The sequence below is a fragment of the Aegilops tauschii genome, chromosome 3 (assembly GCF_002575655.3).
Source record: "Aegilops tauschii subsp. strangulata cultivar AL8/78 chromosome 3, Aet v6.0, whole genome shotgun sequence".
Lineage (NCBI taxonomy): Eukaryota > Viridiplantae > Streptophyta > Magnoliopsida > Poales > Poaceae > Aegilops > Aegilops tauschii.
In genome coordinates, this window is record NC_053037.3 from 186793495 (window position 1) to 186865055 (window position 71561).

Sequence of the window (71561 nt, forward strand, 5' to 3'; positions counted from 1 at the left end):
AGGGCTATCATGTTCCTCACTTGTAGGCAATCCGCACTGGCGAATTCCTAACTCCTTAGTCAGGACAAATTCCTCACATACCAGAAGATCTTCGCCTCTGTCACTGAAGAAATTGATTGAACTGTATGAGATTTCCAATGGCTTCACTCGAAGGGATTGGGTAGGTGTAGGATTTTGAGATGAGCATCACTTGGAAACTTTTCCTTAGTTTTACCTTGACCCCCTTTAACAGTACGGTATTTCCTATGACTCAAGAAAGAGAAAATGAAACTACAAAAACAAAAGTCTTCATGCTTCGTAATCCTCGCATGAATATCAAGTCTTCACGGTCACACCAATTTCTTCACTTTCAAAGTCTTCAAGAAAACCAAAGTCTTCAGCTGAAGACATTCATTTTTAGGGGTCGACTTTCATCGTAAATATCAAACTCCTCGTAGACTTATAGACCTGTGTACACTCACAAACTCATTAGTCCCTTAACCTATAAGTCTTCAATGCACCAAAATCACTAAGGGGCACTAGATGCACTTACAATCTCCCCCTTTTTGGTGATTGATGACAATATAGGTTAAGTTTTCAACAGGGATAAACATATGAAGTGTAAATACTGATATTGAGAAATTTGATTGCAAGATATTGAAGAACTCCCCCGGAAGATGTGCATATTTGAGGAATTTGCATTGAATAGCAAATGCACATTGTAGACTAGAATCATGGAGATCTCCCCCTATATCTTGTAATTCATACACACATTTAACATATGGTATGAAGAATTTTAAATGCATGATGAAATATGGTGACTGATGTAATTCAGCATGCGCGCATTAACATACTTGAGGAAATAGCATGCAGAAAAACAGAGCAAAAGTATTAGACCACCATAGGACTTAAGTTTACAACTCGATCAACAAACACTTCAGAAGAGCGAGAGTTGTAACTTAACAAAAAAACACCCATATATAGAGACCCGCTTGAAGACTAACTCAAATTTCTCCCCCTTTGTCATCGAATGACCAAAAGGGGCGAAAAGTGAGGACTAACGCCCCTGAAGAATATCATCACGAAGTCGATGGAGGAGCGCCAGCATTGTTGTGGTCGTCCGTTGGAGTAGGGCCTGCCACGGTGTCGTTCAAATCTTCAGCTTCATCCGTCTCGCGCGATGAAGAATTTGAACTTGCAACCAGTTGAGGAACTTTGACCTTCTTGAATTTCTTCGAAGGTGGCTGAGACCAGTCAAAGTCCTGTTTGAAGTCCATCTTTTTGAGTTCTTCAGCAGTGTATACATTGGATAGAATAGCCCAAGTGCGGTCAAAGACTTCATGCAAGTAGTAGTGGTTCTTCTTCACAGTATTTTGAGTGACTGTCATATTCTGAAGAATAGCACCAAACTGACGCTTGACCCACTTGTGATTTCTATCCACTTTCTGATGTAGGCTAAGGAGAAGCTCACAGTCAATCATCACACGTGGAGTAGTGGCTTGAGGATATTGCTTTGAAGCAGTTGCGGTAGTATCATGTGTGGCAGAGTCATCATTGGTGGAGTATGAAGTAGCTTTATGAAACTGTCCATCCAATGGACGAGTGCCTTCATCTATAACAGCAGCCTTGCCCTTCGCATCAGCTGAGGAAATAGTCCTTTTGAGGACTTCAATCGGGGGCAAGTAGCTGAGATGATTTTGAAAATCAGCCTTATAGTTGATTGAAGACCTTGATCTTATGAATCTCATAATCCAGGGAGTGTAAGGCTTCAATTCAAAAGGCGACAAAGCAGCATTGGCCAAAGTCCTCATGAAGAAATCGTGATAGTTTATAGAAATACCATGGATGATATTGAACAGCAGATTCTTCATTATGCCAACAACCTATTCTTCATCAGAGTTGTGGCCCTTGATTAGACTAAGGGTTTTGGTCAATATGCGATATATAGTTCATGGCACATAGAGCAATTCCTTGACGAGGAATGTGGTCCTTGGAGATTGACCAGGCTTCAATGGCTTCATCTGAATTTGCATCAGATGGTTGGAGAGCTCAGGTTCAGCATAGATGAGCCTTGCCCCTTCGGTGGGAGGACTGACTGGGACGGCATGAAGCAATTCAGAGGCTGGTGCTTTGTAGTGAGTGTTTTCAGTCATCCAGTCCAAGCCCATGAATTCACATCTTCAACGTTGCCAGTGATGTGCAGCATGGCAAAGAATTGAAGAATGAGTTCTTCATTCCAATAGCAGATGTCGGTGCATAGATTGAGCAGCCCAGCGTCATTGAAGAACATTGAGGACTCGGGTGAAGCACGATAGAGACTCCATATCCACATGAGCAATTTGCTCATGGTCAAAGATCTTGTCATTATCAAACATCAGCGAGGAATAGAAGTTCATCTGGCTGGCAGTCCAAAAACGCTTGCGACGAAGTCGAGCAGAGTCATATGGATTGTAGTCAGATAAGAAATGTTGCTCAGCAAAGAAGCCATCAGCCTTGAACTTTTGCTTCTTGGTGTGAGGATTTTGTGGCTTGGGCTGAAGATTAGCAGTTGAAGTCTTCACAGCCTCCTGACACACAACCTCTAGAGCCACAGGCTAAGGAATTTCAGGAGCAGTTTCATCAGCAGCAGCCTTGGCCTCCATTTATTCAGCACTAGCGGCTGGAGCTTCTTCAGGGATAGAAAGAAGTGAAGCTTGTCGTTCTTCAGAGCCCGTATGAATTTCTTATGTTTGGACCGGGGACTGAGGAAGTTGATGTAGAGGAGTAGTCAGTGGTGAATTGGGGTGATGACTTTCCCAGTAGTCATCATTCTGAATAGGAGTGGTTGACCCAATATCCACGTCTTCATCAATTTCTTCAATGCCTGCCTCTTCAGCTGTGAACTGAGGCATGGACGATGATACCAGCGGAGTTGAAGGGATATTATCCACTTCAATTTCTTCATTCAACCGCTCTGACATAGCAGCAGAAGGATTTTCTTCATCCGATTCACTAGGAATCACATATTCCTCACCAAATGGAACAATCTCCTTTGATGGCATGCTTGATATTGGAACAACATCTATTGGGTTTGCATAAGAGCTCGTGAAAGTCTTCACTTTCTTTGGTGCTGAAGACTCTGGGGATGCGGATGCTTCCTTTTCTTCACTGTTGCCCGCTCCGCAGCTTTGGTCTTCTTCGCTTCTGATGCAGAAGGAAGGTTGATGCTTGTCATCTGTGCAGGAGGAGCAGAGGAAATAGGTGCAATTTCTTTAGGCGCAACTGATGCAGTTGCCCTGACATGTTTAGTTTCCTCAGGCGCGGTAGCAGATGCTTCAACTGGCCTGGTTTGTTCTTCAGGCGCAACACTAGAGGTTTCCCTGGTAGTTTCTTCAGTGGCTGGAATTTCTTCAGCAGCCCTGGTACTCTCATTTTCTTCAACAGCCTAATTGTCATCAACTGTGCTTGCATGTTCTTCAGTAGGCTGAGCAGATGTCTCAGCCTAAGGAATTTCATGTTGCGATGAAGCTGCAACATTTGAGGTAAATCCCTTTGCCATTTTGCCGAATCTGACTTTGGCTCCTGGCCAATCTGCACGGTATGCGTCAAATTCATCACTGAGTGCTTTGATCTCAGTTTGCATGGTCACAAGTTCATCAGGAGTCATTTTGACAACATTCTTCTTCAGAAAATGCTCCTTTTTGTACTGAGCTTTCTTCAGTTGCCTGGCCTTCTCAAACTTCCATTTTTCTTCGCCAATAAAGGCCGTCAACATATGACTTTGGCCAGGTGTGAGATTGAAATCAGGCATAGGAGTGTTAGGGTCCTTGTGCCAGAGATCTATTAAGTCAAGGATCAACTTTGGATCCAGCAGAAGAGGCACACTACTGCCTTTGGCTCTAGCGGCCCTTTGCTGCTGTCTCTGATGATTTCAGCCAATTCTTCATCATCAGTTTCATCTTCACTAGACGGTACTTGAAAGGCGACCTCCTTCTTGTGAGGACTTGGCCTTGTGCCTCGTCCAGCAATGGCCTTTTTCTTCAGCAACGTTGGGCCTGTTGAGGATTGAGGAGGAGCTGAAGAACTTGCAGATGCTCCTGAAGCAATTGATATTCTAGTGGTCCTTTGGCAAGAGGCAAGATGCGCAGCTGCCGAGGACTTTGCAGCATTTGCTGAGGATTTTGCAGTGGGGACTGGAGCTGCTTTTGAGGAGGTACCTTGAGGAACAGGTCGTGAGGGCTTTGAGGAACTTGGTCGTGAAGGCATAGCAACTGAGGAACCTGGCTTGTGAGCAGGCTTCTTTGGCATGGCCTTCTTAGGCTTGCTAGCAGATGCCTCAGCAGCGGTAGCAGCAGAATCTTCATTGAATTTCTTCACTGCTTCTTTGGCCATTTTGGCAACTTGGCTTGCTGCTTGTCCCACTCTTTTGGAAAGTCCTCACCATGCTTGATGCTAGTGGGATCAGCTTCTTGGCCTGGTGCCAGTGGAGGTCTTGGGCATGGAGGGTGTACGGCGAATTTCTTCATGTACTTGGGAGTCACATATCTGCACTCCCTCCATTCTCGTGCCCATCTCCTATCTATCCTCTGAATGCGCACTTTGCACTCATTCTTCGTCTCCTTGCCATGAATTGCTTCATCAGGAGTGCAATACCCTGCATAGATATCATCAGGGATCTCGAAAGCGGTATTCACTTCTGGTCTCTTGCCTACCTTCTGAGGTCTTTTGCCATCAACCATATTCTTCACTTCAGGATTTTGAACAATAGAATTTTCTGACGAGGTATGCAATTTGTCTTCAAGGAATGCTGCAAATGAGTTAAGTTGATGAGAACTTAGAGATTCAGTAGCGGACATGTGTACCTGTGAACAGAATATAGGTGCGAAGAATTTGGAGAGGTCATATGCGTTCTCAGAAGTTTTTCAAAAGAATCAAGTTTGAGGAATTTGACCAGGGTTGTCTTGAGGAATTTCACTAAGTTGTCTTTGACTTAGGTTCCAGAGTTGTATAGATTGAAAATCCACACAACTAAGGAATCTTGAGGAAAAACGTTGCTTAGAGAAACAAATCAAGAACAGATGCAAGTGTGGTGTTTAAGAGTGTGGAAGTTGAAGAATAAACACCTTTTGAAGATTTTGTGGAAATCATCAGAATCAACAAGGGCAGTAAAAATATATTTTATTTACCCTTGACGAAGAACACGACGAACTAGGAGTTGAATATGAGAAGTTTGTCCGTTCAAATCTTCACGCCCTAACTTGGCGGTGGAAAACAGCTACGGCGGCGGCGGAGTGAAGATTTTCGCGGTCGGCGCGAGTACGACGGCGACGAGGTCGAGGCAGTGAAGTTCTTCCTCACCGGCGACGATGGAAGTAGCGACGGCGCTAGGTCAGAGAGCTCGAGCGAGGGGAGTTAGATCGAGCGAAGTAAATGAGGTCGGAGGAGGGTGAGGGGTATTTATAGCCGACGTGAAAAACCGCTCGTCCGAGGAAAATGGACGAACGTGCCCCTGACCCTTCTCATCCTAGCGACATGTGTCACCCACGTACTGTGAAGTGGAGATCGTGTTAGATCATGGGTGAATAGAATAATCTCAACGTGGGATGCAGAACAGTTTGAGCGGCAAAAAGCCGAAAATTCATAAGAATATTTTAAAGTTTTCGTTCGCAAATTCTTCAGCTGACAAGGACACAGTGAATATTTTGAATGGGTTTCAAATAGAACGCACATGAAGAATTTGTGAACAGACTTGGTTGAGTTTAGCATAGAGGGGGACGGGTCCGATCACATTCACTTAGCAGAAAAGTCAAGTTGAAGAATTAGCAATAAGTGAATGTTGTAGAGGACTGGAAACTCATATATATATATATATATATATATATATATATATATATATATATATATATATATATATATATATATATATATATATATATATAGTCAAAGAAGAACACAGTCGGAAGAGTGGAGACTTGCAAAGTTGAAGAATTTGAACAACTGAGGATTTTCAAAAACTGAAGAAAAACTCAAATTGAAGATTTTCAACTTTTGTTGGTGGCGTGACCCACCTTATAAGAATGATGATTTCAGACGCCACATACAATTGTCGTAGGGCTCTGAGAATCAAATTCTTCGTTAATTTCTTCACGCTTAGAGGGTTGGTCTTCATTGATTGAAGAAAAACGTTACTTCGTGTGTTGCACATATAAGTCATCAAGTTTGCGTAAGTGTTAGGATGTGTGTCCTTTTCAAAGGACATTTGAAGATTCTAAGATATTTAGCTCACACCGCAACTTGCTAAATTTCTTCTCATCCAAGGGCTTTGTGAAGATATCGGCTAGCTGTTCTTCAGTGTTCATGTGCTCGATAGAGATGTCGCCCTTCAACACATGATCTCGAAGAAAATGATGACGAATCTGGATGTGCTTTGTCTTCGAGTGTTGAACTGGTTTATGAGCAATTTTGATGGCACTCTCATTGTCACAGAAGAGTGGCACATTCTTCACATTGATGCTGTAGTCCTTGAGGGTTTGCTTCATCCATAGCAATTGAGCACAGCACGAACCAGCAGCAATGTACTCAGCTTCAGTAGTAGAGAGTGATACGCAGTTCTGCTTCTTCGAGGACCAACATACCAAGGATCGTCTGAGGAAATGGCATGTGCCTGATGTTGACTTGCGATCCACATGATCACCAGCATAGTCAGAGTCAGAATATCCAATGATATTAAAAGCCGAGCCCTTGGGATACCATAATCCAAGTGTTGGAGTGTGAGCTAGATATCGAAGAATATGCTTCACAGCCTTATGGTGTGATTCCTTCGGTGTAGCTTGAAAGCGGGCACACATGCAAACACTAAGCATAATACCTGGCCTAGATGCACATAGATACAATAAAGAGCCAATCATGGGGCGGTATACCTTTTGATCGAAGTCTATACCATTTTCATCAGTGCATAGATGGCCATTTGTGGGCATAGGGATTTGACGCCTTTGCAATCTTGCATGCCGAATTTCCTTAACACATCCTTGAGGTATTTCTCTTGAGATATGAAGATGTCGTTGCGATGTTGACGAATTTGAAGACCTAAGAAGAATTTCAATTCTCCCATCATAGACATTTGATATTCCTCACTCATCATATACGCAAATTCGTCACTATAACGTTGGTTAGTACATCCAAAGATAATATCATCAACATATATTTGGCACATGAATAATTCATCATCATAGGTTTTGGTGAAAAGAGTTGGGTCAAGTGAACCGGGTTTGAAGCCTTTCTTCATGAGGAATTCCTTCAAAGTATCATACCACGCCCGAGGGTCTGCTTGAGGCCATAGAGGGCCTTATTGAGTTTGAAGACTTTGTCAGGATGCTTAGGATCTTCAAAACCTGGGGGTTGAGCAACATATACTTCTTCCTCAAGCTTACCATTGAGGAATGCACTTTTCACATCCATTTGATATAAGATGATATTATGATGGTTAACATAAGCAAGCAATATGCGAATAGCCTCAAGTCTAGCAACAGGTGCAAAAGTTTCATCGAAATCAATTCTTGTGTGTAGCCTTGAGCTACTAGACGTGCCTTATTCCTCACCACAAGGCCATTTTCATCTTGCTTGTTGTGGTAGATCCATTTGGTGCCGATGATATTGTGCTTGCATGGGTCTGATCGCTTGACAAGTTCCCAGACATTGTTGAGCTCGAATTGATGTAATTCCTCTTGCATCGCTTGAATCCACTCAGGCTCCAGAAATGCCTCATCTACTTTGGTGGGCTCTGTGATAGAGACAAAAGCAAAGTGCCCACAAAAGTTAGACAAATGAGAAGCCCTTGAGCGTGTGAGAGGACCTGGTGCGTTGATGTCATCGATGATTTTCTCGATCTGCACTTCATTTGCGACGCGAGGATGAGCGGGTTGACGACGTTGATTGGGCCCAGCATTTTCTTCAGAGCCATTTTACTCAGGTGCACCAGCGTGAGATTCTTCACTTTCTGGAATGACTTCTTCAGTAGATTCTTCGGTAGGAATGACATCCTCTGTAGCCTTGAACTTGATGGATTCCTCAGGTGACATTTCATCTAGCACAGGAGGTAGGTGCTCTCTTTGCGAGCCATTAGTTTCATCGAACCGCACATCTACAGTTTCAACAACCTTGTGGTGAAAGGTTGTAGGTGTGCGAGTCCTTACCGTAACCAAGCATAAAACCTTCATGTGCTTTCGGTGCAAATTTAGAATTGTGATGAGGATCTCTGATCCAACATTTAGCACCGAAGATTTTGAAATAACTCACATTGGGTTTCTTGTTAGTGAGGAGTTCATATGAGGTCTTTTTGAAGAATTTGTGAAGATATACCCTATTGATGATGTGGCACGCAGTATCAATTGCCTCAGGCCAGAAGCGAGGAGGTGTCTTGTATTCATCAAGCATAGTGTGAGCCATCTCAACAAGAGTCATGTTCTTGCGCTCCACGACGCCATTTTGCTGAGGAGTATAAGGAGCAGATAACTCGTGAGTAATACCAAGTTCATCAAGATAGTCATCAAGACCATTATTCTTGAACTCGGTCCCATTGTCACTTCTAATGTGCTTGATCTTCACACCGAAGTTTGTTGAAGCCCTCGAGGAAAATCGTTTGAAGACTTCCTGCACTTCAGTTTTGTAAGTGATGATATGCACCCATGTGTAACGAGAATAATCATCAACAATAACAAAGCCATATAAAGATGCAGCATTAGTGAATGTGGCATAGTGATTAGGGCCAAAGAGATCCATGTGAAGCAATTCAAATGGACGAGTGGTAGTCATGATGGTCTTTGAGGGATGCTTTGACTTGGTCATCTTTCCAGCCTCGCAAGCTCCACACATCTGGTCCTTGAGGAATTTGACACCCTCGATGCCAATGACATGCTTCTTCTTCGCGAGCGTGTGCAAGTTCCTCATGCCAGCATGACCCAGTCGTCGATGCCATAACCAGCCTTCTGAAGCTTTTGCAAGTAGACATGTGGCAGGTTGTGGTCCTGTAGAGAAATCAACAATATACAAGTCTCCTCTGCTAAAGCCTTCGAAGACTTTGGAATGGTCAGCTTCCATGATCACAACACAATGATACTTGCCAAAGACAACAACCATATCAAGATCACAAAGCATTGAGACAGATATGAGGTTGTATCCTAGGGACTCGACAAGCATGACTTTGTCCATCTGTCGATCCTTTGATATCGCAACCCTACCTAGACCCAATACCTTGCTTTTGCCTTTGTCAGCGTAGGTGATATGCTTCAGATGAGATGGAGATAAAGCAGTGTCCATCAATAAGTTCCTGTCACCGGTCATGTGATTTGTACATCCACTGTCGAGGACCCACTCAGTAGCTTTGGGTTGATCATCCTGCAGATGAATTAGTGCATCTTACGAACTCATATACTTCATCAGTGAAGAATATGACATCAAATTCATCAGATCAATTTTATCAAGCAATACAACAGATATAGCAGTATGAGGACGTGAGAAATAAAAATTCATTTCTTCATGATTAGCTTGCGTCCTTTCAAGCAAATTCAGGTCTCCAGCAAATTCATCAAACATTCAAGTTTGTCTGGAGACCTGACCCTGCATAAGAGATTAGTTCTTTTTCTTCACCACCCACATCTGGAGGGGTGGCAAAGAGCTCATCATTCTGCGAGCTCCGTAAGAGAAAGGTGGCATAGAAGCCAGTCCACTTCGTTTCACAGAAGAGGGGTTAGGGTAAGCATATGAATAAGCAGAGAAATTCTTCGAGGACTTATGGACATAATGATTTGAAGAATAATGCACATATTCATAGCCCTTAGGCTTTCCCTACGAAACAGAAGTGTTAGCACGATGATGTTCATATGAGGATTTTGATCCATATGAGGAATTTGATCCACGTGAGGAATTTGGTCCATGTGAGGAATTTGGTCCATGTGAAGACCTTTGTCCATATGAAGAATTTGATCTGGGGTTCCTGTTCTTCACAGGTGGTGTCATGATGACACTCACCTAAAGACTTTCAAGGCACCGTTTGAGAAACCAGATTTTCTTCATAGGGGGACCATTCCTACAGTTAGTGCCAACATATCTAGCAAATACTTCACCATTCTGATTTTTGAACAATTTATAGTTGGAGACAAATGACTCATTAGAAGAATATGAAGATTCACATGTAAAGCCAGATAAAGTGGATGGATCTACGGGAGGTCCCTTTGCAGCAACCCATGAGGTTTTGGGATACTGCTCAGGTTTCCAGTAGGTCCCATCAGCATTGAGTTTCCTCTCAAAGGCAATACCCTCTTTCCTAGGGTTCCTGTTAAGGATCTGCTTTTTAAGCACATCACAAAGAGCATGATGCCCCTTGAGGCTTTTGTACATGCCTGTCACATACAATTTCTTCAACCCTGCATTGTTAGTGATAATAGTGGTATCCTCAGATGAGGAATTTGTGATAACAGAGATAGTTGAAGAATTTGCAGCAATAGAAGCATTTGAACTTTGAGGTGAAGAATTAGCAGATTCACGTTCAATGCATTTCAAACATGGTGGAATGAATTCATCCTGAGCGGCACTGATCTGTTGAGCAAGCAGTGAATCATGTTCCTTCTGAAGATCTTCATAACCCGCCCTTAGCTTCTCAAGATCTTGCTTTCTTTGAAGAAATTCATAAGAAAGCTTCTCATGATCGGCTAAGAGAGTGTTATGATGACTTTGAAGATTGTCAAACTTGGACTGAAGTCTCTGAAGATTATCAGTTAGAGTTTGAGTTCGATCCATTTCTTCACCCAACAGGTCATCGCTTTTGTCTAGCATATTTTGAACCTTTTCAAAAGCCTTTTGTTGTTTCACAGCAATTTTAGCAAGTTTAGAGTAGCTAGGCTTGGGATTTTCATCAGATTCATCCTCACTTGATTTAGAGGAGGGATATTTGAGTACCTTGGCACCTTTTGCCATGAAGCAATAGGTGGGAGAGTAGTCATCAGCAGTGTTGGGGAAGTCATTTTCCTCAGAGTTGAAGATGGACTTGCTGACGAAAGCAGTAACGAGGGCTAGCAGGCTCGCCACACCAGAGTCTGACCCCTCAGATGCCCCCTCTTCCTCATTTTCCTCAGATTCAGATTCAGCTTCAGAGTCCATTTCCTTGCCGATGAATGCCTGAGCCTTTTTGAAGTTGCTCTTCTTGTGAGATGAAGGCTTCAAAGATTTTGACGATGAGGACTTTGAAGATTTCTTCTTCTTCTTTGAGTCACCAGAAATGTAACCCTTGTATTTCTTTTCTTTGATTCCTTTTCCCACTGAGGACAATCAGTAATGTAGTGACTGGGTTTCTTGCATTTGTGGCAAGTTCTCTTCTTGTAGTCACGGGATGAGGAATCTGATCTCATGTCATCACCTCTTGAGGATTTACCAAAGCAACCATGCCTTGAGAACTTCTGAAATTTCCTCACGAGCATTCCTAGCTCCTGACTCTGTTCTTCAGGATCACTAAGGCTGCTACCAGAATCCTCTCCTTCAGATTCAAAGACTGCCTTGGCCTTCAGTGCGCGTGATCTGCCATAGCTCGGTCCATAGAGATCTCTCTTCTCAGCAAGTTGGAACTCATGAGTATTTAGCCTCTCGAGGATATCAGCAGGATCAAGTGACTTGTAGTCTCCACGTTCTTGAATCATCAGTGCAAGAGTGTCAAATGAGGAATCAAGCGATCTCAGCAATTTCTTCACCACCTCATGGTCGGTGATGTCAGTGGCACCAAGTGCTTGAAGCTCCTTTGAGATGTCAGTGAAGCGATCGAAGGTTTGCTGAACATTTTCATTGTCGAGTCTTTTGAAGCGGTTGAAGAGATTGCGAGGAACGTCAACTCGAGAGTCACGTTGTGTTGAGACTCCTTCGTTGACCTTGGACAGCCTATCCCAGATGAGCTTAGCTGTCTCTAAAGCACTCACTTTGACATACTGCCCATTGCTCAGATGGCCACATATGATATTCTTCGCTTGAGAGTCGAGTTGCTTGAATCTCTTCACATCAGCAGCGTTAATCGTAGGAGTGACGGAGGGAACGCATTTTCCACAACATACCAGAGATCGTTGTCAATTGCCTCAAGATGCATTCGCGTCTTATTCTTCCAGCAGGGGTAGTCCGTCCCATCGAAGGTAGGACACCCAGCCGAGACCTTAATCATGCATGTAGTTGACATAACTAAAACTCCAGATGGTTAGACCAAAATCACACAGAACAAGGGAGTACCTTGCTCTGATACCAATTGAAAGTGCGTTATATCGACTAGAGGGGGGTGAATAGGCGATTTTTACAAATTCGTCACTGAGGAATTTCAAGATGAGGAAATTCCTAAGCAATGAACTACTTAGCAGCGGAATAAGTACTCAGATGCATGCATAACAGAACAGAAGCACAGTCATCATGATGAAACGAAAACAAGCACAAAGTACAAGTAGCGTGTAAACAGGATAAGCAGGCTGAAGACAAACTGGCTGAAGAAATAGGATTGAGGAAATTGAGAAAGTCTTCAGTCAAAGTCTTCAAACAGTAACGATTAAGTACTTCAACACAGAAATGAGGAAATGAAAGGGTTGAGGAAATAGAACCAGTAGCTTGGTGAAGACGATGATTTGGTAGACCAGTTCCAACTGTTGTGACAGTCATACGTCTGGTTGGAGCGGCTAGGTATTTAAAACTGAGGACACACAGTCCCGGACACACAGTTCTCATCGTATTCTCCTTGAGCTAAGATCACACATACCTCGCCCAATCACTCGTGGTAAGTCTTCAGGTGACTTCCAAACCTTCACAGACTCGGTCACTCGGCGATCCACAATTTACTCTTGGATGCTCTAGACCATGACGCCTAACCGTCTGGAGGATGCACAGTCCTCAAAGGTAACAAGCGTCGGTTCCACACAGGAACAATCTCTTCAGTGATGCTCAATCACTTTGGGTTTGTAGGTGTTTGGGTTTGGGTTTCCCTCACTTGATGATTTTCGCTCAAAGTCCTCGGGGGATGGGATGCTCTCAATGACAAGTGTTAGTTTCTCTCGGAGCAGCCAACCAACTAGTGATTGTAGGGGGCGGCTATTTATAGCCTAGGGAACAGCCCAACATGATAAGACATAAATGCCCTTCAATGATATGACCGTTGGGTGGGTAGATATTTTGGGACAGCTCGCGCATAGCACAGCAACGGTCGGATATTTGAGCTATGAAATTCCTCAGGGCTATCATGTTCCTCACTTGTAGGCAATCCGCACTGGCGAATTCCTAACTCCTCAGTCAAGATAAATTCCTTAGATACTAGAAGATCTTTGTCTCTGTCACTGAAGAAATTGACTGAACTGTATGAGATTTCCAATGGCTTCACTCGAAGGGATTGGGTAGGTGTAGGATTTTGAGATGAGCATCACTTGGAAACTTTTCCTTAGTTTTACCTCGACCCCCTTTAACAGTACGGTGTTCCCTATGACTCAAGAAAGAGAAAATGAAACTACGAAAACAAAAGTCTTCACGCTTCATAATCCTCGCATGAATATCAAGTCTTCACGGCCACACCAATTTCTTCACTTTCAAAGTCTTCAAGAAAACCAAAGTCTTCAGCTGAAGACATTCATTTTTAGGGGTTGACTTTCATCGTAAATATCAAACTCCTCATAGACTTATAGACATGTGTACACTCACAAACTCATTAGTCCCTTAACCTATAAGTCTTCAATGCACCAAAATCACTAAGGGGCACTAGATGCACTTACAGAAGGCATGATTGTTGCTGAAGCCGAGCTCATAAACGTCTCACATCATGTGGTTTTGTGCTATTCTGAATCTTCTTCTAAAGTGTATAGTTTCAGTTTCACACGAAAATCTGTTGCGCTCGCAGTGCGTACCAATGTACAGTTTACCGATGTGCATACGTGTTCATTTGGTTGCACTTCAGTTTACCAATTTTTTACTGATGTATGTTCAACATAATGTCTGTATTTGCATCCTCCAAACCTGAAAATTCCTACTTTTGGTTAATAAATCATGTTGTTCTCAAGACTCAACGATGGATGACCAGAACATGAGCAACCTTTAAGTAGCAGTTTTGTTATGTTTCATAATTTAGTTAAAATTAAAATTTGAAAATAGCATGAATTTTGGGCTTTATTCTTCAACATGATCTTTTACTCCTGCAACCATAGTTTCCATCGTCATTACCTTAGGTTTTTCTTTTTCCATATGTTCGACAAAGAAAAGTCTTCTAGCGTCATTGCCTTAGTTTATTTCTTCCTTATGTTTGGCAAAGAAAAGTGGCATGCATTTTAAATCGTTGGAAGTAGGCTTTGATGTGTTGTGAGGACAATTAATGATGTGCCTTCATCTGCATGAAGAACGAAGAATTTTCATGATTTTGTATACCCTTCAGTTGCTTGTTGTAACCTTAAGAATTCACAAGCATTCATATGTAGGAGTGAGTAGAATTCATATGTAGCAGTGAGTCCCTATATGTACATTTATACATGAGAGGTGTTTGGGCATGAGTCAATTGGTTGTAGCAGCAGGTAGCAAGTCTTCTGCAAAGTTGACAAAAATATATTATTAGTTATTACTTGAACTCTTTTTTATTATTACTATTGATTTTCGCATTATCTGATTACTCCATCAATGAATCACCCTTTAATCATATCTTCATGTAAGGTTAAACTTCTATTTTTGTTTCCCTAAGAAAAAAATTCAATTTTTGTTTCTATAGTAGAAAATTGATGACACGGCTGAGTTGGCCAATGTTCAGGATTTCGAAAAAGCAAAATGATCTTAATCTGGAGCCATCACATGTCACCAACCATCTCAACATTATCTCGGGTTTCGAAATGCTCTGAATTGATTGTTTAGGGTATAATTGGTGATCCATTGCCACCACCTCCGTCACCAACCACGTCGACATTATCTTTGAATTCTGAATTGATGAATGAAGAAAAGTTTCATTGGATGATGATAAGCAACCGGAGGAACATAAACTTGTTAGCTTGATGTAACATATGACTATCTCCCACAAGGTAATTGTTTTATTTATAATAATGTGTACTTTTGTTTCTACCATCTTTAATGTTCTTTTATCATTGAATATTTATTAATATTTGTTTATGTGCATGGTTAATCCATATTACACATGGATTTATTCAATATATTCTTAAATTATTGAGAATGGGGAACAGGAAGAGATGAGTGTGTGTGGTTTTGGTCTCTCTGCGTGCATGTTTCTTTTGACATAGAGAAAGAGCCCATGTGATGTCTATGTAAAATTCTCCTCTTTGGGCCAAGTCCAAATAGTGAAAAAAAAAGAGAACGGTATATAATGTTGCAAACTAAACTATCAGCATTGTAAAAACCTGCTTGCATTCGAATCTTTGAAAAATCCACTTCACTGCACCGCTCCTCTTCCATCCGATGATAGTGAAGCTGAAGGATGCGCTACTCGAGGACATGAATGCGGCTTCATCAAAAGAAATGAAGTGCAAGCACTAAAAGTCCTGCCATCATAGGTGCTGGTGGGGGACATGAAAAGTGGCAACCCTCTTGTCGGCCTTCGCCTTCGCTTCTGCTGTTGTTGCTAGCAGTCCGGCTGCTCCATGACTGCCTACTGGACATTATGTAGTATAATTTCATTAACTAGAGACCAGAAGGGTTTGAACACTATCATTATCAACGAGGGTCGGAAGGAGTATAAATGACGACACAGTGTGAAGATATGGATTTGTGATGAAACTTTAGCCATGTTTTATTGGCATAAGGGCATGTAATATTTTTTCTTCCGCTACAACGCACAGGCATGTTTGCTAGTTCAATACCAACGACCTCTGGCACGAGAAATCGGCCCGGAATTGGAACGCTGCAATGTACGCCGATTTCCACTGTCGACGGAATCGCTTTTTGCACCGAGAGATGGCCCAGATACGTTCTTAAGTTCGTATGCCCTTTTCTTCATCTTGACTTGATCCATCCAGATAGAATTTGAAGCTGCATCATCTTCAACCTTGTCGACGCCCACGCCCACGCCCTCCAGCTGAGTGGAGACGATGAAGGCGACGACGACGGTTATGTCATCTTGCTTCCCGCCGCACCGTTGACTCCCCGTGTGCTTCCGGTAGCCGACGCTGAACGGCGAGTCCTTGACCTTGCTCCACGACATCTCGTAGGCGATGCCGGCAATGATGTCCGCCATGTTCTTGGGCGAGAAGCCCAGCGCCGTGCCCATCCGCACGACGGGCTCGAGTTCCGCGTCGAACATGTTGTCGAACAGCCCGTCCGCGGCCACCACCACGATGTCGCCGTCCCTCACCGCGGTCTCGCCCACCTCCGCCTCGGTGACGCTGTCGGCGCCCTTGGCGGCGAGCTGGAGCGGGCAGTTGAAGCGGGCCAGCTGCGGCCGCGAGCGGTGCACGATCGCGCCGCCGCGGAGCACGGCGAAGCCGCTGTCACCCACGTTGGCCCACCTGAGGGTGTCCCCGACGAGCGAGAGAAGGACCGCCGTGGACGCCCCAGGCACGCCCGACGAGGCCGCGCCCTTGTAGGCCCGTTGCAGCAGCGTGTAGGGGCAGATGGGCCTGGGCACCGTCTCCAGCGCGTCTTTGTAGGCGCTCGCCATGAGGCTCCGAGAGAAGGCGCCCGCGTCCACGCCTTTCGCGCTGTACGCGCTGACGCCGTCCGCCACGCCGATGACGCCAGGGTCGGCAACCCCGAAGTGCGCGTCGTGGTCGCTGTGCGGCACGTAGCACGACGCCCAGTCCATCTTCAGAGCCGTCGACGCGTCCTCGTCGCGGAAACAATCCTCCCGCGCAAGCGGTAGCTGGTCGAGTTCCGGGGAGTGAATTGCAAAAAACCACCACATTTGAAGTTAAAGCATCCAATTGCCATCACATTTCTAGCGCGTCCCAAAAATCCACCACTTTACTTGTAAATTTTTTCAATAAAAACAAATGACCAGTTTGCCGCAGTTAACCCGATTTCTGATAGGGCTGGCCCACCCGTCAGGTGCCACGTGGGCGAGGCCAGACGGCGAGTGGGTTGACGGCCGTTAAGGCTGTCGGTACAAAACAGAGCCCCCACTCCCCGCCGCTCCACTCCACTCGCTCACTCGCTCACTCTCTCACTCTCACTCCTCTGCTCTGTCCCCTGTTGCCGCCGCCGGAGTTTTTCGCCGCCGCCGGAGGCACGGTTCCCTCCCCGCCGTAGAAGATGCCGTCGTGGAAGGATGGAGAGGAGAGCAGCGACGAGGAGGAGCTGGTCGGCATGGATCTGGAGCAGCACTGGGTAAGATATCTGCTTTGCACCTAGGGTTAGGGTTAGTGTTCAAGTGTTCTTCGATTTGAGACCATGTTTGGAGCAGTTGCTATCTTTTCTGCGGTTCACTAGTGTGCTACAATGCAGGCGAACCCTGACACCACTATAGATCCATCCTTCTGTGGTAGAGCTGCAGATGCAAGCATCACATGTAGACTGCACTTGGCCCCATGCATGAAATATGTTGCATTTGAAGGAAAGGACACTGGGAGGAGGTTCTATGGATGTGCTGTTCCTCATGTCAGTGTTATCAAACTAGGGTTTGTGTTGGTGGTAGTTAGTTTGCAGATGTTTGGAATTGCTGTCAGTAAATTCAGTTAATGAAACATGATTTGGACTGTCTGCAGATGCAAGAATCAAATTATGTCAGTAAATTCAGTTAATGAAACATGATTTGTACTGTCTGTAGATGGATTGATTAATTTCTGTCAGTAAATGAAACATGTTTGCACATGCAAGCATCAATTTATGTCAGTAAATTAAGCAAATGAAACATGTTTTGGACTGTTCTAGAGCTGCAGATGCAAGCATCAATTTCTGTCAGTAAATTGAGGGGATTATCACAATTTGGACTGTGGTACTGAATGAACTAATGTAGTTTGTTGCAGTGACCAAACTTGTTTTTAACAATTCAGTTAATGGTAGTATTGCTCTTGTCATATAAGCTTAGCTTGAACTTCAAGTTTCCTGAATGTCTGTATCTTCAAGTTGCAGTGACCAAACATGTCAGTAAATTAAGTAAATGAAACTTGATGCAGGATGGTATTGACTGTGGAGTTGCTCAGTGGGTTGATGCCCCATGGCCTTCTATTCTGCAAAGATGTTTGGAGAAGATATGGGAGATGTTTCATGAGGAGAATCATGGCAGAATGATTGACCATGAGAAGTATAAGAAAGAGTTGGACAAGGTCAACAAGCAGTTGGATACACTTGGGGATCAGTACAGTCAGCTGGTTGAGGAAGTCACCAAGATGTTTGATTGGGCAGATCAGAACAACAGGGTCATGAGTGATGAAGAGTTCAAGCAGAAGCAGATGGATGTGGACAAGGACATGGAGAAGCTAGCTATCAGCAAGGAGAAGCAGAGTGCTGACTTTGGCAAGATGAAGGAGATGGAGAAGCTGGCTCAGGAGCTGAAGGAGATGAAGTGCATTCTTAGGTCTCAGGGGGGGATCATTAGGAACACAAGGAAGGAGAGGGATGAGATGAAGAAAGAGAGGGACAGGCTGGTAGAGGAGAAGAAGAAGCTGGAGTTTCTGGTGGGTGATCTTATGAAAGCTGGTCATGGCAACAAGGACAAGCTTGCCAAGATCAAGTCAATCCTTGATGAGTGAACAATGATGTTCATCACCTCAGTTATGTTAAGCTAATATGTGGCCTTGGAACAATATAGCTGGCCTTGGGGTTGTATATTTTGGGAATCCCCTAGTTATGTAATGACTGTAATGATTTTCTACAAAACTACCTCCAGTTAAATTATGTAATGTATGTAATGACTAGCTACAAAACTACCTCCAGTTAAGTTATGTAATGTATGTAATGACTAGCTGCAAAACTACCCCAGTTATGTAATTGTTTCTGGCCATGTTAACTGCCATGTTTCTGGCCATGTTAACTGCCATGTTTCTGGCATGTTTTTACTGCCATGTTTCTGGCCATGTTTTTACTGCCATGTTTTTCAACTTCTTACTGCCATGTTTTTCAACCAAAAGCACAAGGCCATAGTAACTGGCCATTTTACAACCAAAAGCATAAAGAAATAGTAGCTGCCATGCTGCCATGTTACATCCAATGTGGCCAAAATCTTTTAGAATAGAAAATCAAACAAGGCTTGGGCTCAAGGTGGCCAAAATCAAACAAGTAAATTGTTGATGACACAAACATGTTCTCAACCATAAAAGTTCTCATCCATAACAGTTCTCAAACTTAGCATGGTAACACAAACAAGTTCTCAAGCTAAATACTGATTACACATAGCAGTTCACACATAGCAGTTCTCAGGCATAGTTTATGATATTTAGAAATACTTAAGGCGGGCAGTTCAAAAGACAACAGCCAAATTGTGCACTAACTAGTTGCCACTGGCATAAAAGTAACCCCTCATCCTGGTGTTCTGGAACCTCTTCCTTTTAGACCCTACTGTTGCTCCCTCTGTTGTAGTTGCAGCCCTAGGTGCCATGTAGGGCCTTCCACCTCTCCTGCTGGCTGCATTGCTTGAACCTGAAGCTCTTGTGGCAGCCTGGGAAGTAGTAGAAGCATCAATGGTGATGCTTGCCCTTGTAGAAGCAGCAGTTGTTCTTCTTGGCCTTGTAGAAGCAGCAGGCTGGGCAGGACCAGTAGAAGCAGCAGTTGATTTTCTTCCCCTGGTAGATGTAGCAGGCTGGGAATGACCAGTAGCAGTTGTTCTTCTAACCCTAGTAGTTGCAGCAGGTGGTGCACTGGTTGCAGGCTGTGCAGTAGCAGTAGAACTTCCCCCAGCTCCATGGTAGTGAGTTCTGGTTGTCTAAGAAAGCACACATCATAGCCCAACAATTAGGATGAATCAAATGATTAAAACAATGAAAACTGGTGAGGCTAGTTGTTTGTGCCAGTTTCATGGTAATAAGTTGAAAACAATGACAACAGTGTGCATATTCCATACCTTGTGCTTGTCCTTTCTTGCCTGCAGATGAGGCTTCAGGGGCTGAGGGCAGTAGGTGTACCTATGTTTCTGCATCTTGCAGTTGCTACAGGTGATAGTTGCCATCCTTGATGTATCCTTCTTTGTTGGGACCTCAAATTGCCCCTTCCTCCTAGTTGTTTGCTTTCTGCCCTTCTTCTCTTTGAACACTGGTGGATCTATGTCAGCAGTTGGTGTCCTAGGCCAACAGTCAGGCCCTGGTACAGGGTAGATGATGTGCTTGTATGTTTCCTTATACAATGGTTTTTTGAAGAACTCATGCACATAGTCTTCTGGCTGCCCCTTCACTCTTGTAATGGCAGAAACTGCATGGTTACATGGCCAACCACATAGGTCCCACTTCTTGCAGTCACAGGTCCACTTATCAAGGTTCACACAGTAGGTAGACTCCCCACTAGTGACTTGCCAAATACCAGGACCTGCCATGTATGCAGTGCGGTGCCTTGAGTACTTCTTTGACTCCTCCAACTTCTCCATATAAGTGGGTGTTATCTCCCACTTACTCTTCTCTGTCTTCTCTCTAACTGCTTGGTACTTAACCATCAACTTAGTTCTGAATCCATCTACACAGCTCCTTATTGGCTTGTTCCTCACATCTAGTATCATCTTGTTAAACACTTCACTAAGATTGTTAACTACTAGGTCTGTCTTGCATGTGTGATCCATAGCATGCCTTGCCCAAGTCTCTTTAGGGATATCACAAAGCCACTTCCAAGCATCTTCATCCTCCTTTCTCAGTTCATTCATTGCAACCTCAAAACCATTCTTGGTGTATGAATATGCAGCATTGTCCATATGCTTCTTCAACTCCTCACTCCTGAAGCCAGCTGACTGGAAATTTGCATAGATATGTCTAAGACAATATCTTTGAGGTGAGTGTGGGAACACAGCTTGAATTGCATTCAACAGCCCTTGTTTAAGTCATTATATAGATGGCAGCAAGTATTAATCATATAACTTCATAATGGCAGCAAGTATAACAAATTATTATTTCTAGAATTTTCTCATTCAATTGTGAAATGAAAAATATACCTTCTGTCTATCAGAGATGATTGTGTATGTGCCCCACTTGTTCCCCTCTCCAATGCAAGCTCTTAATTGGCTAAGAAACCAAGTCCAACTTTCCTTGTCCTCCTTATCAACAATACCAATTGCAATAGGGAATATGTTGTTATTCCCATCCCTACCAGTGGCAGCAAGTATCTGTTGCCCAGTAGAAAGCTTGATAAAGCAACCATCTAAACCTGTATTAAAGCATTGGGTAGTGAAATGAGTGCATTATTAAGTACAAGATATGGGCAATGAATTGGAGTAATTTAGAATGCATATAATACCTATAAAGGGCCTACACCCATTCAAGAAACCTTCTTTTGAAGCATTCAGACAGTAGAACATGTAGTGGAACCTAGGATTTGGGCTAGGATGGAGCTCAAGCTCTCTGGTAGTCACAATGCATCTGCTCCCAGGGTTGGTATCAAGCACAGCTTGAAGATAATCCCTAAACCTTGTGTATTGTCCCTTCATGTCACCTTCCACCACTTCAATGGCCAATGACCTTGCCCTGTAGGCCTTGGTCTTTGGCACTTCCAGCCCATACTTAGTCTTTGTTCTTTTTAAAATTGCATCAACACTAGCCCTTGGATTATCTCTTAGTTGCTGCTCACATGTTCTGGCCATCCAGTCAACTGTCACTTTGGTTTTTTCTCCATGTGCACCACAAGTGTGCAACAACTTCATCTTCTTGATGCAGAATGTCTTCTCATGAGCAATTGTGGATGCAGTCATGAAAAAAGGACACCCATTGTCCCTTTCTTTGCAATGCACAATGATCCTATCCTTGCAGTTCCTATGGTACTGGAAATTTCTAAGGATTCTGATATGAAAATTCCTAAGTGCTCTTCTAAACTGATACACATCAGTGAAGCACATACTCAAGCAAAGTTGGTCATGAGCATCTGGCTTGGTCTCATCATACCAGATCCTAGTCCTGGCCCTCTTGGCTTGACTCTTCTTTCCACAGGGCAGTGGTAGACCTGACTCATCATCTGAATCACTAATGTCATAGTCCCCAGGGAAACAAGCAGAATCATCAGATGGAATGAAATCAGGAATTACCTCAATGTCAGCTTCATGGTGTGATCTTGTAGTGGGGCCTGCTTTGCCTACTTTCTTGAATGTTTGAGGAAGAGGTGTCTCAGGTTCTGTGTCTGAGTCCTCTGCCTCTGGACACATCTCTTCCACTTCTGTGTCTCCTTCAAAGTGATGCATAGGATCCTCTCTCTGTTTCCTTTTCTGCTTCAACTTCTCAATGATTTCATCTTCCTCCTCATTACCTATGTCATGCTCTTCCTCCTCAATGATTTCATCTTCCTTCTCAATGATTTCATCTTCCTCCTCAGAGCAGTCCTCACAGCAGTTCAAATCAACAAACACTTCATCATCAGAGGGGCCAACATCTTCCTGTAATTTCTCTTTGCCCTTTGCTTTCTTCAAATTCATGCTCTGTTGTGTGTTAATATATGCAGACTCTTCACCTGGCTCTACAACAGCAATAGGCACAGCATAGAGCTCTTCAACTGTGTCTTCAACAACAATAGGGAACAATACTCCTGCCTCATCTATAGAAATAATGTTGGAATCCCCCACATTACTTATAGGCACTTGTTCCTCCACAATATTTGACCTGTTAAACTCTCCTGGATTAGGCTCATTAGCCTTAATTACAGTTATGTTGAGCACCTTCTGCTCGGCATAATAGTCTAGCATCTCTTCCACACTATCTTCACTGTCAATAACCTGCATTCCTGCTGCCCCCTTTCCTTCTTCTTTCATATAGAACATGTAGTCAGCTTCAGTATATCCCTCTTCAGTCTCTAGCAGTGCTAACATGTTTATATAAGTAATTTCTGACAGAGAAATGGTCCTCTCCAAGTTGTCTCTCCCTTGAAAATGGTACCTTATTTCCCATATCTCATCATCCAAACTACAGAAAATTGAGGAGAATTAGTGCTTCATTGATTCTGTTTTAATAATGTAACATGTTATTCAGACAAGATATTAGCACTATCTTCACTGTCAATAAGGACTAAACAAAGCATTCATGCATAAAACCATAAACCCAGAGCTATATTTCCTACTGAAACATGTTGTACAGAAAAGATATTAACTATATCAGCTACAACACTTGAGTAAACAAACAATAATCTTCAGTAAACAAAGCACTAAAATCAAACTGCCCTAAAATCTCCTAAAATCTAACAACCCTAAAATTTCCTAAAATCTAACAGCCCATTAACAACTGTACTGTAACATGATAGGTTTATACGCAATCTAACAACCCTAAAATTTCCAGTGAATCCAATGAAGAGAGGGGTGGAGGGGGAAGAAATCTTACCACACGCCGCCGAACCCTGAAGCCCGCTGATGGCCTTCTCCCACGCCTGAAGCCCTGATCTTGCGTGCTAGGGCCGCCGCCGCACGGCGCTCTATGTCCCACTCCGGCGGCGAGGGGGGCGAAGGGGATCGCTCCGGTGAAGGAGCCCGCTGCGTCGGCAAGCTACTGCCGCCGAACCAGTTGTCCACCTCCGAGAACCCATCACCATCGCCTCCAGTCCCTCCGCCGCCTGCTGACTCGCCGCCGCCGCCACCGGTAGGTTTAGCCGCCGCCGCCATCGCAGGACAGAGAGAGAGACGGGGGAAAGAGGGGAGAATGGGCCAAGCAGTCAGAGCCGCGACCGCTTTGACCACGCGCGTGCCGTAACGGCCGTCAACCCACTCGCCGTCTGGCCTCGCCCACGTGGCACCTGGGTGGGCCAGCCCTGTCAGAAATCGGGTTAACTGCGGCAAACCGGTCATTTGTTTTTATTGAGAAAATTTACAAGTAAAGTGGTGGATTTTTGGGACGCGCTGGAAATGTGGTGGCATTTGAATGCTTCAACTTCGAATGTGGTGGTTTTTTGCAATTCACTCAGTTTCGGGCGGTGGCGGTCGTGATCGCCGTCCTCCGAAACATTCGGCGGCAGCACGGAGGCGACGAAGGCGTCCATGTCTTGGTCATCGCGAGAAGACGAGGGAGATCGGTAGCCGAGGCGGAACGCGTAGCGGAGGGCGTCGAGGGCTCGTCTGTCGATCTCGCTCAGGGTTTGCTGGATCTCCTCTCTCCCCTCCATGACGTGCAGCAGCTCCATCTTCTTTTTTATTTGATTTGATGAGGGAAACATGAGGGGTAAGTTGTTGAGGGCCGCGTATAGTGCAACGTCGTGCGGCTATATAGACAGACGGAACAGAGCCCAGACTGCAAGTCCAAAAGGATTCGAGTTCTCGTTGGATACAAAATCGGATTTAACTCTACCCCAGAGAAAACTATGGTCTATTTGGAGACGAACAATCGAGTTTTTCTCTCTCTTTTCTTTTGTCTTTTTTTTTGCAAAAAAGACGGACAAACAAGTTGAGACAGACAATACTAGTATCGTCTCCGATCCATATTACTTGTTGCTAAAATTGATGTATCTAGACGTACTTTAGTACTACATATATCTGACCGGAGAGAGTAGAAGTAAAGTTTTACTCGGTATATATAACATAGTGGCTGCATGCAGATGCCGGAGGTCTTTCTCCTTTTCAAAATATATAATGTAGACGGTATGTTATTTTAGGACGCGGTGGCAAATGTTTGTTGTGAGGGATAACATATGTGAACGGTTTTGCTTACAGTTTCTTCAGAGGCGCATGGCAGTTTTTTGAAAGAAGAAAAATTTACGGCAAAAAGAACAGAAGTTGCCATCTGCTACCACCACAAATATCATTAAAAAACATCTGTCCGCCATCCCTGTTATTTTATTTCTTTTGCGGGTAAAGAGCATTGCATTAGTCGAGTAATATCTCAAGCTTTCCTTTTCCTCCTGTCGGCGCTGTCGCCGGTCCATCCCCATCTCTGATGGCCTTTGGGCCATGGAGGTGCAGAGGATCTCGGCCCCCACCGACGGGAGGGACCCTGTTCTCGTTCTTGTTAGATTCAGTGTCTTGGTTGGGGCTATGTGGCGACGGCGATGTCCCTTAGTAGGAATAATGTCTTCCACGTTCTATCCCCGTCCCGATGATGTGTCTAGCGTCGTCGGAGGGCGTGTGGAGGTGTGTCTTCATTGGATCTTGCGGGATTCGGTGGGTGCTGGTCTTCGGTAGATCTATTTGGATTCGGTCTTTGTTCGTCTTGGTTTGGGAGTTTACATGTTTGATGCTATCGTTCTAAGACTTTATTCATCGGCGATGGTTGTTGCTCCGGTGCGTTGGGCCTTAGCACGACGACTTCCCGGTTGTCTACTACAACAAAGTTTGCCCGGTTCCAGTGACGGAGGGGCGATGACGGCGGCGCGCATTCGGCTCGCTCCAGTGCTTGTAGTCGTTGCTAGGTGGTCCACGGACATGTTTGTAATTTTTATTACCTTTGGTGTTTTTTGTACTACTATAATTGAAGATGAATAGATTGAAAGTTTCTTTAAAAAAAAAGACCAGCGTAATACCGGTGCATTGCCACGTGGAATTAATAATATTTGATAAACAAACTACAAACACTCCAAATAACAACTTAATTTTTCTTTATTTTAATGTATATGTACAACATGGCAACCTAGAATCGGACATAGTTATCAACCACATGTTGCTTTAGTGAAGTCACTAAAAAGGTGAAAAATAAATAATGCAAAACAACAATAATTTTGAAAGAGAACATTTCTTTCACAGTCGGTTTGTCACAAATTACAATCAGAAATTTCAAATCACTCATTGTTAGATCCTTGTTCGACATCGACAAGCACTAATAATTCATTCCTTGTTATTTTCGTCCGGATGAGAGCTAGTCAAGCTTATCCATCTGCTTCGCACGCGGCGCGGCATTCTACCATATACCAAAACATATACTTCATTACAGAGGGGTTCCAGCGCAGCAACATCCCACCAGGAAATAAATGTGATATGCTAGAGGCTCTTGAAGACTCGGCTTCTTTGTTGGAGAATCTTTGGTCAGTTCAACACTCTCTCGTAACATATCACAAACATCAGTCTTCTGCATAAGTAATGCCAACAAAAGAATGTAATAGTGCACACCAAAGAAATATACGAGATTCAACATGTGCTTATCAGGATGACAGGATGGCACCATAGTGTTCACAAATTTAACTCATTATTATTCAATTTGGAAACATACTTAAAAGATAAATTAATCTATATCAATTCCAAGTTAAGTTTTGCTAAAGCACATCTGGATGTGTCGTAAGTATTACACATCTAAGACCTATGTCAATGATTTTATGCGGAGATTCATGTAGATATTTTTTCTTTTTATGTTTGATTGAGTCACTTAAATATGCCGTAGATAGACCTGGTGTAGTGGTTCAATAGACATGAAAGTGTTGTTAGCTGGCGGCTACTGGGTGCTATAGTTGAACCCGGTAGTTTTCGGTTCAAATGTTGTGTGCATTTTTATTTTACTAGCAAACATGTTCGTGCGTTGCAACAGGGGAAAAAATCACCCCCTTATACACACACTGGACGATATCAGCAAATCCCTTGAAATCTCCACAAAACAAACAACATGATAAGTGGTGTTGCGTAAAAACGTAATGGTTGAATATCATATCTACTCAGGTTAAATGGGGTAGAAAACATATGTAATAGGACTTTCCAAAATACCCCATACAGAGAAGGTATTAATTAAGGTTGCACCATAAATTTAATTCTAGAAATAATTAACATGCAAGATAATATCATATTTGAAATCTACACATTTTTTCCGCGGGATTTTCATATATAACATGTTAGATTTGGAGTTAGGGTTTGAAAAATATGAATATTTTTAAAAGCATTTGAATTTGCACCAAAAAAGAAGTGAAAAAGAAAAAGGGGTGTGGCTGGGTTCGAACCCAGGTAGTCAAGTGAGGCGTTAGCTACTGGGCTAGCTGTGTGGATGTGAAATATTAGGGAGTACATTGTATATAACCCAAAGGAAACGGTCTATCCAGTGAAAATCGTTTTTCCACTTACGGGTGGCATAGTGGGTAATTATTGACAATTTTAAGGGAAATTTCCATGATGTACCGTTAAAAGCAATAGCCCCTTATTATTAGGTATATATAGACTAGCAAGATGTTTGTGTGTTGCCACGGAACCATTGGTTTAGAGGTGGTGAAATAAAGTTAGTGTCCTTTATAACCATTGTGTGATTTACGATTAGAAAAGATAGCAAAAATACAATGAGAGACATGCAGTGTTAGATAATTTTACATGACCATAGTAGATTGGAAAGAAAATTAAGCCAAGATCGATTTTGAGTTGAACTCATACTTTTGTCTTGTTATTTGTGTATTTTTCAAAAAAAAAGTGGGCCTCACATGAAAGTAGCGTATTTGTTTATTTATAATATCATACGTGAGTAAAGTACATTTGTTTATATGCCTCTTGGAAGGTTGCTTCATATATGGGGATGCGTGTATTTGTTTATTTGAAAAAGATGTTGCACCCATATGTGAACTCACCACCAACTCCAATCTTTATAAGAAGAAAAAGAAAAGACATTGCTATATTGTTCTCATGCTGAGAGGGTGTTTGGTTGGGCTTTTACTCGATTTTTCACTTTGATTTATACTCCCTCCGTTGCCAAATATAAGCCCTTTTGAGATTTTAATATGAACTACATACAGAGCAAAATGAGTGGATCTAGACTCTAAAATATGTCTATATAGTCTGTAGTGAAATCTCTACTTATATCAGAAACGGAGGGTATATAATATGGCTTTATCCAAAAGCACCTAAGTAGATGTTTTTTTTCTTTTGGCTTATAACCGAAGTGAAAAGCTAGTAAAAGCCCAACCAAATACCCTCTAATAAATGGACTAACACACATGTGCTGCCTAATCAATCCCAGTCTACCTCAAGGCCCAAAAAACAGACTTTACTCATCTAGGCCTCCTCAGCAAGTCACATCCAAAGGCAGGCCTGACACATTTTCGCTCTCACCCAATGAGACGGTGCAAGGAGTTCTTTGTAAGTGTGAACTTGTGCACAAACCCACAACTATCATGAACAAGATTTCATGTGCAGTCACTTTAGTAAAGTTTGTAAAATACATAAAACGGGTATCATAACTTGTCCGAGCGTTCAAATACGGTGTCTCTGGCTGTGTATCCGAGCGTATGCATTGCCAACCTAGCATGCCAACGTGGCATTGGCCCACATATCAATGACTGTGAGAGGAGAAACAGCTATATCAGCGCCCCTCGATGGTTGTTTTATATAAAACTCCATGTACTTCAACTAAATTTCTCAAAACATCCCTATATTTAAATATGCTAAACTGCACTGATCCCACCTGGGCGCACAGGTGCACACTTATGGTAGCCACTAGGCCAATGACGGCTTTGTGGAATACAGAGATAAATTCCTATTTATAATAAAGACACCGGCCAAAATAATAAAACAAAATTTAAAAGAAAAGTTGGCTCAACTCTGCAAGTATTCGTCTTATTTATGAGCAAGACGTATATATATCGCTTCTCTGAATAAGGATACTGGACGAAATAAATTCCTATTTGTGAGCTAGACGTCTATTTATCACGTTGCTATTTACCTCTTCAAGCATTTGCCTTATTTTTATTGTAATATATGGCGCTCTTATGGGCCCGCAGAAGGTTTCTTTTTATTTATTTTCCAATTTCATGTTTTTTTTATATTGTCTTTCCTGTTTGAAAAAGGAAATGTAAGAAAATATTACAGCTGTCATCAACTTAAAGGAAGTGTTAGTGCATTTGAAATAAAAATCTATTCAACATATTTTTAAAAAATTCTCATGTGTATTAAGAAATTATAGATGTGTTTTTGAAAAATGTTCGTCATGCATTCCAAAAATTGAAAAAATCTATCTAAAAAATTTCAACAGGTATTAAAAAAATTAATGTGTAAAATTATTCTTACATTTCTACAAACACGTTTGACACGTTTTAACATATTTATAGAATTTATTGTTTTTACACAATGATTTTTAATACACATTGAACAGTTTCAAAAAAAAATGTACACAATATTTTATAGTACACGTTGAACTGATTAAATACACATAAGTTCTATAAAAAGTTCATGTTTACCTCTTCAAACTAAACAATAATAAAAATAGAATAAAGATTTAAATAGACAAATCACATATTGGTAACTATTGTAGTTTTATATGGGAAAATTGTATATATCATAAAAACTAATCAGTAATTTAAAACCCATCTACTGCCAACAAATACCTCCTTTATTTTCTCTTTTGTTGTGTAATTGTTCTATTGTAATTAATTGAATCGGTTCAATTCTTGCCCTCATATTGAAATGAATCGAGATTGATAAGGAGTTAGTTAATGATGTTTGAGCATGTACTTTTTTTGAGTGTCTATTTATTTTTGATTGGTATCAATGGATTGATCACAAGCCGAAACATGGTTAGAGCTCTAATATGTCTTGAATTCTCATAACATTTTCTGATCTATTTGATAATCGCTAATTAAAAGGAGATATTTTCGCAATTTTTGTTATAGCCCTTGCGACTGCTGAAGCCGCTATTGGACTATCAATTCTTTCTTCCATCCATCGTAATAGGAAATCCACTCATATCAATTAATCTAATTTATTGAATAATTAGACTTTTGAATAATTAGACATAGAATCTTCTAAACAAAGGCGCACATATTAAAATAAATAGAAATCAATACTATTTTCTTAGTATTATTTGAGAATATCCATTTTTTAGTATATTATTGCATAGTATTCTTTTTCACTTAAATGAATTTTTGTATTTGTAATTCATTGATATTGTAATTTGAATATTGCAATAATTTATATTGAAAAGACGATAGCCAATTTATTGGCTAATTCGAATTTGCCTGTACAATTCGTATTTTTTCGTATTTCTTATTGTTGAAATCCAAAATTAAAGTCTCTTGGCTCTCTTCACGCTTTCTCACAAACAGATTAAAAAATAGATTTTTATTTTGAAGTTTGGATAAACCATTGCTTCGACTGGTGTCTACAATGCATATGACTCATTACAGTACTAATTTCACTTTTGCCAGATCAAAAAAAATTATGTTGAAAAGAAAAATTTATAGATCCAATGTCACATTCCATAAAAAATTACGATACATGTATAGGATGCACTCAATGTGTACGAGCTTGTCCAACAGATGTATTAGAAATGATACCCTGGGATGGATGTAAAGCCAAGCAAATTGCTTCTGCGCCGAGAACCGAAGATTGTGTGGGTTGTAAGAGATGTGAATCTGCCTGCCCGCCAGACTTTTAAGTGTCTGCGTTTATTTAGGGCTTGAAACAACATGTAGCATGGCCCTATCTTATTGATACGTTACAAAAAACTTCACTCGGATCATCTGATTCCTCTTTACCGAAGAAGCCTGTGCTCGAAATAATTGAGCACGGGCTTTTCTGGTCAAAACGTATCTTGTCTTTATCACTTTATCATGAGTTATTTTCCTTGGTTAACAATACTTGTTGTTTTGCCGATATTTGCGGGTTCAATAATTTTCTTTTTACCTCATAAGGGAAACAAAATCGTTAGGTGGTATACTATATCTATTTGTTTATTAGAATTCCTTCTAATGACTTATGCGTTCTGTTATCATTTCCAACTGGAGGATCCCTTAATCCAATTAAAGGAGGATTATAAATGGATAGATATCTTCGATTTCCAATGGAGATTAGGAATCGATGGACTTTCATTAGGATCTATTTTAGTGACAGGATTTATCACTACTTTAGTTGCTACACGGAATTCGCGATTATTCTATTTCCTGATGCTCGCAATGTATAGTGGTCAAATAGGATTATTTTCTTCGCGAGACCTTTTACTTTTTTTTATCATGTGGGAGTTAGAATTAATTCCTGTTTACTTACTTCTATCCATGGGGGGGCATTTTTTGATTCTCGTGAAGTGTCCTTCCTTCCTACAACTGATAGGGAAAATCGTTGTTTTTTACGATCCTATGTAGGGGGCGCTACGCGTCGGTCGGTGGATTTTAGTTAAAAACATCCGCCGCCTGCCTGGCCGCTGGATGGACGCGCTGCTGGCCGTCCAATGTACCACCCACGTTCCCCACCTCCCTTCTGAAGGAAATATGCCCTAGAGGCAATAATAAAGTATTATTTATTTCCTTGTATCATGATAAATGTTTATTATTCGTGCTAGAATTGTATTAACCGGAAACATAATACATGTGTGAATATATAGACAAACAGAGTGTCACTAGTATGCCTCTACTTGACTAGCTCGTTAATCAAAGATGGTTATGTTTCCTAGCCATAGACATAAGTTGTCATTTGATTAACGAGATCACCTCATTAGGAGAATGACGTGATTGACTTGACCCATTCCGTTAGCTTAGCACTCGATCGTTTAGTATGTTGCTATTGCTTTCTTCATGACTTATACATGTTCCTATGACTATGAGATTATGCAACTCCCGTTTACCGGAGGAACACTTTGTGTGCAACCAAACGTCACAACGTAAATGGGTGATTATAAAGGTGCTCTACAGGTGTCTCCAAAGGTACTTGTTGGGTTGGCGTATTTCGAGATTAGGATTTGTCACTCCAATTGTCGGAGAGGTATCTCTGGGCCCACTCGGTAATGCACATCACTATAAGCCTTGCAAGCATTGTGACTAATGAGTTAGTTGCGGGATGATGTGTTACGGAACGAGTAAAGAGACTTGCCGGTAACGAGATTGAACTAGGTATCGAGATACCGATGATCAAATCTCGGGCAAGTAACATACCGGTGACAAAGGGAACAACGTATGTTGTTATGCGGTCTGACCGATAAAAGATCTTCGTAGAATATGTGGGAGCCAATATGGGCATCCAGGTCCCGCTATTGGTTATTGACCGGAGACGTGTCTCGGTCATGTCTACATAGTTCTCGAACTCGTAGGGTCCGCACGCTTAACGTTACGATGACAGTTTTATTGAGTTTTGATGTACCGAATGAGTTCGGAGTCCCGGATGAGATCGGGGATATGACGAGGAGTCTCGAAATGGTCGAGACGTAAAAATCGATATATTGGACGACTATATTCGGACTTCGGAAAGGTTCCGAGTGATTCGGGTATTTTTCGGAGTACCGGAGAGTTACGGGAATTCGTATTGGGCCTTAATGGGCCATACGGGAAAGGAGAGAAAGGCCTCAAAAGGTGGCCGCACCCCTCCCCATGGTCTGGTCCGAATTGGACTAGGGAAGGGGGGCGCACCCTTCCTTCTTTCTCCTTCCCCCTTCCCTTCTCCTACTCCCACAAGGAAAGGAGGAGTCCTACTCCCGGTGGGAGTAGGACTCCCCCCTATGGCGCGCCTCTCCCCTTGGCCGGCTGCCTCCCCCTTGCTCCTTTATATACGGGGGCAGGGGGGCACCCCAGAGACACAACAATTGATCCTTGAGATCTCTTAGCCGTGTGCGGTGCCCCCCTCCATCATATTACACCTCGATAATACCGTTGCGGAGCTTAGGCGAAGCCCTACATCGGTGGAACATCATCATCGTCACCACGCCGTCGTGCTGACGAAACTCTCCCTCAACACTCGGCTGGATCGGAGTTCGAGGGACGTCATCGAGCTGAACGTGTGTAGAACTCGGAGGTGCCGTACGTTCGGTACTTGATCGGTCGGATCGTGAAGACGTACGACTACATCAACCGCGTTGTGATAACGCTTCCGCTATCGGTCTACGAGGGTACGTGGACAACACTCTCCCCTCTCGTTGCTATGCATCACCATGATCTTGCGTGTGCGTAGGAAATTTTTTGAAATTACTACGTTCCCCAACACCTTCTGCAACAAGCGCGGTGTTTTAGAAACAAGGGGCGCGCTACATGACCGCCGATTGAAGTTCAGGAAAGAACGACCACCTTCCATGCTGTTAGATCTCCCCACATGAGCGTCACAAATTGCAACAAAGCGAGTTGTTGCTGAAACAGAGACTTTGTGCGGAGACGTGATGTATCTTTTGCAACATTGGTATTATTGCAGAAAACTTTACAACCGTGGTGATGTTGCAGAAAAAATTGCATCCACTTTTATGCAACAAAGGTGATGTTGCAGAATTTTTTCTGCAGCAAAGTTAATGTTGTAGAAATATTTTTCAACAGAAGAGAGATTTGAAACATAACTAATGTTGCATAAATTTTTCTTGCAACAAGGAGGATGTTGCAGGAACTGTACTGTGGACCAGCGGTTGCGAGGTGGAACGACGGGAGACGGAGGACGAGGCTCCAGCGGAACGTGCCTCCTGGAGGCGGGCGACGGCGGGGCGGTGTAGTCCGTGTGTCGGTGCTGCTCGATTCAGAAGCGATGCTGATTGAATCGGTGCGAGACGAGATACCGGAGAGAGGAAAAAGAGAGAACGAAGGAGGAAGGAAATGTGGAGGGACGCGGGCGGCCGAGCACTTGCTCGCTGGCGCCGGTGCAGGGGCCTCGGGTGGCGTCAGTTGGTTGCAGACGTGAAGATGCACTAGGAGATGTGTTGCTCCAGAAATGAATCTTGGATGCCATTGCTCGCGAGGATAAGATCAGGATCAGCGTGCGTATGACGCAAGGAGGTTTCCAGACGTGGCTCAAGGGGCCCACAGGACGCGTGGCATGTGCGAAAGGTGGCGGACACGCTGCTGTTTCCGGCCGGTTGATTCACAGCTTTTCCCATGTAGAAAGCCCTTTTTTCTAGTATTTACTAGAAATTTTGATCCTCTTTTTTTTCTTTCTATAGTGGCGATAGTCGCACGTAATGACAGATCACCGCCATATTATTAAAAGCTTGCGGTAAGAAGGGGTTTCGTTCTAGTGCCCGGAAATAATATTCCAAAGCCTTTGGGGAGGCGTCTAGATTTGGGAAGATTAATTAATCAATCGTACCTGTAACCTTGGAATCTATTGAAGTTTCCAGCTATAAGTTGTACACGAATTGTCCTGGTGGTTACCATGCATGCTATTTATCCTGGAGGTCGCAAATTGGAATCCCACGGAGTAACCCGGTTTGCTTTTTTCCATTTAGTAGCAATAGAGTGATAGCTTTTGCATCCCTAAAAAAAGAGTGAAGCTTTTGCGAGATTTAATAAAAAATTAGGGGTTTTTTGAAAAAAATGCGTGCCCATCTCACCTAGCGCAGGCAACACTCACACCCACTGACGTGTGGGGCAGCCACCAGCTGTCATGCCATGCTGGCAGCACATACAGCGGCATACGGGCAGAGGCACCATATATGCACCATGCGACAAGTTATAGCACCATTTTTATGTATTTTACAAGTTTAGGCATTAAACTGAGCACAATGGACAAGTTAAGGCACCTATGGTGTATTTAACTCTTTCTTTGTGCATCCTGCAACTAAAAGCTTTCGTATGGTGTTGATGAGTGTCGGATGGGAGTCATACGATCTTTGACTTACACAAATATAAAATGACAAGCTGTCCCAGGTATACCAAAATGATAAGTCAACTACCATTTATACTTATCTGCTCGCATCACACAGAAAATTTACACAGATGGTCTTGAGCCTAACTGGAGCACGTAACCAAACTTAATCTAATGACGACGAGGGCATTTCCGAAGTAATCAACCCAGTGGAGTGAGAAACAAAATGACAGCAAAACACAAAATCATCACAATCCTTGTTGACAAATGCCAACTGCTATAATAGTACATGCCTCTCAACAATTCATCTCATCATCTTACTCTCCAACCCTTACGCCAAACCCAAACTTGTTATCCTTCTTCCAGTGATCAATCTGCACAAGATTGTACATCAAAATCAGCCTTTCAACTCGAATCTGGACGACTCGTCTATCAGGGAAAAACCATTGAAAACAACTAATATGTTTGTCCCTGTTTTGGCAGTGCTTGATTCAACATGCTAACAAGGAAAGGCAGTACAATAACACAGGTCCTTGCATGGAATAAGGGAAGAGGTAAACTGACCTCTGCAGAAAGAACCAAGGTAGCGTATGGGTTGATTTTCTCCTCCAAAAGAGCAGAAACTGCGCCATTGGTATCTACCTTTCCCCTCAAACGACTCTGCAATGTTGAGCCACAGTGTGGTTAAGCTTTTCACATGCAACTCAGACATGAATTGACCATAGACTCAAATGCACTTCAACAGAAACAGTATTTTAAAAGAAAATTTTGTGCGCAATTCTTTTGCTACGGGAAGTTTCACAGAAATAGTCAAATATGCCACAAATTTGCAGCTACTTTTATGTTCAATAAATATCTTGCCAAGGTGATCAATGCCATCAAACATGAAAAAACTCTCATGGTATGCCTGTCTCCGGAAATAAACATAAAGAAACTTGCGGTTACATCTGCTGTCATAATTGAATCCAATGCATGGTTACAACTACTGTCATATCATTGCACATGAAATCCAATGCATGGGAAAAAGATGTCAAACAAACTATCAGTGCACATAGCATACCTGTCTCATGATATAATCATAACCCACACTTGCTGTTACATCCTTTGACATATGATTGTACATGAAATCAGTAGCAAGGGAAACCTGCATAAAGAAGTTTACGAATTTGAACAAGATAATAACAGAGAAAAGTTTCAAAATGCTACGACAGAAATATAACCTTATTAGACACTTTCTGAACGTAACTCAGTGAAACCAGTCCAGTGCTTGCAATTTGTCCAGTTGCAACCTGAAGATATTAGTGGCATGGCTCTATCAGATAATATGAAATATAATATAGTATTAGTTTTTAATTTGTTGTCTATTCAATCATCCACCATCACTTTGATAATAATAAAGTAATATCAGCATCAGTTCTAGAGTACATCTTGTGACAACTTATTGAGTGAGAAAGAACACTTTCACAGAGGCTTGAAAAGAGCTCGAAAATTTTGCTAATCACCTAAACGAACAACTTGACTTTACCATGTGCACGAGATGATACCCTACACAAAACATAGAATCACAACTATGGCGTACTTGTCACATGATGCAAAGCAAGTGAAATACTTAAGCATTCACATTGCTTCAACCATGAGAAACAAACTCTGGAAAGCGCAGTAACTCTCTGGAGACTGCCGAGTAAAATAAATGCTTAGAAATTTGCACCATTGTTAAACTTTTCCAAGAGGGAATCAGACAGCACACTTAATAAATGATCTGCAAATAAATGCTTATAAAATTGCACCATTATTACTATTTTCCAAGAGGAATTCACTTGGCGCAGTTATTAAACTGACTGGTAGTTAGATTTCATCAATACACAGCAAACCTGAGTGTTTTAGGCCCAGTTTCCTGCACTTAATTTTTCAGTATTAACACAAGGTGGATACTTTGTGCTTTCCCATACTGGACAAGTTTTTGTTTTCTTAGTTTCCAAACAATTCACGATTAGAATCCCATAAATCAGCATGTATTATTCCAATATTAGCAACCTGAACCAAATGTTGCTTTGTAACAGTGTGTAAAATGGCATATCTCAGCATGATCAAAAGGATCAGTAGGCAAAAACCTGATCAAGCGACAATTCCTCAAGTGCAGTTTTTCGGCCATAAATGTGATTGGAATATTAATGCATCACAAATTCCAAATGCCTAACTATTTTATATGGATCATGGTTATGAACAGTAACGAATACAAAAAACTTTACCATGTTCTTCGTGTCATATCTAGCAAGAAAGCCAACTCCTGATTTCCTTTGTTGTTGAAGCCAAAAACCTTCAGTTCCCAGGGAGAGGTTCTTCGTTACACTCTGAAATGCACAAGTAAAATATGTTGCAATAGTCTTAAGTATTGAAAAATGATGGGACAGAAAAATATTTTTTAGAATATACTGTCTGAGATTTTTTTTATTGTAAGTTGTAGGTTAAATTGACGACAGTATGCTGTCTTCTCTATATGATATGATTCATTTTTCTAGCATCCAGTATATGCAATAAAGTGATAAACTATTAGGGAAATATGAATGCCCAACTAAGATTGGAATGATAGATCTATGGTTATTATATCGGCTGCGTTTGGCTTGGAAACATGCTTGGTTCTGCTTAATATGAATGCCAAGCTTCTTTGGACAGTTAAACTTTGAGCAGACTAAGAAAAAGGAAGATCTTCATTTTTAGACTAAAATTGTCTGAAGTAGTACTTCCTATGCACAAAGAGTGGTCTACTGATGCACACTGAGAGCACACCCGTCTACTGCATCTACACCCTGCCAGCCTACCGCACACCATACCGTCTTTACCCTGAGTATTTTAGTTGCAAACACAGTACTTCATATTTATCAGCGTGGCCATTCTGCTATAACAATGGGAATTTGACTTTACCTCCATGCATAAATGGTCAATAGTTTTTCTCAATAGTTGCTTAAATCACAATGGATTTTAGCAGCATGCATCAATGCTAAAAATTACAGAATTCATACTGCCATTAACATTTTGGTTAAAAATAACCATATTTTCCAAATGTAGTCGCAAAAGGTGGATACTAGTACTTTATCATCAAATAGATACAAAGTCTCTATTCATGATACTAGTGCTTTAGTTTTATGTGCCAACAATTGACATAAATTGGTGCATCATCTATACCTGGATGTAGTTCCCTCCATAGAAGCCATTATTCCCGACTTGACATTGGGTTCTAAAATCTTTGCCCTGGAATAAATGACAGAGGAGCAAAAATAAGTTATGAAATCATGCAGATCGTCAGACAGATAAACTAAGAATACATCAGATGAAGGAGGTAAAATACCATATGTTTTCTTCAAATATGATACTATTAAACATTAAGAACCTAACTCCTACATATCTTAGTTGGGTATCTATAGGTTTTCCGACACCAATAACGGAAGACTACACAATATTAGGAACAACAAATGCATCAATGCCAACATTAGAAACATCACACGGCCAGCAATTCACGTGTAACTTGTGCTACCATTAGCATGTACCACAAAAGGCATCTTTGATAGACGAAATTCAACAGAAAAATTTGAGGAAAGAGATAACTCGTAAGATGTGAACAAATCTCAGGAGCAGACAGGCAAAAATAACTAAAACTTATGTGCTAGATTCCAAGTTTAAATGAACAGGACATTGATTTGAGAGAGGTATACTGAGTCCAAACAGCAATCTAAGAGCAGTAGCATTGATGTATATTTATTAACAGCACAATGCGGGACATGGTATCATAGTTCCCTGTTGGACAGTGGAAGTATCTTACCATTGGCATGATGCTGCCCATAAAATAAGATGATAAAAAAAATAAACGACTTGCAAAATCAGGAACTAAATGCTCAAAAAGAGACTGACCTTGTAATCCAAATTAAACATGCCTTGGGAATAACCAGGCTCGTTTGTCAACTGCGGAAACAAAAACAAGTTAACTTAGAGACTCAACAACATTCAGTGGAGCAAGCTCATACTTGTGCCCAAAGCAATCACCTGAGCATTCATTTGTGCGAAAAGATTTTCTGTGACTTCGTACTTGACACGTCCATTCAGCCTTCCGTCGGGCGCGATCCTACCGATGAGCATCAGCTAATAAGAGGAAAACACATTTAGATGATGAAAACATTTTTAAAAAAACGCATGAATTTAACCTGACAGAATAAAACCTTGGGATCAATATAGTTGGCGCCAAACTCGTACTGGGAGGTGGGGACCTTGATCACTTCAGGTCCCTGTGAAGGGACCTCCATGGATCCCATTGACGCACTGTCACAAGCATATGCAACGGAATCGTAAACATTACAGCCAGATCGCTACGAGCAGTTTAGCTGAAAAGAAACGATGGGCATTGGGAAGGGTACCTGTGGCTCAAAAACAAGACCTGGCTGACCGGCTTGACGAAATCGAAGCGAAAGCCCTCGAACACGTCGGGCTTGAGCGTCACTGTAACGAACAACATGGAAGATGGCAGCATCATTAGGAATCGATTCGATTGGCAGTGATGTCAGACGCAAGGGAGGGGCGTTCTTACTCGAGGCCTCGCGCTGGGCTTCTTCGTAGGGAATAGGGCAGCGGAGATTCAGGTAGTCCACCTTGTCGTCCTCCGCCGCCTTGTCCTCCTCCTGGGGCGGCAACGGCGGGGGAGGCATCGGGGCGTAGGGAAGAGGTGGCGCGTCGGCGGGAGCTGGGGAAGGAGGCGGAGGAGCATCCTCGTGGCTGAACGTCGAGCCCATGGCGGCGGCGGGAAGCGATCGGTGCGCGTGCGATTTGGGGTGGCGTAGGTTGTGCGAGGCGAGTTTTGGCTTGCGCCGTCGGCTGGGGACAGAATTTAGGGAGGTGGGGTTTTAGGAGGGTTTTCTCTGCTGTTGCGCGGACCGCGACCTATCTTATCTGGGTCGCTAGATCGGCCTCGAGATTCGTGTTTCCGGACTTTTCTACCCCTGTTTTTCCTCCTCATCTTGTGCTTCAAGTATACACGGAGAGTCCGATGCAAGCTGTCCCTAGAATTGGAAACGGATTCGACAAATACTCTTACAACCCGTAGTTTCCTATGTTTAACCGGATATATTGTACGTAGAGATTTTGTTGACTATGGAATACAGATGGACACTGTTTAACATACAAAACTGAATGTCTATTGAAGCGTTTTTCTCTCTCGTGCGTGGCGACCGGAAACCTGCCACTGCCAGGAGAGGCCAGCCTTCTAGTGATGTCCTCGCCGCGACGTTTCGAATTCATCAGGCGGCCCGCCTCGCCACGGCCGGCTCCTAGCAGTCGGCGCTCCAGAAGATGGACAAAGCAAGATCGATCAGACCACTCGGAATAGGAAGCTGCTGAAGCTCCTCGCCTTTTCAGCCGCGGCGCCCCACCAGCTTCGGGGACTACTGTCGGAGTAAATGACCACGGGTAGCCTCATCCGCTCCCCATAACAATTCAAGACATCGGGGCTGGCTGCGCCCCTCAAGCCTCGAAGACGAAGAGCCGCCTTCTCAGGGCCGGCTGCAGAAGGGCGGCAGTTCACAGAAGACCGCCTTAAGGTGGGCCGACTCCTACCAGGCGGCCTCCAGAGAGGCCGGCTCCCAGGAGGCGGCCCCCCTCCGCCCCTTTAAAGTTTGCACCACATTAAGACGACGAGACGGGGCGTGACTACAGTGCAGCCTGCCACCCTCGAATCCCCGGCCGAGCGTGGCCACAGTGCAGCGTACCGGGCGGACATCTCTCGCCCGACGCGGCACTATTGTCATGCAGCCCATGACATCGCCCATGGCAGAGAAGGCCACGCTCCCACTACAGGCTGTCGGTACGGCATGCCGGCGGCGGGCCCTACCTGCCCGTGAGAAGCCAGAAGGCGACGAGCTCCGACCAGTCGGCATGGGGGGAGACCGACTCCTAGCAGGCGGCCCTTCCCTCCCTCAAAGTCTGTGCGTCATTAATCAGAAAAGACTGGGAGTGGCTACAATGAACGCCCGCCAGGCGGCGGTACTGTAGTCACGCCTTCCCGACAAAGCACACATCATCAGTGGCATTGCCACAGTACTGAGCAGCCGGCAGGACCCGCGAGCGGCGGGCGCGGCCTGTCGGAGAAGTACGAGACATCCGGCGGGGCCCACCAGGCGGCGGGCCCCAGCGGCCGGCGGAGAAGCCGGCGACCACAGACACTGACGGCCGGGTCCTACACCCGGCCAGATTACCTTTGTACCCCTGGGGGATAGGCCTATATAAACCCCCTAGGGCACCCATGCAAAGGGTTCAGACTTTAGTTCACCCACATATACACATAGAGGAAGCTGGGGCTAGCCTTGCTCTTCTTCCCCTCTAGAGAAAGGAGCAAGCTTGTAGCCACCATTGTTGCTTGAGTGATCATGCGGAGACCCCCGTAGAGCAGGAGTAGGGGTGTTATCTCCTAGGAGAGCCCCGAACCTGGGTAAGATTCGTCGGCGGGCATGTTTGCGCCTTATCCCGTTTCCTGGCACCGGCGACGTATTATTAGCCCCCTCCATGATAAGCCATCCTTTAGCATATGTCGCACGACACCCCCGGCATTTGGCGCCCACCGTGGGGCTAGGTGCACCGTCGTCCGGAGATCTGTTCTGGACGGGAACCTTGTTCCTCCCTAGCGAGCGCAGCCAGCCTGGCACGCCCGATGGCGTTTGCCCCGACGCGTTGCAGGGCGCGGAGGTCGCCTGCGCGGCGAGCTACCTCGCTGACCTCATCGGCGAGATCCGCCTCTCCGACGATCCCGCGCCCGACACGGGAGCAGCCAGCTCCGAGAGCTGCCTCCTCGACCTTCTTGGCAAGCTCGACGTCGCCAACGAGCCGGCCTCCGACCTGGAGTCGATCGGCTCCACCGAGCCGATGCTTGTCGACTCTGACACAACGTCCCTTGACGCCTTCCCCACCAACGTGGTGGTCATCGACGACCCTCTCCCTCGCGCCGACAGCGGCGGCAGCACCGTCACGGAGGTGCTCGTCATCATCCACGACGGAGCCTCTGGTGGAGCTGCCCAAGACCCGCTGCAGACAGCACTCCGGGACCTGTCTGCGCCCATCGCAGAAGACGCCAATGCCGAGATGCTAGAAGCCTGCCGCGTCTCGCTTGTCGAAAGCGCCAAGAAGTTGGCCACCATGAGACGCCTCTTAGAGGCCTACCAGCGCGAGATTGACCGCGTCGTTGGCGGCATGCTGGCTGCTGGCGGGCCCAGCCGCATTGGCACGCCCGATGGCGTTTGCCCCGACGCGTTGCAGGGCGCGGAGGTCGCCTGCGCGGCGAGCTACCCCGCTGACCTCATCGGCGAGATCCGCCTCTCCGACGATCCCGCGCCCGACACGGGAGCAGCCAGCTCCGAGAGCTGCCTCCTCGACCTTCTTGGCAAGCTCGACGTCGCCAACGAGCCGGCCTCCGACCTGGAGTCGATCGGCTCCACCGACCCGATGCTTGTCGACTCTGACACAACGTCCCTTGACGCCTTCCCCACCAACGTGGTGGTCATCGACGACCCTCTCCCTCGCGCCGACAGCGGCGGCAGCACCGTCACGGAGGTGCTCGTCATCATCCACGACGGAGCCTCTGGTGGGGCTGCCCAAGACCCGCTGCAGACAGCACTCCGGGACCTGTCTGCGCCCATCGCAGAAGACGCCAACGCCGAGATGCTAGAAGCCTGCCGCGTCTCGCTTGTCGAAAGCGCCAAGAAGTTGGCCACCATGAGACGCCTCTCAGAGGCCTACCAGCGCGAGATCGACTGCGTCGTTGGCGGCACGCTGGCTGCTGGCGGGCCCAGCCGCATTGGCACGGTCCGACAGCGCGGCTGCCGTTGCCAGCATGTTTGGGGTAGACCGCCCTGTCTATGCCACACCCATGGAGAACATACGAGCCGCCCAGGCAGCAGCAAACGAGATGGATCGCCTCCAGGGCGACGAGCAATAACGCGGCTGCCGCGCAGCAAGAAGCCGGCTGCCGCGTAGAAGAACCCGGTCAGCGGGTTGAGAACCCGCCCCCTCGCCGAGAGCAAGGCGCGACATCCCGGACGCCGACAGGCGTCGTCCGCGACAAACGAGACAGAGAGCCGGCTACTGGCCGCAACCGCACACGCCTCACCATCGAGCGCGACCAAGACGGCCGCCCATGAGCAGTGGAACGACCGGACGACTACCCGCCTCCTCCTCCTCCTCGAAGGGAGAGGCGCGCCTCCCCGCCGTGTGTTGACCACCCGACACTCGGCGACCGGCTGGGCCGCCGAGAAGGAGTCGGAGAGAACGACGCACGCCACCGGATCGACCGCCTTGCTCGATCCCTGACATTAGAAGAAGAAGACGCGATAGGCCCGCCTTGTTTCGGCCCCCGCATCCGCGACGAGCCCTTCCCCAAAGGGTTCTCGCTCCCACGAGACATGCCCAAGTACAACGGCTCCGTGAAGCCGGAAGATTGGTTGGTCGACTACTCCACTGCCGTCAGCATAGCAAACGGCAACAAGCATGTTGCCGTGAAGTACGTTCCGCTCATGTTCCAGGGCACGGCCCGGACATGGTTGAATAGCCTGAAGCCCCGCAGCATCAACAGCTGGGTAGATTTCACTGAAGTCTTCGTCCGCAACTTCACCATCACCTACAAGCGGCCGCCCAAGCCCTGCCAACTCTCGATGTGCGTTCAAGGCCCCGATTAGTCCACCCGCGACTACCTGACGCGGTGGGCTGAACTGCGCAACTCTTGCGAAGGGGTGCATGAGGTCCAAGCAATCGAGTACTTCACTGTCGGGTGCCCAGAAGGCACCTTACTCAAGCACCGACTACTCTACGACGAGCCGGCTACACTCGACGAGCTGCTGATCATAGCAGACAAGTACGCCACTGCAGACTCCTCCATGAAGTCGGAGCTCCGAGTGGATGCTTCTGGGAAGGTGCTCCCTCCGGCTCCTCAAACGCCGGCTGGAGACAACAGTCGGCGCCAGCAGCCGAACGACAACAAGCGCAAAGCCCCCCAGCCGGCTTCCACCAGCCGGCAGGTGGCGACAGTTGAGGACCAGCAGCCTGAAGGACAACCACTCCCCAAGCGCCAGAAGGGCGGCAAGCCAGCTTGGTTGCCCGCTTTTTCCTTTGAGCAGACCCTCGATGCCCCCTGCAAGTTCCACAGCGGCGCAAAGCCGTCCAACCATACAACTCGGAAGTGTCACTGGCTTGTCCGCATCACCAAGGGAGAAGGACTGCCTCCTCCGCCTGCTGGCCCGCCGGCTCCGCCTCCTCAGCAGCCGGCCGCCCGTCCAGCAGTCGGCGCAATCCAAGATGATTTCCCTGAAGAACATGGAGCTTACATTGTCTTCACCAGTGTGGCCAACGACAGACATAGCCGACGTCAGCAGCATCGTGAAGTAAACGCCGTTGCTACGGCCGCCCCAGAATTCATGCACTGGTCAGAAAAGCCTATCAGCTGGAGTCGAGCTGACCACCCGGGAGTGATGCCTTCTCCGGGTTCCTATGCCCTGGTGTTGGATGCTACCCTTGCCACGGAGAGGCGAGCTGCTCGTTTCTCCCGGATCCTAATAGATGGCGGTAGCAGCATCAACATCCTTTACCGTGATACCATGGAGAAGTTGAACATCAAAGAGAAGCAGTTGCTGCCCAGTCGGACTGTGTTTCATGTCATTGTGCCATGCCTTTCCTGCTCACCAATCGGCAAAATCAAGATAGATGTCATCTTTGGAGACAGGAATCACTTCTGCCGGGAAGCGATCTGGTTTGAGGTGGTTGACCTGGAAAGCCCTTATCATGTGCTCCTAGGCCGGCCAGCTCTAGCCAAGTTCATGGCGGTACCTCATTATGCCTACCTCAAGCTGAAGATGCCAGGGACCAAGGGCATTATCATGATCAATGGAGACTATGAGAAGTCATCCGCATGTGCTGCAACCAGCAGCTGGTTGGCCGAGTCCCTTGTGATTGCTGTTGAGAAGAAGCTCCTGGACCGGGTGGTGGCCATGGTCGGCAAGCAGCCGGAGCTGTCACCAGAACCCAAAGAGTTAGAGACCCAGGGCTCCTTCCAGCCGGCCAAAGAAACAAAGAAGATTCACTTGGACCCTGAGCACCCGGAAAGGCACGCTATCGTAGGTACCAACCTTGATAGCAAATAGGAAAGCAAGCTCATCGATTTTCCCCGTGAGAATCGGGACATCTTTGCATGGTCTCCCAAAGAGATGTCGGGTGTTCCGACGGATTTCGCCGAGCACAAGCTACATGTCTGAGCAGATGCCAAACCAGTCAAACAACCCCTCCACCGACTGTCGGAGGAGAAGAGAAGAATCATCGGAGAAGAGATCGCCCGCCTGTTGGCAGCCGACTTCATTATGGAAGTTTTCTTCCCAGAATGGCTTACCAACCCAGTCCTTGTACTGAAGAAGAATAACAAGTGGCGCATGTGCATTGATTACACCAGTCTCAACAAAGCCTGCCCCAAGGATCCGTTTGCATTGCCCCGGATTGACCAAGTGATAGACTCCACAGCCGGATGCGAGCTGTTGAGTTTCTTGGATGCCTACTCAGGTTACCACCCGATCAAGTTGAACCTGGCAGACCGCCTGAAGACCGCCTTCATCACACCATTCGGAGCCTTCTGCTACCTGACCATGACATTCGGCCTGAGAAATGTCAGTGCCACGTTTCAGCGTTGCATCCAGAAGTGCCTCCTCAAGCAACTTGGCAGGAATGCCCACGTCTATGTAGACGATATTGTGGTGAAGAAGGAGAAGCGCGGTACCCTCTTGGAAGATCTCAAGGAAACTTTTGAAAGCCTGCGCCGGTTTCAGATCAAGCTCAACCCAGAGAAATGTGTCTTTGGAGTACCAGCCGGCCAGCTCCTTGGCTTCCTGGTCTCAGAGCACGGCATTGAGTGCAACCCTGTGAAGATCAAGGCCATCGAGAGGATGGAGAGACCCACCCGACTGAGAGACGTCTAGAAATTCACCGGCTGTTTGGCATCTATCAGCCGTTTCATCAGTCGACTGGGCGAGAAGGCTCTTCCCCTATACCAGCTCATGAAGAAGACCACTCATTTCAAGTGGAATGACAAGGCGGATGAAGCTTTTCTCTAGTTGAAGAAGATGTTGACCACGTCGCCTATCCTGGCAGCTCCGACTGCTAAAGAGCCCATGTACCTCTACATCGCTGCCACCAGTCGGGTGGTCGGCACTGTCATGGTAGTAGAGCGCCCAGAAGACGGCAAAGCTCAGCCGGTCCAGAGGCCTGTGTACTATTTGAGCGAGCTGCAGTCAACCTCGAAGCAGAACTACCCTCACTACCAGAAGATGTGCTACGATGTGCATTTGCCGCCAAGAAGCTGAAGCCATACTTTCAAGAGCACCCGATCACGGTTGTCTGCACTGCCCCACTCGCTGAGATCATTGGCAACAGAGATGCATCTGGCCGAGTGGCCAAATGGGCCATCGAGTTGGCCCCTACACCATCTTCTACCAGCCACGCACCGCCATCAAGTCCCAAGCACTAGCCGACTTCCTTATCGACTGGGCTGAGACCCAGTACCTGCCGCCAGCTCCGGACTCCACTCATTGGCGGATGCACTTTGATGGCTCGAAGATGCGCACCGGCTTGGGAGCCGGCGTTGTTCTCACTTCTCCCAAAGGTGACAAGCTCAGATACACATTGCAAATCCACTTTGCCGCCTTCAACAATGTGGCCGAGTATGAAGCACTAATGCACGGCCTCCGGCTGGCCAAAGAGATCGGCATCCGCCGGATCCTGTGCTATGGCGACTCCGACTTGGTGGTCCAATAGTCGTCTAGTGACTGGGACGCCAAGGATGCAAATATGGCGAGCTACCATTTCCTCGTTCAGCAACTCAGCGGATATTTTGAAGGGTGCGAGTTCCTTCACGTGCCACGGAATCAAAACGAGCCAGCTGGTACCCTAGCACGGATCGGCTCCACCCGTCAAGCAATACTAGCCGGTGTCTCCCTTCAGTGCCTCCGCAAGCCGTCAATCAAGCCTTCTCCAGAATCTGAGTCCATCTTCGTGTCGGCTCCTCCCGAAGCAGTCGGATCCGACTCCTCCCGAAGCAGCCGGATCTGACTCGGGGGCTGCTCCAGCCGGCCCGGGGACTTTGGCAGGCAGCACGGGGACTGCAGCAGTCGCAACTGGCCCAGGGACTTCACAACCCGGACGGGGGGGCTGCAGTAGTCGGCCCGGGGACTTCACCAAGCGGCTCGGGGACTGCAGCAGTCTCACCCGGCCCGGGGACTTCACAACCTGGCCCAGGGGTTGCAGAAGTTAGCCCGGGACTTCAACAATGCAGCAAGTGGCAACCGCCTCCAACCCGCTGCCTCCCAACCCAACCGCCCTAGTACAAGTGGTCGTAGTGGCAGTAGAAATAATTCAAGCACCTTCATGGGCACTGCCCATCCTCAAGTTTCTGGTGAACGGAGAGCTGCCAATCGATGAGATCTCAGCCCGGCAAGTGCAGCGCTGAGCAGGAGCCTACACGATAGTAAACTGAGAGCTTGTCAGACGCAGCGTGACTGGAGTCTTCCAGCGCTACGTAGAACCAGAGAAGGGCCAAGCAATCCTCAAAGATATCCACCAAGGCGAGTGCGGCCACCACGCGGCCTCCAGATCCCTTGTCGCCAAAGCCTTCCGCCATGGTTTCTTCTGGCCGACTGCTCTAGAAGACGCCAAGGAGTTGGTCAAGCATTGCAAAGGGTGCTAGAAGTTCAGCTCCAAGCAACATCTACCAGCTTCTGCACTCAAGACCATCCCCCTCACTTGGCCCTTTGCCGTGTGGGGGCTGGATATGGTGGGACCATTCAAGACAGCACGCGGCGGCATGACCCATCTGCTCGTCGCCGTGGATAAATTCACCAAGTGGATTGAAGTGAAGCCAATCAAGAAACTGAATGGTCCGACTGCTTTGACTTTCATTGCAGATATCACCGTCTGATACGGTGTGCCACACAGCATCATCACCGACAATGGCACAAACTTTGCCAAGGGAGCCTTGGCCCGTTTCTGCGCGACGCAGGGCATCCGACTGGACTTAGCGTCCGTTGCCCATCCGCAGTCAAACGGCCAAGTCGAGCGAGCAATCGGCCTTATCCTCTCCGGCATCAAGCCCCGACTGGTCGAGCCACTGGAGCGCTCGGCCGACTGCTGGATCGATGAGCTATCGACCGTCCTCTGGAGCCTCCGCACCACTCTGAACAAATCAACCGGATTCACTCCATTCTTCCTCGTGTACGGTGCCGAGGCCGTCATCCCAACTGACATTGAGTTTGACTCACCTCGCGTCACCATGTACACGGAGGCAGAGGCGAAAGAAGCAAGAGAAGACGACGTTGATCTGCTGGAAGAGGGTCGGCTATTAGCGCTCAGCTGATCCGCCATCTATCAGCAGAGTCTGCGCCGTTACCACAGTCGGAAGGTCAAGCCAAGATCCTGTAGCGACCAGACCTCAAACAGTCTGATCTCTGTGCATAAGTGTCATCCCTGGATCGGTAATGCTGACACACACAGTACTTGAAAGATTTATAACAGAGTAGCAATCACACACTTATTACAACGAATGTCTCAAAAGAGAACTTATTACAATAAATATGGCCTAAGGCCATCTAATACGATAACAATGGAAGGCTTGGAAGATAAAGTGAGTCCATCAACTCCAACGGCATCACTGAGTGAAAGACCACGACCTAAGGCTCCTTACTCATCGGCTGAAAAGTCTGCAACATGATACGTTGCAGCCCGAAAATGGGTCAGCACATGGAATATGCTGGCAATGTAACACAAAAGAGTAATGAACAGAATAATGCTATCACTACATGCATATTTGGCTGGTGGAGGCTGTATGGTTAATATGTTTTGCGAAAAGCCAATTTTTCCCTACTGCAAAGGAATATATTTTATTTAACTATCATGGTAGTTGTTAAACATTGAGAATGGTAAACCCCATCAATCCCAATTAAAAAGTCATCAATAACCCAATCAAATTTTATAATTAAGAGTGATGAGATCCACATGATAATCCAAGAACCAGATACTCAAGATGTCCATAACTGGGGACACGGCTAACCATGATTAGTTTGTACACTCTGCAGAGGTTTGTGCACTTTTCCCCACAAGACTCGATCTCCTCCGTTGAATTTCTCGCACTGCATGATGTTTGAGAAACGGATGACCGAGACACAGTCTTTCCGAAGAGGTCCCCTTAACCGAGAGATAGGCCGATATGCCTACAATCCCCTACATCCTCTAGCCCATCATGGAAAGGTTTCCCACAACTTACTCAACTATGCCAGAGCCCATAATGGCATGTGGCTGCACACGGAAGTTTCAGCATGAATAATCTTATGATCCCTTTGAGCCTGGGTGGCAGTCCATAGGAGAATCACACGGTACTCCAGGATTTCCAAAAATACAGGCAATCACTGGATACCCCAGGTGCCTCAATCCACCCAGATGTGTATTAAAGTTGCCACCTTAAGTTGAACCATTAATTAACAATCTCACATTTGTCATGAATACACTCAAACCCAATCCACGTCTACGAGCATAGCATAGCAGTATAAGCAATACGTAGAAGTAACTCCCAAGGGTTTGATAGTAACATGGCAATAGGTACTACCTCATCAACTACTTCCCAATAGCCACAAGTTAATCACATCCTAATCATGCAGTGTTTGAGGATTGGAGCTAATGCATAAAAACCGGGTATTAAGAGGTATGATCAAAGTGTTACTTGCCTTGCTGATGATCTGCGAAATCTAGAGACTCGTAGTAGCACGCATCACACTCCGGGTACTCTATCGCAAACAAACATACATACAATAAGCAATCAAGCAAGGGCACGGGTAAAACTCAAATAATATATCTAACCAGAAAGTTCAACTTAAGAACTTAAGAACTCTGGTTTGCAAAAAGAATCAAATCAAATGAAGCAACAAAACTCAAACGGCGAAAGAAACAAGTTTCGTTTACTAATCTGGACTAAAGTCAAATTTTAAAGTAGCAAAATCTTGTTTAAGTTGGTTAAACAGAAAGAGGGTTTCGAGACGAAACTCTAGGCGCTTGAATCGCCTGATTCCGATAAACGAGCGAAAAGTTATACTAAAACGAAAATCGGATTAGAAATCGCGATCGAAAATAATCGCGGAAAATCCGAGAAAAAGAAAAACTGATGAACAGGCTAACGAACGAACGTTCGCTGTCTGCGGCTAATCGGTGAAAACCGTCCGTTAAAACGATCGAACGAACGGGCGTTCACTATATAACTAAACCGGAAAAAAGTAAATAAACCGATCTAAATAAATAAATAAACCGCGGGTCTTAAAAAAACCGTACGGTTTTCTGAAGAAAACCGGCGACGGTGGCTACCTCCGGCAAGTCCGGCGAGGGCGGCGGCGGCGGCGGGCGGCTCCGGTGAGGCGGCGCGGGGCAGCGCGACATCGGCGGCGCGAGGCGGCGGCGGCGGGCTAGGGTTTGGGTGGGGTGGGCTGCGGCGGCTCGGGCTGGCGACTTATAAAGGCCCCCGGGTGGAGTCCCGCTCGGGTACGGCCCGGAGTCGGTTTGACTTTTTTTTTGAAATAATTCTGACGTGCAGAAAAAGAAAGGAAAGAAATACTAAACGGACTCCAAAAATCTCGAAATAAATTTCCCCGTCCTCTAAAAATAAGCCGGACAGGGTGAACATTTATTTGGGCCTAAAATGCAATTTTGAAAAACGCATATTTTTCCTAATTCAAATAAAATAGCGATAAAACTCCGAATAGAAATCTTATTTGATTTTAATATTAAATCTCTGATATTTCTTTATTTTGAGGAAGTCATTTTATCCTCTCTCTTTTATTTTTATAAAAAAATATTTCAGAGAAAAATAATTAAAATCAAACGATCATCTTTTCAAAATTCGAGAAAGACCCAAATATGAAAATAATGAAATCCCCAACTCTCTCCGTGGGTCCTTGAGCTGCGTAGAATTTCTAGGATCAAACCAAAATGCAAATAAAATATGATATGCAATGATGATCTAATGTATAACATTCCAAATTGAAAATTTGGGATGTTACAAACCTACCCCCCTTAAGATGAATCTTGCCCTCGAGATTCGGGTTGGCTAGAAAATATGTGAGAGTGATCCTTTCATAGGTCTTCCTCTCGTTCCCAGGTGGCTTCATCTTCGGTATGGTGACTCCACTGAACTTTTCAAAACTTGATAACCTTGTTGCGCGTAATTCGGCTGGCAAACTCGAGTATCTTGACTGGTTTCTCCTCATATGGCAAGTCACTATCCAACTGTATCGCTTCCAGCGGCACTGTATGTCTCAGAGGAATATCAGCCATCTCTGCGTGGCACTTCTTCAACTGAGAAACGTGGAACACATCGTGAACTCCGGACAATCCTTCGGGCAATTCCAACTTGTAAGCAACTTCTCCCATACGTTCCAAAACTCTGTATGGTCCCACAAAACGTGGCGCTAACTTTCCCTTAACTCCAAAGCGCTTTACTCCTCGAAGTGGAGATACACGAAGATACACTCTGTCTCCAACTTCGTAAACTGTCTCCTTGCGTTTAGAATCCACATAACTCTTCTGCCTGGACTGGGCTACCTTGAGTCTATCGCGAATCAGTTTAACCTTCTCTTTAGGCTCTTTAATCAAATCTGGTCCAAACAACTGTCTGTCTCCAACTTCATCCCACAACAACGGTGTCCTGCACCTCCTTCCGTACAAAGCTTCGAAAGGGGCCATCTTCAAACTGGCTTGATAATTGTTGTTATAAGAGAACTCCGCATACGGCAAATTATCGTCCCAACTAGATCCATAGTCTAGCGCACAAGCTCTCAACGTGTTGTCCAGAATCTGGTTGACTCTTTCAGTCTGTCCATCTGTCTGCGGGTGAAAAGCTGTACTGAACTCTAGCCTGGTCCCCAAAGTTTCGTGCAACTGATTCCAAAACTTTGAAGTAAACTGGGTTCCTCTATCTGATACAATGGTCCTCAGAACTCCATGCAGACATACGATCCTGGTCATGTATATCTTTGGCAACTTAGCACTGGTGTAAGTGGTCTTCACTGGGATGAAATGAGCTACTTTCGTCAAACGGTCGACTACAACTCATATCGAGTCATAGCCTGAACGGGTCCTCGGTAATCCCGTGATAAAATCCATGCCTAACTTATCCCACTTCCATTCGGGTATCGGCAATGGTTGTAGCAATCCTGCTGGCTTCTGATGCTCGGCTTTCACTCTCTGACATACATCACAAACTGCTACCTACTCTGCAATATCCTTCTTCATTCCGGTCCACCAGAAACTATCCTTCAAATCCAGATACATCTTGGTATTTCCTGGGTGAATCGAATATGGCGAATCATGGGCCTCTTGGAGAATCAACTTCCTGATCTCCTGATCATTTGGCACATATACGCGGTCCTCAAACCATAAGGTATCGTGCTCATCCTCACGAAATCCTTTTGCCTTTCCTTTACTCATTCTTTCCTTTATTTCGGCAATCTCCTTATCCATCTTCTGAGCTTCTCTGATCTTATCCATCAAAGTAGACTGAATCTCCAATGCTGCTACATAACCTCTCGGAACTATCTCCAAACATAGCTCACGAAGGTCTTCTGCTAACTCCTTGGGTAATTCTCCGGTCATGAGTGTATTGACATGACTTTTGCGGCTCAACGCATCGGCTACTACATTAGCCTTTCCGGGATGATAATGCAATCTCATATCATAATCCTTAATGAGCTCTAACCATCTCCTCTGCCTGAGATTCAACTCCTTCCGCGTGAAGATATACTTCAAACTCTTGTGATCCGTGTATACCTCACAATGGTTTCCGATGAGAAAATGTCTCCATGTCTTCAACGCATGCACTACGGCTACTAACTCCAAATCATGCGTAGCATAATTTAACTCATGGGGTTTAAGCTGTCGTGAGGCATATGAAACAACTCTTCCCTCCTGCATAAGTACTGCTCCAAGTCCTCGACGAGAAGCGTCGCAATATACTTCATAATCCTTGCGTTGATCTGGCAGAATCAACACTGGCGATGTAACCAAGCGTCTCTTCAACTCCTGAAAACTGGCCTCACATTCCCCAGTCCATTTGAATTGATGTCCTTCTTCAACAACTCCATCATAGGCTTTGCAATCTTTGAGAAATTCTCAATGAACCTCCGGTAGTATCCTGCGAGTCCAAGAAAACTCCGGATCTCTCCAACTGTCGTGGGTGACTCCCAATTTGTCACAGTGATAACCTTGCTGGGGTCTACTGCTATTCCTTCTCCGGATATAACATGTCCAAGGAATCCAACTTCCTTCAGCCAAAACTCACACTTGCTGAACTTGGCGTATAGCTGATGTTCTCTGAGCTTCCCAAGTACTAAACGCAAATGCTCTTTATGTTCTTCTTCATTCTTCGAGTAGACCAGAATGTCATCAATGAACACCACAACGAACTTATCCAAAAACTCCATAAACACTTTGTTCATCATGTTCATAAAATAGGCAGGTGCATTAGTCAGACCAAATGACATAACGGTATACTCATACAGCCCGTACCTCGTGGTAAAAGCTGTCTTAGGTATATCCTGCTCTCGAATCTTCAGCTGGTGATACCCTGATCGCAGATCGATCTTGGAAAACACTTTAGCTCCTTGCAGTTGGACAAACAAATCATTGATCATCGGCAGTGGGTACTTGTTCTTGATCGTCACCTCATTCAGTCCTCGATAATCAATAACCATCCTTAACGATCCATCCTTCTTCTCCACTAGAAGTACTGGTGATCCCCAAGGTGACGAACTTGGGCGTATATAACCTTTATCCAGTAACTCCTTAATCTTCTTCTTAATTTCTTCCAAATCCTTTGTGGGCATTCTGTATGGTCTCCTAGATATTGGCCCTGTGCCTGGCAAAAGCTCAATCAAAAAAACTCAATGTCTCTATCCGGTGGCATGCCTGGCAACTCTTCTGGAAATACATCCGGAAAATCCTTCACCACTGGTACTTCCTCCTGTACAACTCCTGATAAGGAATTTACTTGCGTCCTATTCGAAACATGCCGGGATACATACTTGATCCTTCTTCCTTCTGGGGTGGTGAGAAAAATCGTCTTACTGGCGCAATCGATGTTTCCTCCATACATCGATAGCCAATCCATACCCAGAATCACATCCAAACCTTGCAACTCCAAAATTATCAGATCTGAGGGGAAAACATGCCTACCTATGGTCAATGGCATCTGAAAACATCCATGGCTTGCCATATACTCTGCTCCGGGTGAGGTTACTAGCATGGGTGTCTTAAGAACTCTAGTGGGCAACTTATACTTATCCACAAATCCCCTTGATATGTATGAATGGGATGCACCAGTATCAAAAAGAACGACTGCAGTAAATGACTTAACCAAAAACTTACCTATTACTGCATCTGGTTGGGCTTCAACCTCCTCCACGTTAACGTGGTTCACTTGTCCCTGTTGAAAGGGTTGGGCTTCTTCCCAGAGCTTCCATTGCCATTTCCATTCTTGGCTTCAGGACATTCATTGGTGTAATGTCCGGTCTTCTGGCACTTGTAGCAAGTAACGTGGCTTAGATCTTTCTTGGCGGGTGTTGCCGGGTTGGAATGGTTCTATCCGCTACTCCCTCCATTACCATTACCGTTCTTGGGGCCACTATGGTTGTGCGAACTTCCTCCATTATGAGTGTGGCCTCCATGGTTATGAACAAGTCCTCCCGAGTTCGGGGTGTAACGGGGTCTCTGCTGGGCTCCAAAATTATACTTCCCTTGTCCATACTTCCTCTTGCGGCTGTCAATCTGCTGCTGCTTCCCTTCAAGCATGAGAGCTCTATCTACCAACTCCTGGTAAGTATTGAAATTTGCCACCATCAACTGCATGCTCAGCTCATCATTCAGTCCTTCCAGAAACTTCTCCTTCTTAGTTGCATCTGTAGCGACGTCATCTGGGGCATAACGTGCTAGCTTACTAAATTCATCCACATACTGGCCAACAGAGCGCCCTCCTTGGCATAAGTTGCGAAACTCACGCTTCTTCATGGCCATAGCTCCTGCTGATACATGGGCAGTGCGAAAAGCCTGTTGGAACTGGTCCCATGTCACAATGTCAATAGGGTAAGTGACTATGAAATTCTCCCACCATGATGCTGCGGGTCCATCAAGCTGATGTGCGAAAAAACACACTCTCTCCGCATATGTGCATCCTGCAGTAGTCAACTCCCTTTCAATCTTGCGGAGCCAATCATCTGCAACAATCGGCTCGGTGCTACTGGAGAACACCGGCGGATTCAGCCTAAGAAAACGGGCTAAGTGATCAGCTGGTGGTGGTGGTGGTGGGTTGTTGTTGTTGTTCCCCTGGTTCTGATTCTGGACTAGTATCTGCATCAATGCATTCTGCTGCTGGATCAACTGAGTGAGCTCCGGTGGGAAAGCAAATCCATTGTCGCGTCTCGGAGGCATCTGCTGGGTTTAGAAAAGATGAGAAAACAGAATGGAATGAGGTCTAGGGGGGAAACACTACCCATATGCACATGAGACAAATACAAACATATCACTCAATCAAACAAAGGGCATACAATCGGTCTAGAACTATCGTTACAAAAGTGCTAGGACTATACTATATACATGGGGGAATACTACTACTACTATGGTGGTCGACTAGAAAAACTGCTCGGTCGAAGACTCCATGATATCTGCTCCAGCTTCATCAACATAGTCATCATCGCTATCGTCGGGGTCCGAGTCAGTGTCGTCGATGATGATGTAGTTCTCCGGGCAAGTGGAACTGTCATCTTCTCCTCCTGGCGCGGGGTCTCCCATGAAAACTCCTAGCTTCCTTGTCAGGTCGTCATTCTTCTCCACTAATACTTCGATTTCCTCCATATAATCTTCGCGTGTAGCCTTGAGTTCTTCCTCCAGCTCTGTGATCCTTGTCATCGCCTTCTTCAAATTTGTCATGCCTACGCACATCTGGTTCTCCTGGCGTCGAATGTGCTGGTTTAACTCCTGGATGAAAGAGGCAATCGATCTATCCTTCCTGGTGCTGATCATCTCCCATTGCTCATCTCGGTGCCCAGAAATCTGGTAGATAGTGTCCTTGAGATCATTGTGGTAAACTTCTCCAATGCGTCCCATGGTAATGTGAGCTGCCATAGTCTTTCCTAGACTCCAGGTTGGTGCATCAAAGGAAAACTCTATGGGCTCAGTGACTGGCGCGAACGTCCTTCCAGGAACTTGAACTTGAATCATCCAGCGCTCCTCTTCTGGTAAGGTGGCGTTGTAGGTCCCGGTGAAGCTTGGTATTCCAATGTTCAGGTACCTAGTGACTTCCTTCAAGTGGCGTCCAAAAGGGGTGTCTTCATCTGGTTGCGTGAACTTGATCCTTGCATCCGCCATCCTAAAGAGTAGAAAATGGAGAGGAGTTAGAAATGAGACGAGAGTAGTGATCTAGGGCTTTAGCTTAGTGGTCGTGTCCTACAGTCAGCGTGTGCTCTGATACCATCTTTGTAGTGACCAGACCTCAAACAGTCTGATCTCTGTGCATAAGTGTCATCCCTGGATCGATAATGCTGACACACACAGTACTTGAAAGATTTATAACAGAGTAGCAATCACACACTTATTACAACGAATGTCTCAAAAGAGAACTTATTACAATAAATATGGCTTAAGGCCATCTAATACGATAACATCGGAAGGCTTGGAAGATAAGTGAGTCCATCAACTCCAACGGCATCACTGAGTGAAAGACCACGACCTAAGGCTCCTTACTCGTTGTCTGAAAAGTTTGCAACATGATACGTTGCAGCCCGAAAACGGGTCAGCACATGGAATATGCTGGCAATGTAACACAAAAGAGTAATGAACAGAATAATGCTATCACTACATGCATATTTGGCTGGTGGAGGCTGTATGGTTAATATGTTTTGCGAAAAGCCAATTTTTCCCTACTACAAAGGAATATATTTTATTTAACTATCATGGTGGTTGTTAAACATTGAGAATGGTAAAACCCATCTCAATCCCAATTAAAAAGTCATCAATAACCCAATCAAATTTTATAATTAAGAGTGATGAGATCCACATGATAATCCAAGAACCAGATACTCAAGATGTCCATAACCGGGGACACGGCTAACCATGATTAGTTTGTACACTCTGCAGAGATTTGTGCACTTTTCCCCACAAGACTCGATCTCCTCCGTTGAATTTCTCGCACTGCATGATGTTTGAGAAACGGATGACCGAGACACAGTCTTTCCGAAGAGGTCCCCTTAACCGAGAGATAGGTCGGTACACCTACAATCCCCTACATCTGCTAGCCCATCATGGAAAGGTTTCCCACAACTTACTCAATTATGCCAGAGCCCATAATGGCATGTGGCTGCACACGGGAGTTTCTAGCATGAATAATCTTATGATCCCTTTGAGCCTGGGTGGCAGTCCATAGGAGAATCACACGGTACCCCAGGATTTCCAAAAATACAGGCAATCACTGGATACCCCAGGTGCCTCAATCCACCCAGATGTGTATTAAAGTTGCCACCTTAAGTTGAACCATTAATTAACAATCTCACATCTGTCATGAATACACTCAAACCCAATCCACGTCTACGAGCATAGCATAGCAGTATAAGCAATACGTAGAAGTAACTCCCAAGGGTTTGATAGTAACAGGGCAATAGGTACTACCTCATCAACTACTTCCCAATAGCCACAAGTTAATCACATCCTAATCATGCGGTGTTTGAGGATTGGAGCTAATGCATAAAAACCGGGTATTAAGAGGTATGATCAAAGTGTTACTTGCCTTGCTGATGATCCGCGAAACCTAGAGACTCGTAGTAGCACGCTTCGCACTCCGGGTATTCTATCGCAAACAAACAAACATACAATAAGCAATCAAGCAAGGGCACGGGTAAAACTCAAATAAGAGATCTAACCAGAAAGTTCAACTTAAGAACTCCGGTTTGCAAAAAGAATCAAATCAAACGAAGCAACAAAACTCAAACGGCGAAAGAAACAAGCTTCGTTTACTAATCTGGACTAAAGTCAAATTTTACAGTAGCAAAATCTTGTTTAAGTTGGTTAAACAGAAAGAGGGTTTCGAGACGAAACTCTAGGCGCTTGAATCGCCTGATTCCGATAAACGAGCGAAAAGTTATACTAAAACGAAAATCGGATCAGAAATCGCGATCGAAAATAATCGCGGAAAATCCGAGAAAAAGAAAAACTGACGAACAGGCTAACGAACGAACGTTTGCTGTCTGCGGCTAAACGGTGAACCGTTCGTTAAAACGAACGAACGAACTGGCGTTCACTATATAACTAAACCGAAAAAAGTAAATAAACCGATCTAAAAAAATAAACCGCGGGTCTTAAAAAAACCGTACGGTTTTCCGAAGAAAACCGGCGGCGGTGGGGGCTACCTCCGGCAAGTCCGGCGAGGGCGGCGGCGGCGGCGGGCGGCTCCGGCGAGGCGGCACGGGGCGGCGGGTCGGCGCGGTGAGGCGGCGCGACGGCGCGCTGCGGCGGCAGCGACAGCGTCGGGCTAGGGTTTGGGGCGGCGGTGGGCTGCGGCGGCTCGGGCTGGCGACTTATAAAGGCCCCCCGGGCGGAGTCCTGCTCGGGTACGGCCCGAAGTCGGTTTGACTTTTTTTTTTAAATAATTCCGAGGTGCAGAAAAAGAAAGGAAAGAAATACTAAACGGACTCCAAAAATCCCAAAATAAATTTTCCCCGTCCTCTAGAAATAATCCGGACAAGGTGAACATTTATTTGGGCCTAAAATGCAATTTTGAAGAAACGCATATTTTCCAATTCAAATAAAATAGCGATAAAACTCCGAATAAAAATATTATTTGATTTTAATATTAAATCTCCGATATTTCTTTATTTTGAGGAAGTAATTTTATCCTCTCTCTTTTATTTTTATAAAAGAAATATTTTAGAGAAAAATAATTAAAATCAAACGATCCTCTTTTCAAAGTTCGAGAAAGACCCGAATATGAAAATAATGAAATCCCCAACTCTCTCCGTGGGTCCTTGAGTTGCGTAGAATTTCTAGGATCAAACCAAAATGCAAATAAAATATGATATGCAATGATGATCTAATGTATAACATTCCAAATAGAAAATTTGGGATGTCACAGATCCTTCCAAGAGGGAGACCTTGTGCTCCGGCTGATCCAGTGAACAGCCGGCCAGCACAAGCTCTCGGCCCCTTGGGAAGGCCCCTTCATCATCAGCAAAGCTTTGGGCAATGACTCCTACTACCTCATCGATGCGCAGAAGCCTAGAGCACGCAAGAGAGACGATTCGGGCAAGGAATCGGAGCGCCCATGGAATGCAAATCTCCTCCGAAGATTTTACAGTTGATTCAGTATGTACCACGCTACCTTTTGTGTTAAGCACTAAGACATCGGGTCCCTCGAGGAGCACTCGGGGGCTACCTTTTTTATCTATATGATAAGTTCTATGCCTATGAATGTGTCATTTCATTATTCTTCCTGGCACCGGGCTCGACCAGTCGGTCCAGGGGCTTGCCGCCTTGTACTATGTCAATGCTACCTGCAGTCGGACAAGTAGTGTGCCAGCACCTAAGCCCTCTCTTGCCACAAGCCGCAGCTCGCAGAGCGACTGTCCGGCTGGCAAGAGCTAAAGGCAGGAAATGGTGCCCACACGAAAAATGGCTAAGGACCAAAGCATTCGCATAGGCCAAGCCGGCTCCTCGCCTCGCCGACCGGGTGTTGAGCAGCTGGCCGGCCGGTTTCTAACTTAACTTGCTATGCTCTACCAATGGCTAAAGTACTTGCCTTCCCAAAAACGGCCAAGTACTTGACCCAGCCACAGACCGCAGAGCGGCTGTTCGGCTGGCAAGACGGCAGCCAAGGGAAGGCGGCAAAGGAAAAAAGTCAAAGGAGCAGAAAAGCAAGACAAGTCGGGAATCGGCAAAGACAATTTACATAGCAAAAGGCCCTCGGCCAGCATTCAACAGAGTTTGAATACACCCCCTGTGGGTGGAACTGCGCAAACTTAACAATTTTGTTCAAGAAATTACAAAACAGGAAAAGAAAAGATAACTTGGCCACCTAGGCCAAAGGAGCAGCAGCCGGATCGGAGGGGTTGGCGGAGGTCGAGGCTCCGGGTGGTGGAATGGCCGCCTGGTTGGTCTCGGCCTGGTCAGCACCGGCAGTAGTCGGCTCGCCGGCGCGCTGTCCGTTGGTCGAGACTTGGTCAGGCTGAGGCCGGCCGTCGTCTCCATCATCCGGCGCATCATCTTCGCCATCCTCGTCATCCTCCTCCTCGCCTTCATCACTGGAGGCGATCTCCTCCACCGAGTCCTCGCCGTCTTCTGGGTTCAGCCCGAACCAGTCGGGCGGCACCTCGGCCCCCGCCTCATTTAGCTCGGGGAGGAAGACACTGGTGTCCGTGTACTCGGTGATCGCCGCGGCACGATGATAGAGATCCGGTGCCATCGCCACCAACTCCTCGCCGGCTTCAGCATGGAGAGTCACCAACTGGGCTAGGTTCAGCCCAGGGTACCACCCCTTGACGAACTCCAAGGCTCGCCACGCACCTGCCCCAGTGGAGGAGCCTTTCCATGCCTCGATGCGGCCGATGGCCACCTCTAACCAGTCGGAGGTCTGACTGGGCGTGCGTAGAATTGGAGCACCCGGCCAGAGGGTGGAGAGCACCTGGGCTCCGACACGCTACATATGGCGGAGAGCCCGATGCGCCGGCTGAAGACAAGCTTGGACGGCGAGCAGCTGCGCGGCGAGGGTTCGAGGGGCGTTGGGCGTGATTTCCGCACCAGCCAGCCTCTGCTCATCACGGCGAGCCTCGATGGCTTGGCTGGCGGCGACGGCGTAACCAGGAAAATACTCTACACAAGAAGAAAAAAGAAGTATGAAGCCGGAAGCCGGCTCATATGACAAGTCGGCAGGCAGAAGAAAGAGAAGGACAACTCACCATCGAGCAGGTCCTTGATCTCGTTGTAGCCGTCCGACAAGGCCTTCTCCTTCTCGACCCAGTTCGAGCGCTGAGTCTCGAAATCGGCCTGGAGGGCCTCCTCCGCGTCCTTAAGATTCTGGAGCTCTGCCTGGTGCTGGTCCGCCAAGTCAGCCAGCTACTTGGCCAGGCGGTCGCACTCTTGCTCCATCTTGCTGCGCTCCTCCTCCTTGCTGCGCAGCGCAGTTTGAGCTTCGTCCAGCTGCTGCCGTAAGGTGGCGTTGGCTCCTGCAGAAGACAAGAAAGAAAAGGCGATCAACAAATCAACAAAGAAAGAAGTAGTTGCCGGAAGATCCGACCCGACTACTCAGCAGTCGGCCCGAATCTCAGGGGCTACACCCCACGGGTGCGCTGGCGCGCCCCCGCGAGACTAAGGAATGAGTGATTCAATGAAAGAAAAAAAGAAAAAGTGGTCGCCGGAAGATCCGACCCGACTGCTCAGCAGTCGGCCCGAATCTCGGGGACTACACCCCGCGGGTGCACTGGCGCGCCCCAGCGAGAAAGAAGAGCGGAGTGCTTACTCCAGCTGTCGGCCAAATCAATGGTCCGCTTGGCCAGCTCCTGGACCTGGGAGTTGAAGGTGGCCGCACGGATGTTGTGGTAATCCTGCAACAAAGACAACAGAAGAAAAGAAAGGTTAGCACTCGAAACTTACCCTTAAGTTCCGAGCCGCCTGGTTAGCAGCTAGCCCGGAACTCGAGGGCTACACCCAGTGGGTGCGCTGGCGCCCCACGGAAGAATTCAAGAAACTTACAAGATTCAGAAACAAGCGGTCAAGGAACATACCCGAACAGCGGCTCGCGACGTCAGGAACGACTTCGTGTAGTTCTGGAGGGCAGTGCTTTGGGCCTGAAGCAGAGACTGGACTTCATGCGCAGCCTTGTTCAGGACGCCCGTCCCGCCCCCAGACGTCCACTCTCGCGGGCCGGCACTAGTGGCCTCCGCCTCTGGGCCGATGAGCTCGAGGCCCCGATCTCCTAAGGCCGCGGTGCCGAAGTCGCCTTTGCCACACGCCGGCGCGCCGGATTGCGAACAACGGGGGTCGCCCCCACCATCAGCTCGCCACCAACTTGAGGCATCGGCGGCACGTCAGGCCGACTACCCTGGGCCTCGGCAGTCGGCACTTGCTGGAGTACCTTTGTCCTCAAGACGATGGCGTCGCCCCCTTCCCTTTCCATGACCGGCTGCTCGTTGCCGGCTCCTCCAGTCGGCGCTGGGATCTCTGGTGCTGGCGGCGCGAAGCGCAGGGGGACGATAAGCTGTGGAGTCTGGCCACGTGTGGCTTCCTCCGCTTGCGCCTTGGCGGCCGCGTCCGCCTGGGCCTTGGCCGTGGCGTCCGCCCGGGCCTTGGCCGTGGCGTTGGCTTGGGCCTTGGCCGCCGCGTCCGCCTCCTCCTGCGTCGCCTTGGCCACCTTCCTCTGCCGTTCCGCCTCCTCCCGCTCCTCACGCGCTTCCCGCGTGTTCTTCTCCTTCGCCTCCCGGAGGTCGTCGAGCGGGTCTATGCAGCGGGTGTTGGCGGAGCCCTCCGTACCCCCGATGATGGAGGTGGAGGCCGACCGCTCAAGGGAGAGCGGGGCCCTATTCAAGGAAGACAAGAAGAACTTAGAGGGAGTTTGCAAAAAAGACAAAGGAAAACACAAGAAAAGACAAGCTTTTTACGCGGACACCGTCGACGGCTGCTTCGGGGCCCTCTGGAACCGGGCCACCTTCGCGGTGGCCTCCTCCCTCCTAGTCACTGTGGCCGGGCCCTTGGGTTTCTTTGGTCGGCCGCCTTGCAGCTGCAAGCCGGCTCGGCGCTTTGGTGCGCCGCCTGGTCCAGTCGGCGCTGCTGAAGAGCTTGCCCCCGCCCTGTTGGCGACCGGCGGGCGGCCCAGCGCGTGCTCCTCCTCGTCGTTGTCTGGCCAGCCCTCGAGGCTGCCTCCTCCTCCGGAGCCGCCTGCTCCATCGCGACCGCCTGTGGCGTCGTCTTCCTCCATGGCGGCCGCCCCCAAGTCGGGGTCGTCCACATCACTCACAGATCGGTCCGGCAGGTACTCCTGGCCCTGCTCCAAGGCGTCGGCTGTCGACTGGGTCAGGAGGAGCTGCATCGTGACCGACTGATTAGGTGGCAAAGCAGAGCCCGACAGACAAAAGAGAAAAAAGAGTTAAGAGCTTACCACAGGCGGCGGGTGTGCGCGGGAATATGGCTGCTTGCCGAACTGCCACTGTGACTCCGAGAGTTTGCAGTTTGAGATCTCGTTCACCAGGCGGGCCACCTCCCTGGCTGGCATCTCCCTGGTGGACATCCGGCACGGGTCTCGATGCCCGCTCATCCGGCTGATCAGATGAGGTCGGCCTTGAAGAGGGAGAACCTGGCGCTCCACAAAGGCGGTCAGCAAGTCCGAGGCTTTCAGGCCCTCCGACTCCATCATCACCCTGAGCCGGGTGACAGCGGCGGTGGAGGCGGCCGACAGCGTCCTCGGCTTGAAGGTCCAGTTGGTGCGGGGCTTAGCCGGCGTGCCGGCTTCATAAGCTGGCAGGTTGACGAAGTCGATCGCCAGGTTGACGTTCTTGACGTAGAAGTTTGATTTTTGCCACAGCTTGACCGACTGCGTCAAGCTGACGGCCGGGAAGCAATTCCCAGCACCTGGGCGCCGCACCGCGATGAAGGCCCCGCACTGAGTCGCCTCGTTCTTGGCGGCGGTGCCGAGCTTGGTCTAGAAAAATTCCCCCAGAGCTCGAGAGTGGGGAGAACGCCGAGGTAGCCTTCGCAGAGCGTGACGAAGGCCGACAGCAGCACCACCGTGTTCGGTGTGAGGTGGTGCGGCTGGAGTCGGTAGAATTGAAGAAAGTAATGAAGGAAGCCGCTCGTCGGCAGGCCGAAGCCGCGAAGGAAGTGCGATCGAAAGATGACGCGTTCGCCATCCTTCGGCGCCGGCGAAATCTCCTTCGCGGGCGGAACGTGTAAGTGCATCTAGTGCCACCCCTAGTTGGTTTTGGAGTATTGGCGACAAACTTGGTTGAGGGACTAATGTGTTTGTGAGAATTGCAGGATAACAGAGGTAGTAGTCCCACATTGATTCGGTTTACCTACCAGAGATGACTAAAAATGTGTGAACACATTGAAGACAATGGTGGTTTGTGAAGATATTCACAATGAAGATTATGAGTTGAGAAGACATTCACGAGAAGACTATGGAGTGCGAAGACATAGTTGTTTCGTAGTTTCCTTTTCTTCTTTGTTGAGTCATAGGAACCACTGCACTGTTAAGTGGGGTCCAAGTGAACAAAGTCAGAGTGACTGATGTGATGCTCAACCAAATCCTATGTCTTCGAGCGAAGACAATGAGAGCAAATCTTATCTAGAGTTGGATGAATCGGCTTTACTTGTAGCCCAAGTCAAGTTGACGTGTGTGTTTGAAATCTGACCGTTGGGCACGTGTCAGTTCCTTAGTGACCCAGGGTCATTTCGGACAAATCAGGTCGGGTTGCCTCCTGGCTATAAATAGCCCACCCCCTACACCATAAATTGGTGGCTGCTCAGAGTTAGTGCACGACTTTTGTCGTTTGAGAGCAACCCACCTCCGAAGCATTTGAGAGAGAGATCCTTGCGAGGACAAAGCCCAAAACACCCAGAGCCAAAGAGTGTTAGGCATCACTGAAGTCTTTCTGTCTGCGTGATCTGAAGACTTGTTACACTTGAGGACTGTGAATCCTCCAGCCGGTTAGGCGTCGCGTTCTGAGCATCCAAGAGTCATTGTGGATTGCCGGTGAATGAAGTCTGTGAAGGTTTGGAAGTCTACCTTGAAGACTTACCAGAGTGATTGGGCGAGGACTAAGATTCGGTTTAACCACCTGGAGTTTTAGCTATGTCGACTGCAGGGATAATCAAAGTCTCCGCTGCGTGCCCTATCTTTGATGGCACTGATTACCCCCACTGGAAGAATAAGATGCGTATGCATCTTGAAGCCATTGATGTCGACCTCTGGTATGTCCTCAAGAATGGCGTTCCCAAGGCTGGTGAAGGTGTCACTCCTGTTGAGGCCAAGAGATTCATTCAACTGGATTCGACTGCCGATAACATCATCTGTGGTCATCTGACCCAAGGACAGTATGGTCGTGTGAGTGCTCTGAAAACTGCGAAGCTAGTCTGGGACTGGCTCTCCAAGGTCAACGAAGGCATCTCAACCCAGAGAGACTCAAGGATCAGTGTTCTTCACAACCTCTTCAACCGCTTCAAGAGAAATGACAATGAGAATGTCCAGCTCACATTTGATCGCCTCAATGATATCACAAATGAGTTTCACGCACTCGGCGCCACAGAGATCACCAAGCATGAAATCGTCAAGACACTCTTGAGATCGCTTGACATCTCAGTTGATACCCTGGTCCTGATGATTCAAGAATGCCCCGACTTCAAGACTCTCGATCCGTCTGACATACTTGAGAGGCTCAACACACATGAGTTCCAGTTATCTGAGAAAAGAGATATCTATGGTCCCAACTATGGCCATACTCGCGCTTTGAAGGCAAAGGTTGTTTCCTCTTCCGAAGAAGAATCTGACAGCTGCTCTGAGGATCCTGAGGACATTGGAAAGGAGCTTGCTATGCTTGTGAAGAAGTTCCAGAAGTTCAACAAGAAGAAAGGCTTCGGAAAGTCTTCAAGATCCAGCTCAAGAAATGATGAAGCTTCCCCTCGTGATCACAAGAAGAGAACATGCCACAAGTGCAATAAACCTGGTCACTACATCTCTGAATGTCCACAGTGGGACAATGAGACCAAGAAGAAGAAGAAGAGCAAGGAATATGATTCTGATGACAAGAAGAAGAATAAATCCTCAAAGTCTTCTTCAAAGTCTTCATCAAAGTCTTCAGCATACAAGAAGAGCTCATCTAGCAAGGCTCGTGCATTTGTTGGCAAGGAGATGGATTCAGAGGAGGAGTCTGCTTCTGAGGAGGCAGAGGTGGAGTCTGAGGAGGAGCCCGATTCAGGCGTGGTGAGCCTGGCTCTAGCTGCTGCTTATGTTGCCAAGTCCATCTTCAACACTGAAGACAATGACCCCATCAACAACGCTGATGCTAATGATGAGGATGACTCTGCACCCACCTATTGTTTCATGGCACGCGGTGCCAAGGGTACGATACCAAAGGCTTCTGAGTGGATTATGGACAGTGGATGCACTAACCACATGACTGGTGATCGAAGTCTTCTCATGGACTCAACCTTACGTCCATCTGACAAAAGTCACATCACATTTGCTGACACTGGTAAAAGCAAGGTATTGGGTCTAGGTAGAGTTGCAATCTCAAAGGATCAACACATGGATAAAGTGATGCTTGTTGAATCCCTTGGTTTCAACTTAATGTCTGTCTCAATGCTTTGTGACTTGAACATGATTGTAATATTTGGAAAATATTGTTGCCTTGTCCTTATGGAATCTGACAAGTCTCTAGTCTTTGAAGGGTATCGGAAAGATGATCTATATATGGTAGATTTCTCAGCAGGACCACAGTTTGCCGTATGTCTTCTACCAAAAGCTTCAGAGTGCTGGCTCTGGCATCGGAGGCTAGGGCATGCTGGCATGACGAACTTGTACACACTCGCGAAGAAGAAACACGTGGTAGGCATCGAGGGCGTCAAGTTCAAGAAGGATCATCTGTGCGGTGCCTGCGAAGCTGGAAAGATGACAAGGGCCAAGCATCCCTCGAAGACAATCATGACGACATCTCGTCCCTTCGAGCTGCTTCACATGGACTTTTTTGGCCCTACTCACTACTCTACTCTTACTACCACTGCTTGCCTCTATGGCTTCGTCATTGTTGATGATTATTCAAGATACACATGGGTGCATATAATCCTTTACAAGAATGAAGTGCAGGATGTCTTCAGACGATTCGCCAATCGTGCCATGACGAACTATGGCATCAAGATCAAGCACATCAGAAGTGACAACGGCACAGAGTTCAAGAACACCGACCTCGACACTTATCTTGATACATTGGGCATCACTCATGAGTTCTCAGCTCCATACACACCTCAGCAGAATGGCATCGTGGAGCGCAAGAACAGAACCCTCATTGAGATGGCTCGAACGATGCTTGATGAGTACAAGACTCCAAGGAAGTTCTGGCCTAAAGCCATTGATACTGCATGCCACGTCATCACCGTGTTTATCTTCACAATCTTCTAAAGAAGACACCCTATGAGCTTCTAACTGAGTCTTTAACCTCTTTCACTATAAAGTGGTTGAAACTGTGGATGTGCGGTTCGATGAGACTAACGACTCGCAAAGAGTGCACCTGCCAAATGTGCTAGATGAAGTCCCACCTAGTGAATCGATCAAGCTTATGGGTACTGGAGAAATCATACCTTCAGAGGCACAGGATGAAGAGGAACTTATCATTTCTGCATCGAGTCAACCTGGAGATACTGCTCAGCCTGAAGCCAATGCTGAAGACGAAGACAATGATCGGCAAGGGCAAAATCTTCGTCCAGTTCATCCCCGTGTTGCAAATGAAGTACAGATTGAGAAGATAATTGATAGCATCAATGCACCTAGTCCACTCACTCGTTCAAGAGCAACACAGCTAGCAAATTTCTGTGGCACTTTGCTTTTGTCTCTATATCTGAACCCAAGAAAGTTGATGAAGCCTTCATGGAACCTGAATGGATTCAAGCTATGCAAGAAGAGCTTCAACTGTTCGAGCTAAACAATGTTTGGGAATTAGTTAAGCGTCCCGATCCTCGCAAGCACAACATCATAGGCACCAAATGGATCTATCGCAACAAACAAGATGAGCATGGTCAAGTTGTCAGAAACAAGGCTCGGCTCGTTGCTCAAGGATACACTCAAGTTGAAGGGATTGACTTCGATGAAACATTTGCTTTGGTGGCTAGGCTTGAAGCCATTCGCATACTGCTAGCCTATGCCAACCATCACAACATCCTCCTGTACCAAATGGATGTGAAGAGTGCTTTTCTCAATGGCAAGATTGAAGAAGAAGTGTACGTTGCACAATCACCTGGTTTTGAAGATCCAAAACATCCTGACATGGTATACAAGCTCAATAAGGCACTGTATGGCCTCAAAAAAGCCCCTCGCGCTTGGTATGACACACTCAAAGACTTCCTGAAGAGCAAAGGCTTCAAACCTGGTTCCCTGGATCCCACTCTCTTCACGAAGACATATGATGGTGAACTGTTTGTATGCCAGATCTATGTGGATGACATTATCTTCGGCTGCACTGACAAGAGATACAGTGATGAGTTTGGACACATGATGCAAGAACAATATCAGATGTTCATGATGGGTGAGCTGAAATTCTTCCTCGGTCTTCAAATCCGTCAGCAGAGCAACGGCATCTTCATATCTCAAGAAAAATACCTCAAAGATTGCCTGAAGAAGTTTGGAATGCAAGACTGCAAAGGGTACATGACGCCAGTGCCAACCAAAGGTCAATTGGGCCCCGACGACAATGGTAAAGAGTTCGATCAAAAGGTATACCGCTCCATGATTGGTTCTTTACTCTATTTATGTGCATCTAGGCCAGATATAATGCTTAGCGTTTGCATGTGTGCCCGATTCCAAGCGGCACCAAAGGAATCGCATCACTTAACTGTGAAGCGAATTCTTTGATATTTGGCTTACACCCCAACACTAGGATTATGGTATCCAAAGGGCTCAGAGTTTGATGTAGTTGGATTCTCAGATGCTGATTATGCTGGTGACAAGGTTGATCGCAAGTCCACATTAGGCACATGTCACTTTCTTGGACGATCTCTTGTCTGTTGGTCTTCAAAGAAGCAGAATTGTGTGTCTCTCTCCACTGCTGAATCTGAATACATTGCTGCTGGATCTTGCTGTGCTCAACTTCTTTGGATGAAGCAAACTCTCAAGGACTATGGCATCCATCTGAAGCAAGTTCCACTTTACTGCGACAATGAAAACGCCATCAAGATTGCCAGCAACCCAGTCCAGCACTCGAAGACAAAGCACATTCAGATCCGTCATCACTTTCTCAGAGATCATGTTATGAAGGAAGATATTGATATCATTCACGTCAACACTGAAGAGCAATTGGCATATATCTTCACAAAGCCCTTGGATGAGAAAAGGTTTTGCAAGTTGCGGTGTGAGATAAATATCTTAGAATCCTCAAATGTCCTGTGACTGGACACACATCCTAACGCTTATGCATGTTGATGACTTAGATGTGCAACACACAAAGTAACGTATATCTTCAATCAATGAAGACATACACTCTAAGTGTGAATACATTAACGCGGAATTTGACTTCGGAGCTCCACGATAATTGTGCGCCGTGTCTGGGTCTAATACTTCCTATACGGTGGGTAACGCCACCACCAATTTCTTGCCTGAAGTGTTTCAATTAGCGTCATAACAGCAAAGTCTTCTCATTTGGTTTGTCTTCAACATTGATTTGACTTCATGTTTATCTTCACAATGTTGATTTGGTCTTATGCTGATATATACATATATTCGTGTTCTGTCCTCTACAGCATTCACTTATAGCTATGTCTTCATGTTTGCATTTTCTTGATCTAAGTGAATGTGATCGGACCCTAACCCTTTCTATGCTTCTACCTCAAATTCTATCTATCCAAATCATATGCATTCTATTGAAACCTGTCAATTGTCTTCTCTGAATCCTTGTCAGTAGAAGACAAAGTGACAAAAGTTTAAATCTGTTTTAATGCCATATCCTGATTGCCTGAATACCGGAGAAGCCGGAACGACCACCCGACAATCCAGGCGTGCGTGGGAACATGGAACAACTTCCAATAAGTTGCATGCAGGCCACGTGTCCTTCAGATGTGAACCGCCAGGGGCACCTGCGTAATTATGCTGTGCTGTCCCTTTCCTTATAAATACTCAACTCATCGCGGTCATTATCTCTTCTTCCACCTCGCCACCTCGTACAAACCCTAGCGCCTCCGCTAGCTCGCGTCGATGCGGGAGACGAAGCGCTTCGCTGCCGCGACTTCTTCGACGCTGTCCTCATGCTGGCCGTGGACCTCGTCCTCTCCGCCGCCACCATAGGTGTCTTCCGCCGCTGAGTTAGGGTGCGAGAGATTGAACTGCTCGGCCTCTTTCTCTCGACCTCGTCTAGTAGTTCGTCAGCGGTAAATAAAACTTAATTTTTACTGCCTTTTTGATCCGTCAAATCCATCCACTTCAACCAAAAGTGGTTTCTTGACTTCGAAATCTAGATATGTCTCGTTCTGCATCTCATATCATGCCAAGTATATTCACTTATGCTTCATAACTAGTTAGATTCCTCACTTGTACTTATTCATGGATTCGTACAAATCTGGAACCAACTCTCATCAAATAAGTGAATGTCTTCGCACTATGAGGTCAATGTCTTCGCAATATGAGATCAATGTCTTCAAACTGATTTATCTTCAAAATCTTTTGAGAATGCATATGACCTCTTCCCCTTCCCTCGCACCTCTAATGCTGTCGCAGGTACGTGTCCGTGGGAGAATCCCTTGGTTCTCATAGTCTGCATTCATTTGTAGAGTTCTTACAACATCACATCAACTCTCCTGAAGCCAGTTCCTGTCCGACCAGCAAAAGGAAGCCATTCACTGTCTTGAAGCCATTCAGTTTGAATATAATGGCCACAGAGAAGTCAGCTAGAAAGGGCGGCAGGCAGCGCCATGGAGATACAGCTAAGGATTTGCCTCCACATCTATTTGAAATGTACAAGACAGATCCTGAAGAGACCTATGGTCAGCGCAAGACTCAAATCCAATGGATTCAAAGATATTGGGCAGAGGAATGGTTCAAATACAACTTCGTAACCCCTGAATATGCAGAGAAGAATGCTATCAAGCGCCCATGGGGAGATATTCTGTACAGAAATCTGCAGCCCAAGTCCAAGTCTGAAGCCATTGCTCAATGCTTCTACCCCTGCATGGTTCGTGGACCGAAGCCAGAAAATGCCGACCCATCATCTATGTTATGGTGTCGTGAAGACAATCTTTTCAAGCGCAACTATCAGTTTGACAAAGATTCTGCTGTGAAGAACAAGAAGGATCTGGGCCTGAACTTCAACCCTGGTCCATCTGCTCCTAGGGCTAATGGCACACGCGATGCCAATCCCAACGTCATCGGCCCCTTCAACAATTTCGATGGCCTCCTCTCTCATATAGCTGCTCAGAGGGCCACTGTGGAGCAATCAGGTGATGACGCAGACTCTGAAGATGCGCCTGCTCCACATAAGCCAACGAAGAAGAAGACGAAGGCTTCAAAGCCCTCTACCGCACCAAAAGCTTCGGCTGTGAAGCCATTGGCCACTGCACCTCCTGAACCCAGTGTGCATTCTAAAGACCTATCTCGTGTGTCCAAGAAGACTGAGAAGTCAAAGAAGAAAAAGAAGCCCATGAATATTTCTGGGCATGAACTTACTCCCGCTGCCGTTCTACGCAATGAAGATGACACCATTGATCTGTCCAGCAATGAAGATCTTGGTGATGATGTGAAAGTGCTAGTTATCGACTAGAGGGGGGTGAATAGGCCATTTTTTTATGAAAGTCTTCAAAACATGGGAGTTTTGAAGACAAACAATACAACCGAACCTATTAACATGAAGCGGAAGGTAGACTACACTAGGAAAGCCATAGTCAAGTATTCAAAGAAGTGAAAGCACAAAGACTAATAGCAGCTAGGTAGTAATGATCAGGATGGAAGATAGTATGAAGCCAATCAGAACAAGTAGTTGTACAGTGAAGTCAAACAGATAGTGCAAGCAGGCAATGACTTCACGAAGACAAACTGTAAGTAAAGAGAGGGAGAAGATATAACCAGTCTCTTGGTGAGGACAAGGATTTGTTGGACCAGTTCCAGTTGCTGTGACAACTGTACGTCTAGTTAGGGAGGCTGAGATTCAACTCAGAAGACCACGTCTTCACCTTATTCCCCTTGAGCTAAGGACACCCAGTCCTCGCCCAATCACTCTGGTAAGTCTTATAAGTCTTCAAGGTAGACTTTCGAACCTTCACAGACTTTGTTCACCCGCGATCCACAATGACTCTTGGATGCTCAGAACGTGATGCCTAACCGGCT

The 71561-nt window shown here is 46.2% G+C and overlaps 4 protein-coding genes across 4 annotated transcripts; 2 read left to right on the top strand and 2 right to left on the bottom strand.

The window, feature by feature from the left end:
- Positions 1-15644: 15644 nt before the first annotated feature.
- LOC109749613 (putative protein phosphatase 2C 23) lies at positions 15645-16617 on the bottom strand. The gene has a single exon (XM_020308561.4). It carries the CDS (start codon positions 16604-16606, stop codon positions 15803-15805), a length of 804 nt encoding a protein of 267 aa, XP_020164150.4. The 5' UTR covers positions 16607-16617; the 3' UTR covers positions 15645-15802.
- Positions 16618-16822: 205 nt separating this feature from the next.
- On the top strand, positions 16823-18874 carry LOC109749614 (uncharacterized). The gene is made up of 4 exons (XM_073495926.1): positions 16823-17271; positions 17389-17541; positions 18060-18771; positions 18820-18874. The coding sequence occupies exons 1-3, from the start codon at positions 17197-17199 to the stop codon at positions 18633-18635; spliced, it is 804 nt and encodes a 267-aa protein (XP_073352027.1). The 5' UTR covers positions 16823-17196; the 3' UTR covers positions 18636-18771; positions 18820-18874.
- Positions 18875-34485: 15611 nt separating this feature from the next.
- Positions 34486-39310, bottom strand: LOC109738591 (mitochondrial import receptor subunit TOM40-1). The gene is made up of 11 exons (XM_020297686.3): positions 38997-39310; positions 38827-38908; positions 38632-38731; positions 38459-38554; positions 38327-38377; positions 37604-37669; positions 36670-36771; positions 35641-35709; positions 35481-35564; positions 34985-35080; positions 34486-34794 (listed from the first exon to the last, which is right to left on the bottom strand). Exons 1-11 carry the CDS (start codon positions 39196-39198, stop codon positions 34738-34740), a joined length of 1005 nt encoding a protein of 334 aa, XP_020153275.1. The 5' UTR covers positions 39199-39310; the 3' UTR covers positions 34486-34737.
- A 4730-nt stretch (positions 39311-44040) lies between these two features.
- Positions 44041-44583, top strand: LOC109738589 (uncharacterized). The gene has a single exon (XM_020297685.1). It carries the CDS (start codon positions 44041-44043, stop codon positions 44581-44583), a length of 543 nt encoding a protein of 180 aa, XP_020153274.1.
- The last annotated feature ends 26978 nt before the right edge of the window (positions 44584-71561 follow it).

Bases quoted from the DNA above. Each gene is read 5' to 3' on its own strand.
- LOC109749613 (XM_020308561.4), bottom strand. From the start codon at position 16,606: ATGGCGAGCGCCTACAAAGACGCGCTGGAGACGGTGCCCAGGCCCATC.
- LOC109749614 (XM_073495926.1), top strand. From the start codon at position 17,197: ATGCCGTCGTGGAAGGATGGAGAGGAGAGCAGCGACGAGGAGGAGCTG. The intron at 17,272-17,388 runs GTAAGATATCTG...GCTACAATGCAG, and splicing joins TGGATCTGGAGCAGCACTGG to GCGAACCCTGACACCACTAT. The intron at 17,542-18,059 runs GTCAGTGTTATC...AACTTGATGCAG, and splicing joins ATGGATGTGCTGTTCCTCAT to GATGGTATTGACTGTGGAGT.
- LOC109738591 (XM_020297686.3), bottom strand. From the start codon at position 39,198: ATGGGCTCGACGTTCAGCCACGAGGATGCTCCTCCGCCTCCTTCCCCA. The intron at 38,909-38,996 runs GTAAGAACGCCC...TGTTCGTTACAG, and splicing joins AGCCCAGCGCGAGGCCTCGA to TGACGCTCAAGCCCGACGTG. The intron at 38,555-38,631 runs GTTTTATTCTGT...TCCTCTTATTAG, and splicing joins CCAACTATATTGATCCCAAG to CTGATGCTCATCGGTAGGAT.
- LOC109738589 (XM_020297685.1), top strand. From the start codon at position 44,041: ATGGAGAAGTTGAACATCAAAGAGAAGCAGTTGCTGCCCAGTCGGACT.